Below are 72,089 nucleotides of genomic sequence, written 5' to 3'. Positions count from 1 at the left end.
CTTTCTTTTCTTTTGCAAATTGTCCCACCTCATTTCTCCCTATAAAATCCACCCATTTTATACAGCTCCTCAACTTCTCTCTACTTGCTAGATGGGATGCCATTTGATTTATGAATCAGTTAATAAAGCCCATGAGAGTTTACAATTTAGTTGGTTGAATTTTTGTTCTTTAACAGATTCGATGGCAACGTCAGGATCTGCAGTAAATTTGTTATGGCATTCAGGGATAATGAGAAGCACGGGCATGATGCCCATGAACCCTTTGAGTTCTCTGTTTCTTGCCATTTTCAAACACCTTTGGTAAGTTCCTCTCAGTTATGAGCTCCACTCACTGTGTGTTGAGCTCCTGATCAAATTGGCTTTCACAGCTTCCTGTTTTGAGTTGAAAGTCCAATCCTTTCCCTGGTTCCCAGAGTCTACATTGGACACTGTTGGTAGTTACCAGCCAGAGTTGAACTGGGTCTAACTTACAGATGATATTGCCACATTAATTTATTTGTACAGTGATCTATTTATTTGGTTTAAAATAAACAAATGCTTGTCTAAATTAGGCATTAAGCATTCTAAAACTCTCAGAAATATAGCAGAAACCAACCCAAATGAATTTCAAGTTCACATAATTTAGAAAAACATTCAGTATTAAAACTAGGTGAAGGCTGTTGGCTTAATTAAAAACAGGCATGTCTTTAGAATTATCAGGATTAAATATAATACTTTTATTCTACCTAAGCTTACTAAAAGTCAAGTGGAGTTCATGTCATCACTTATAAAATATGTCAGCAAAAAAGATAACTTAAGATGATGGTTAGCACTTTAATGATTCATGACATTTTTATGACTAATATCAACAATTAAGAAAAAAGTAAATTGAATAGGTATAAGAAATAATTATAAATAAATTTTTAGCAATATTTATGTCTACTTAGTTTCCCCAAGTCTATTTAGTAACCAGACCTTTGAGTTTTGCCAAGTTCAATTAATCATTAAATATCTAGATCATTTCCAAATGAGATAAAATTCTGAAACATTAATAACTGAACATTGATTTATGTATTTTTTATTGGTGTTCTTTACATCCTATTACAGAGAAACTAAAAGACATAGGGATTTGTTAGTACTACACTGGAAAGCTGAAAAAAAGGCATATGCTTCTAGAAATTATGAAAGGTATTCATGGATTTGTTAGTCTGAGGAATAATGGTATATCAGGCAGTGTAAACAAATGTTTATTTCATTTTTTCTAGAAATTGAGATTTCTGAAGGTTAAGAATTCAAATTAATATGTGAAATTAAAACTACTAGAAATAATAAGGGAAACATCTCCACATGAAAGAAAAGTAAAATGTATGTTGTAGATTTGTGGAAAAGAAATCTTTGGAACCAAATTCATGTTTGTGTGTGTGCATGCAGATGAGAGGGAGCGTGCACACGTGTGAGAGAGAGAGAAAGAGAGAGAGAAATACAGAAAAATAAAGAGAGATATCGGGGCTGGCTAAAACTGGAATAAATTCAACTAAGTGAGTGAGCTTTAATATCAAAAGTAAGTTGGTTTCCTGTCTGTTGAAAGCACAAAGTTTTCTTGGACTATTTATTGGTCTGCTTTTGATAATAAGAGGCTGTGAATGGCTTTTCTTTGCCCTTAAAGTAATCTGCCTAAAAAAATTCTGTCTTACCCAAATGTCATCCTGTGTTTTATGCTGTCTTAATCAGGTCTTTCATCACTTAAGAAAATGGAATCTTCTCAATATTAAAAGAGCTAAGTATTTCTAACAACAATGTAACCTTCTGCATTTACCTTTAAAATATCTTGTCACTTTGGTTAAATATTGTTTCATAGTGATCTGTGATCCTATTTAATCATATATTCAAACCTTTTCATATTTTTGACCAACTTCCCAAATTTAAGTTCTAAATAAAGTTTTTTGTTTTTTTTTTTTTTTGTTTTTCTTTTTTACTTAGACCAACTTTGAAATATAAAATACTACAGAGGACTCCTGGACCATCTTAAAAGATTTGTTTTCTCTCCTTATAAAAGAGAAATAATACATAGCCTTATTTGGTATGTTAAATTACCTGAGAAGCATTGTCAAATAAGTGATGATAAACCTTAGGTTATATTGGGTGAATGTTAATATGTGTTTTAGAAATTGTATAGAATTCTGTCATGTCCTGGTATAATGTTATAGTCATAATTCTAGTTACTATCTTAAAATGTTGTATGTTACAGAAATAACCAAATTTCCCTGTCAGTTCCATTATAATAAATTATCACCAGATATTTAACAATGAACACCTTTAAGCCTTTTCACAGTTATTGTTTTATTCTGATGCTTTTATCAAATTGTTCCTGAACAGGCAATACAGCCATCCCTGCAAATGAATCCACTAAAAGTGCCACCTTAGTGGAAGTGGTTTCAGCTCTGACAGTATTGAGCTTTGTCTGTGGTGGTTGTCACTTTCCTTGGGCTTATGAATGCCTAGATGGCCAGCACATAAGGAAGCTATACCTCTTAGGTTAGCAAACTTTACCCCTAACTGTTCAGACAGACTGAAACACCTCACTAATCAACACCTTTGAATTTACGTCCTTGAGTTATAAAGGACCTACCAGGAGACTTTCATGACTCATGATTCATAGGACCATATTTCTTTACTTAGGAGTAAATGTCAATGAATTTATGATCGGGAACCTCTTAACTCTTGAAGATATTGCAAATTTTAACAACAGTTGCCCAATAAAGATTCTTAGACTCTCTGTCCAAAGTTGTTCTGGATAAGAGACTAGCCCTTGATTATCTTCTAGCTGGGCAAGGAAGCATCTGTGCTGTGGCTAAATCCACCTGTTATACCTGGATTAATACTTCTGGGGAAACTGAAGTTCAGGTGAGATCACTGAGCAAGCCATTTGGGTTAAAGGCATCACTCCATCAGTGAGGTCTTTGATTGGTTTCGGTTTTGGAACAATGACTTTGAAATACACTCCAAACATTTGAAAATTACCCTGCTTATAAAAATCATAATGGTCTACTTGGTATGTCGTATCTTTTCAAAAGCTTGAAATGCATGTTCATAGCCACTACCCACCAAGGAAACGATCTCCCTAAGACTGGAATATATAAAAAACAAAAACAAAAACAAAGAGAATGATGACTTAAAGAATGTGAGTCTGGAGCCATGACCTGTGACTATCACAGGGGTTAAGCAAAAATATCAGCACATATGGACACCACACAAAAGGAACAACAAAAACTGTAAAAACTTCAGACCAGTAACTGCCACTAATTAATTAAATTTTGATCATATCTTCCCGTTAATCTGAGAGTTCAATCAAAAGGAGGGAGTTACTAAAAAGAAAAACACAGGCCCCAAATGGAGTCATGTATGCTAGGCCAAGTCACTGAACCAGACTTTATACCTAACCTGATTGTACTTTCAAACTCCCCTAGAGATATGGTCTTATCCAGTCAGTCAGGAATTTTCTGGTGAGTAGCAATGAGGAAATCTGTCACATGAACCCTCCTTATGCCCTAAGAAAGATTAGGTAATCCACCTAGTAAGACCTCTTGCTCTTCTCTTTAAGAGAAGGTGAGGGGCGCCTGGGTGGTGCAGTCGGTTAAGCGTCCGACTTCAGCCAGGTCACGATCTCGCGGTCCGTGAGTTCGAGCCCCGCGTCAGGCTCTGGGCTGATGGCTCAGAGCCTGGAGCCTGCTTCTGATTCTGGGTCTCCCTCTCTCTCTGCCCCTCCCCCGTTCATGCTCTGTCTCTCTCTGTCCCAAAAATAAATAAACGTTGAAAAAAAAATTAAAAAAAAAAAAAAAGAGAGAGAAGGTGACCTTACCTGACAACAATCCTTTCTTTTTTGTTTTTGTTTTTGTTTTTGTTTTTGTTTTTGTTTTTATTTTTGTTTTTGCTAATTGTCCCGCCACATTTCTCCCTATTAACTGCATCCATTTTGTATAACTCCTCAGAGTTCCCTTCTACTTGCCAGATGGGATGCTGCACAATTCATAAATTGATTAACAAAATCAATTAGATCCTTAAAGTTTACTCAGGTGAATTTTTGTTGTTTAACAATTGGAACAATATCTACTGCATGAAATAATTTTGATATTTGATTTAGCATTTAAATGAGTTAATATATGGCACCAAGTAAATATTCGAGGGATGTTGACTATTTTCATAATTCCCTTTGACCCCCATGTTTTTTCCTCCATGTACCTATCTTAATATTATGCTGTTGTGATCATGGCTCCCTACTATTTATCACATGATAATCTGACTTCTCTAACTCCAGACTCCTCTTGTCTTACTTAATCTAATGTCATATGAAACCAGGACAACTAGTGGCTGTCTAGCTTTTTTCAGGCTACTCTAAAACATTAATGTGTAACATTAATATAAGCAAACATAAACTTTTTTTAATGTTTATTTATTTATTTATTTTGAAAGAGAGACAGAGAGAGACAGAGAGAGACAGAGAGAGAAAGAGAAAGAGAGAGAGAGAGTCAAAATCCCAAGCAGGGTCCACTCTGTCAGAGCAGAGCCCTACACAGGGCTCAAGCTCAGAAATGATGAGATCATGATCTGAGTCATAATCAAGAGTTGGATGCTGAACTGAGTGAGCCACCCAGGCACCCTCAAACATTAACTTTTTAAAGAAGAGTTACATGTTTTCACCCAAGGGGTTACTAATATTAAAATGACCTCTTGGACTAGAGTGACCAATAAAAGATACTACCAGGAAAGGATAGCTCTTGGTACCTCTAAAAATTGTACTTTGCAACTAACTTATTAAAATATTTCAGGGTAGGTTTGTGATCTTAGTTATTATAAGCTCTTTTCAATTATTGGCCTCTGACTACATTTCATTAATTTCTACTAATTTCAAAAACAATAATCAATTTCTTACCTAAATGCCTCCTGTCAAGTAGGCACCATGCTGAAAATAGACATACAAAAATGACAGTCACTGTCCTCAAAGCGTTTGCAGTGAAATAGGGAGAATAGGGGTGTAAGTAAATCTTTTCCTCTGATAAAAGCCATAAGCAAGCTCTCAAATGCGCACAATGGTTAAATTACTGGAAGCAATTAATTTGGTGTTGGTACATTAAAGGCAACTTTTTAGAAAAGGGAAATAAATCTTTTTTTTTAATGTTTATTTAGAGAAAGAGAGAAAAGGAAAGAGAACATAAGCAGGGGAGGGGTAGAGAGAAGGAGAAAGAGAGAATCCCAAGCAGGCTCTGAACCATAGGCACAGAGCCCTATGTGGGGCTCAAACTCATGAACCGTGAGATCATGACCTGAGCCGAGATCAAGAGTTGGATGTATAACCGACTGAGCCACCCAGGTGCCCCTAAATAAGTCTTGACAGATGCTTTTAGTTTGTCATAATGATAAGGGGACAAGGGCATTTAAGCACTGGTAGGATTCTTAAAAGGTACAGATGACAAATGTGGGTGACAACATGCTGTTTTTGAGAATCTAACTAATTTAAAATTACTTAATAAAATAGTGGAAGCGAACCAGCAGAAGAATAGTTGCTCTTCTCTGTAAGGCCATTGAAAGAGTTTAAGCAAAACAGATGAATTGAAGAAATGAGGGGGAAAAATGAATGGTATAAGGTGTTAGATGTCTATCCTTAAAAAAAAATTGAGGGTGTCCAAAAATAAAACAGTATAATGACAAAAATGAACAGTCTGCTAAAGATGAATTCCATAGGTAGCATTAAGTTTAATGCTATAAGAGACAATTCATAAAGTGATATTGAGGATGACAGTCTGGGTTGTAAGTTAGCTGATGAGCTAGCTTATAATGATGTAGAAGCCTACATCATAGTCACAGTGATAGCCAAATTGCCAAAATAATGAAGTGCTAGCTGAAGATAACATTGTTCAACAAATCTGGAGACGTAACACTTGGTGGTTGCAAATCTCTCTATAAAGAACCACTGTAGGAGTGCGTGTGTGGCTCAGTTGGTTAAGGGTCCGACTGGATTTCAGCTCAGGTCATGATCTCATGGTTTGTGAGATAGCTCCTCTCTAAGAGTGCAGAGGCAGCTTGGGATTTTCTTTCTGCCCTTCCCCTGCTGGTGTGTGCTCTCTCTCTCTCAAAAACAAACAAACAAACAAACAAACAAACAAACGAACGAACCATTTCCAATTGTCTCACTTTCTGCACTACTTTACCCTCAGACTAATCTTCTGCCCCACTTCCTCTTATTATCAAGTGTTCTCTCTGACCACAGACATGTTTTTCCAATCCTCCTTTTTTTTAAAAGACATATTTAAAAAATATATAAGTATATAAGGCAGCAATATAAATCCCAAATTAAATCTGTCATATTGCTTTACCATTGCATCATGGAATCACAACCTAAATTCCAGTGGGTTAACTAACTTCATTTTAAATTTCTAGCTTTATTTCCTACCACTTCCTTCATGCTGAATCAAAAAATAAATTCCTTAAAGTTTTGTAATCAGCAGATTCATCATTATTCCATGGTTGTACACATAACATTTCTAGCTTGGTAATCTAAAGTTCTTTTCATTTTGTTTAATATCAGATATTCACAGGAAGAGTATTAGATATTCACAGGAAGGGGATTTACAAAACCACAAAGGAGAAACATTTATGGACAGAATATGTTCTCTATTAAAATCCTATTAATAGGGGCGCCTGGGTGGCGCAGTCGGTTAAGCGTCCGACTTCAGCCAGGTCACGATCTCGCGGTCCGGGAGTTCGAGCCCCGCGTCAGGCTCTGGGCTGATGGCTCAGAGCCTGGGGCCTGTTTCCAATTCTGTGTCTCCCTCTCTCTCTGCCCCTCCCCCGTTCATGCTCTGTCTCTCTCTGTCCCAAAAATAAATAAATGTTGAAAAAAAATTAAAAAAAAAATAAAAAATAAAAAATAAAATAAAATAAAATCCTATTAATATCAGAATGATCTTTTGAAAGAAATTTTAAGAAACTACCTTTTTTTTTTTCAAAAACTGAGAAAATTCATGGTACTGAATAAGATTTTTTTTCAGAGTTAGATGAAAGTAATATTTAAGATTACTTTAAAATAATACAGTGTTAGATATGTTCCTTCAATACCATGTTTTATTTGCCACAGTAACACATCAATCTTGGAAAATTTCCCTGTAGTGGTTGTTCAAGTCCCAGGACTGTTCCAGGTGAATTGGGGAACTATGCCCTGGAACCATTTCAGGAAGGCCACATCACAGCCCCACTCCTTGTCTCCCAATGTGGTAGACAGAAAAATGTCCCCCTCCCCCAGAGATGCCCATGCCTGAATCCCCAGAATTAACATTATTACTTTACATGGCAAAAGAGACTTTGCAAATATTATTACATTAAAAATTATTTTGGATCATCTTGGGGCCAAAACATAAGTACAAGGGTCTTTGCAAGAGGGAGGCAGAAAAGTTAGAATTATAGAAGGAGATGTAATAAAGGAAAAAGAGGTTGAGGCAGGGGTGTGTGAAGATGTTATACTGCTGCCTCTGAAGATAGAGGAAGAAGTCATGACCCAAGAAATTCAGGAAAAGGCAAAGAAACAGGTTCTTCCCTAGAGACTTTAGAAGGAACAGAGCCCTGCAAACATGTTGGTTTGGGGATTCTAACTGTAAGATAATAAATTTGTGTTGCTTGAAGACTCACAGTTGGGGTGCCTGGGTGGCGCAGTCGGTTAAGCGTCCGACTTCAGCCAGGTCATGATCTCGCGGTCCGTGAGTTCGAGCCCCGCGTCGGGCTCTGGGCTGATGGCTCGGAGCCTGGAGCCTGTTTCCGATTCTGTGTCTCCCTCTCTCTCTGCCCCTCCCCCGTTCATGCTCTGTCTCTCTCTGTCCCAAAAATAAATAAACGTTGAAAAAAAAATTAAAAAAAAAAAAAGACTCACAGTTGATGGTAATTTGTTACAGCAGCAGTAATAAACTAATACATCTGTGTTTGATAGGAAAAGCCATGCTGTTTCTTTTTAGTCAAAGACTCTCATCAAGCAAAGTACAACTTCATGATCTTAATACTCAGCAGGACAGAGATTAACAATCAAGTCAAGTTTGTGTAATATTTTGTCCCAAGCTGTGTAAGTCCAAAGTAATACAGTTTATTTGGTATATGGATTAATAGAATTTTGGCATTCATTGTTCCAAAATGAAATAGAAATCACAATCTACTTCATCTGTGTTGGAAATTTAAATCAAGTATAAAATGAGAATAACTAGTCAATTAAAATAATTAGAATATAAAACTCATTAAGTTCATATCATAAATATAATCCCCACAATGTAGCTATACCCTATTCACATAGATGTATTCTATTCCATACCAAATATAATGTTTTCTACTGGTTATAATCCATACAGGAGAGTATAAGTCATGGACACTTGTATTTTATTCTCTATTATTAAGAAATTTGACTGCTTTTCATTGTCTATACATGAAAATGTAAGACAAAAAGTAAAATAAAATTTTAAGATACCTTGATAACTTTAAAGGTTATATTTCTTTTTATTTTTTAAAGTTTTATTTTAGAGAGAGTGAGCCAGGGGGTGAGAGGGGCAGGAGAGAGAGAGAGAGAGAGAGAGAGAGAACCAAGCAGGCTCCGCACTCAGTGCAGAGCCTGATGCAGGGCTTGACCCCAAGACCCTGGGATCATGACCTGAGCTAAAATCAAGAGTCAGATGTTCAACTAACTGACCCACCCAGGCACTCCTCAAATTTGTATTTCTGATTCTCTAATAGTGATAGCCCAAGAAATTTGGGAATAATGGCAGTGTTTTTTATATAAAAGATATAAATAACTTAGCATTTTCCTCAAGGATCATTGTATAAAAGATAGAGGGTGCTCAAGGTTTGATATCATTGATATCCAGCTGCAGAAATACTGAAATTAGTGACTAATGACTTCTCTTTATTGGTGCTAACTCCATGTCAGTAATTTCACATAAGTTTTCTAAAATCATTACAATTCTACATAGTGGATATTATCATCACATATTTTCGTAAGTGACAAATAACTTTCCCCATATTTACACAGAAAATTAATGGTAGAGAAGGGGATCAAATACAGTTTTGTTTGATAATAAAACTCATACTCTTTTATTCCCTCACCTCACTTCTCAGGTAACTTTGTCGTCAAGGAAAAAGAGACTCTCCCAGTGCTACCACTATTCACATACAACCCATCCCTGACCAACCAATCCCCCTCTACTATAAGATCTCTTGTGCATAAAGAGTCATATTCTGTTTGCTGGCTTCTCTCCATAGCCTGGAATACTGTCTATTATACTATATTCGGTATAAGTTTGAATAAGTGAATGGGTTCCATTCATTGTGTATAAGTTCTATAGAAATTAGTTAATTCTCTGCATGGTTCTAATTTCAATCAGAAGTGTAAGACAATGAAATTTCACATGCCTATTTTTCTTAAAAAGTGTAGAAAAAACAATTAACATTTTTAAGGTAAAGCTATATTGATACATGCAAAACAACATTTCAGAGGTTTTACATCCTCAGACAGGATGGAAGAAGGGATAAAAGAATGAATTACTGTTGGGTTTTATCACTAAAATACTTGATTTTTATATTATGTTTAATCTTCTATTCTTCTGTCCTTTTTTTTTCCTTTAGATCAACCTGTCTAGGTAGCTCATACAGTTAACATACTCACATAAAGGAAAATAAAAACCAATATTTAAATGACCAGCTTTTGGGTTTATATTTCTCCTAGCATGCAGGACTGGTCTTTGGTGAAGTGTAAGAAAATAGTTTGTCTTTCTGCTCTCAGTATCCCTATGTCCCTTTCTGTAAGATTTTGTCTAACCTGCCTTTCATGGTGATATTCTATCAGAAAGACATTTTATCTCCTTTGTGAACTGATCAAAAGCCTAGACTCAAAAATGCTGAAATTGCTTCATTTATCTGTCAGGACATTCAAACCTCTCCAAGGCCAGAAGCCAAAAAAGGATCTGAAAGGGAAAATGATATCAGAAATAGATCAACCTGACAGGATTCTCAACATTAAATTTTTTGGTTGCTGCAGGAAGGTCTAGGGTCTGTGAACCCCACTTAATCCTGTAGAAGCCAGAGCTAGGAAACATAGATGGTGAGAGCGAGCTGTGAGAAATCCAATCTACTTTGTCATTGAAAATAAATTATGTCCTTTTTTGCTTTTATTTCCTGTAAACACTTATTCATAAATCACATATGATTAATTGAACCAGGGTGACCAGGTAAGGAAGGGTTTTTGTAAAAGTCTGACCATTGTTTGCCAGATCATCACCGTCGTTCCGATTTTCATCCACCCACCTTCACACCCATCTTGTGACACCTAGGCAACTGAACGAGGTTATCCAACTAAGAGAGAAGGATTGTGGAGGGAGGGCACCCTCTTAAAATCCCTCCACATCTAACCTCAGGGGTTCAAAGAACTCTTCCATCAATTAAATATTGCTGATGCACAACACTATCCTCAAATGTCTTCTATCCGCTCTCCCAAAAGTCAATTTTCACATTAGCTGATATTAAAGAAAACAAATTTGTTACATATATAACCATAATGGTTTCATTTATATATAATTTCAATAATTTCTGTGTGAGGTTTGGAAAGGTCACAGCTAAAGTCATTCATATCTGAGATTTTCCTTGTGGAAATATATTTTGTAAATGGTTAAATATTTTAATAGCAATATTCAGAGTTTATTTTTTGTCAGATTTATATCAAGCTGCAATTATTGAGAAATGTTTTTATGTCTTCTAATTAAACTAATTTTTTTCAAAATATTAAAATATCTTAGAACTGTAGTGATTTTTTTACTGATAATAGTAATGTGTGTTTCCTATATTTATTTCTGTAATCAGAATAGCTAGATTTATTTTGTTTTAATTTTTTTAATGTTTATTTTGAGAGAGGGAGAGAGAGTACGTGAGCAGGGGAGGGGCAGAGAATGAGGGTGAGAGAGAATCCCAAGCTGACATGCAGAGCCTGACATGGGGCTTAAACTCACAAACTGTGAGATCATGACATAAGCTGAAATCAAGAGTCGGACATTTAATCGCCTGAGCCACCCAGGCACCCCTAGATTTATCTTATTTTAGAACGATACTAATATTTTCATTACATAGTTTTTATCTTTGTTGATTTCTTTTACTATATATTTACTTTTCTCATCAACTATGGCCCTTCTTCTGATAATGTTTCTATTTTTGTGTCTTGGGGAGATTGATATGCCATTTTTTCCTATGTGCTTAAAATATGAACATAGATAATCACTATCCAATTTCTTCTCAAATATGTAATTTAAATGCTCTACAATTCCCTTTGAGTGTATTTTGTTGAATTCCATATATTTCATTTTCATTATTTAATTTTTTAATATTTTCTTTTGTATTTCTTTTCTTCAGTTCCTGTATTAGTTACAAGTAGTTTAATTAACTTCCAGGCACAGATGGATTATCTAGTTATCATTCATTAATTTCTAACTTAAAGCCACTGAGGTCAGGATACATACCCTAAATAATTCCAATTCTTTAAAAATTGTTGTGGCTAGATTCTTTGATGGTCACTTTCAATAAATGTTTTATGTGCATTCGAAAGAATGTAAATTCTGTCATTGTCAGGTGCTTTTATATCTATACCTTGTAAGGCTGAGCTTAATTATGCCATTCAGAATTTCTAAATCCTTACTGAAAATTGTTTCTGCCTATTTTATCAGCTATTTAGATAGACATAGTGCTTACCAATGGAAATTACTTATTATATAAAAGTTTAGAAATACGACACTGTCTTGGGGCGCCTGGGTGGCGCAGTTGGTTAAGCGTCCGACTTCAGCCAGGTCACGATCTCGCGGTCCGTGAGTTCGAGCCCCGCGTCGGGCTCTGGGCTGATGGCTCAGAGCCTGGAGCCTGTTTCTGATTCTGTGTCTCCCTCTCTCTCTGCCCCTCCCCCGTTCATGCTCTGTCTCTCTCTGTCCCAAAAATAAAATAAACGTTGAAAAAAAAAAAAAAAAAAAAAAAAAAAAAAAAAAAAGAAATACGACACTGTCCTAGTGTTTTGATACCTTTATCTTTACAACATATCCCTCTTTATCTCTGATAAAGCTTCTTTCCTGAAAAGCAGTGCCTGATGTTTGTAAGGCTTATCCTAGTTCTTCTCTGGCTAGTATTTCCAGAGAATGTCAGTTTTTAAAAATTTCTTCTATTTTTAACCATGCTATGTTCTTTATCTCTGTGTTTCCCTCTGGGATCATTCTCCTTCTCCCTAAAGAACTCTTTAATATTTTCTAACACAGTTATAGGTGTGATATATTCTTTTAGTCACTGTTTTAATAATTCATTTCATTTCATTTCTGGAGAATATTCTCACTGGGTTTAGGACTTTAGGATAGCAGTTTTTCCTTTTGTGTTGGGCATGATGGCAGATACTATTTCGTTTTTTCTAGCTTCCATTGGTTACTCTCATTGTTTCTCCTTTCAAGGTAATGTTCCCCCCCCTCACCATGAATATATATATATTTAATATTTTCTCTTTGTTTCTAGTTTCTACATTCAAAGATGACATACCTAACTTGGGTTTCTTTACATTTACTCTGTCTGTACTTCACTTAGATATTTGAATCAACAGGATCATGCCTTTCATAATTTTTGTTAAACTATTAGTCATACCTCTTCAAACACTTTTTTTTGGCCCATTCTCTACTCTCTTGAAGTTCCAATTACACATGTAATTTGACTGCCATACATGCCTCTTATGCCCTTTCCATTTTCCAAGTTAATTTTGCCTTTTAGTTTGAGTAATTTCTATTGAACTGCATTCTACTTCACCATTTTTTTGTGTGTGTCTGAACTATGAAACCTACCAATTTAGTCCTTAATTTCTATTTTACCTTTCAGTCCTAAATATACATATTATCATTTTTGAAGCCTAATTTCCAGTTTTATTTTTGTCTCATGCTCTATTTTCTTAAACATATTAATCCTAGTTATTTAAAACCCTTGTCTGCTGTATTCCATATCTGAAGCATACCAGGTGTTCTTTTATTTATTATTTTGTTACTAGTTATTATTTGTCTCCACCTGTTAGTACACCACATTATATTTAATACTGAGCATAATTAATGCAAAGCTGTACAGGAATCAGGCAACATTATCTTTCATCAGGTAAGAGTTACCCTTTCCATTATAGGCATATAATGGGGGAAGTGCTGGTCAGCTTTGTCCAATCAGCCATTAGGCTGATCTGACTAGAGACTCATGTTGCTTTTTTGAAGATTAAATTCACCTCTAATTTGCCCCAGATCTTAAGATATGGCCCAACAGGGTTTCAACTGAAAACCTAGAGATTCTTTTTGTTATTGTTTGATTTTCTTACCAAGAAAAACATGGAGAAATTATCCTCTGCTTTTCAGTTTTGCTATTTACTTTTTCTGTCCACATAGCTTCATATATGGCAAATGTCTTCAAACATTATGTGTTTAAGACTTCTCAGATATTTAACTCTCCAATTCTATAACCCTGAACATGGGCAACCACCAAATATCTTCTGATTCCTCTGATACCCAGTAATATCCCTCTGTGAGGGCCAGACCTTGTTTCTTAGACTCCATATCATAGTGAGACAATCTAGGTCTCCAGGTACAGTAGCACATCTTCAGCTTCCCTGTGAAGTTTCTATTCTTATAAGCATTTTAATCCCTTTAGACCTTCCTTTTGCATATTTTACCTTTAAATATATAATTTTATAACTTATTTGACTTTTCTAATTTTTCTCACTGGGATTAATGGACTGTAATAAAAATAACCATTTCTACCAATTTTTTACCAACAAGTCTTTTCTTATGGATATATTACATGGCATTGAAAGCACTATGTCTCAAGTTAGTAGATATAAACTAGGCATTCATAATTCTCAGAAATAGCATGCAGGAAATAACAAAAACTATCTCTTTGAAAGTTTGTAAATAATGTTTTAAAATGAAAATTAGCCCACACGTTATAAAAACTATGACACACTTCAATAAATGGGACACAAAAACAAGAAGTTATAAGAAGATAAGAAAAATCTCCTGCAGAGCCCTGATCCTGTGGCACATGTTCTAAAATTAGTCAGTAAATCTCTTTAACATATACACCAGGTGGATTTCTTTGTCTTCTCAATCATTTGCTCCTGGGAATTACCTGCCACATAATTTATAATATTTCTTAGGAGTTTAAAGAATGATTTGTCACCTGTTAGTCTTTATTTTTCTTTTTCACTTCAGTTCTAAGTATAATTTTGTGATTGCTGAGATTTATCTGTTTACATTTTATAGCCTACTATTGTGAAATGTACTACTGTGATATTAATTGATTAATATTTTAGCAATATATCAAAGTGACAATTGTCAAATAAAATTTATTTTTCATGTGTTAACTTATAACAGCCTTTCCTGTATCCAGATTGTATTAGATCTTTCATGTATTCAGTACCTTAATCATTTCTATAATCTTGAAATATTTTATACAATAATATCCATAAAAAGTATATTTAGGCCATCAACTAAATTTCAAGATATTCTTAAACTGTCTGCAAATTCTTAGTGAAGAGTTGGGTTTATTTTTTGAGGAAAAATGGAATCTCTTTACATTTTCAAAATTAGAATTTTTGACATCATTTCTATTGGTAAAAAACTTCTCAATGATAGGAAATGCAATATATTTGCACGGTTAAAATTACATTTTTTAAAATAATATTTCCTACAATAATATAAATAAAAACTTTTCCAAAATATACGGTGTTCTTAGCAAGCATTGTTTGATTATTCCTTTGTCTTAGATGGTGTTCAGAAAATAGTCTGACACCAAGACTTATCTGTTACTATTTTATAAGGAAATACAACCTCCATCATGAGAGGAAAAAAGGCATGAAGCGGACAAGGAGAGACAGCTAATACAAATTTATTCTACCAAAAGGGTGCTGTTTAATTTTAGATGATTGTGTGCAAGAGGTTATATGAAACACTGCATTTCAGATATATCTGCCAGAGCGGAAGAGTGGATGGTGGAGGGGGGAGAAAAAATGATTATTAGTCAAAGATTTACTCTGTATTTCTGGATTACACATGTTTTGGTGCCTGGTGGGTCTGCAGTGTTTCGGGTGTTAGTAATAGAAGATAAAGCTCAGAGTTGGATAAAAGAAGGGCTCTTTACAAGAATGAACTTAGGCACTGTCTGGTGGAGCTAACCTCAATCTATCGGGGCCCTTTCAGTGATGGCTGCTTCAGCAGTGACTGGATGCAGAAGAACATACTGCAAGGATGGGGTCAGGGTTAACAAGACAGCTCTTGCCTCAATTGCTAAATTTAAGGGGTCACCAAAAACTCAGCAGTCAAGGTAAACAATATTACTTTAACAATCACATTCTAATGTAATTTTCTTTTTCAAAAAATCAAAATTAATGCAAAAATCCCAGACAAAATATTCAAATGGAAAAAAAGACAAGCTCTTTGTCAGTTTTGTGATCCTGAGTTGTGCGAAGGGAGCAGATCCTTGCAGTGAGCCAGGCAGTCCCAGCCAATGTGGTCATCTCATCCAGACCCCTGTTGGGCCAAGTATAGGAGGACTGAAAGTGGTATGCAAAGCAGATTTGGCAATGTGGGGCCTGATATATGGGGTATGTGTGTGCTTAATTGTAGAACATTAACTTTTTCTATTTAGTTCAAGATAAGGGAGAATATTTTGATAAGTATCTAAATAGGGGCATATTTTTCCTTTTGCCTTGTGCTCCAGTAGGACTCTCCCTGATAATGGTGAAAAAACACCATTTAGTAATGTCTTACCAAAGGTGAGAACAATGAGATCTGACGTGGTACACAAGTAATGTCTAATTTGCCCTCTGTGTGAATTTAATGGTTATTTAGTTATCGTGGCATAACTGTTATCCAAAGGGTAGTACACACAGTCTCAAATTACTTTAGTCATCTAAAAATACTTGAGAAAATTTCTATTTTTTTATACTTCTTCATTAAAATCCTAATTTTAACTCAAAGATAAATGATCTTATACTTCATTTAAAATGAATGTGCTTTTCTATCAGTTTTTGCTTCTCCATATCAGTAAAAAGAAGATAGAGATATCAGATCAAAATTTTAATCTTCTACCAAAAGAAACTAGAAAAAGGATGTCACACTAAACACATCACAAGCAAGATGAAAAACAGTAAGGAATGGAAATGCATGAATATTGAAGAACAATAAAGATATTTACCAAACACAAAAGTTGGCTTTTTGAAGAAACTAACATAATTAGTATACTATTAGGTAGACAAACCAAGAAAAAAATAGAGAAGACTGATATTTTAAAATCAGAACTGAGAGAGGGAATAGTCCTACCAACCTTGTAGAAATAAAAAGAATTATAAGGAAATACCATCAACAATTTTAGGTATGTTAGGTAACAGACAAAATAAATCCCTAGAAAAAACTACTAAAAAATTTCAAGAAACAATAAAAACTGTTTGGGACTTAATATGTAAAGAGATTTAATTTGTAATTAAGTAATTATCCATAACCAGATGACTTCACTGGTGAGTTCTAACAAGGATTTAAACAATTTCTTAAAAGAAAAAAAAAGGAAGAATTAACAATTTTCAAATGGATTCTGTAAAACCAATATTACCCTGATGCCAACATCAGGTAAAGACATTACAAGAAATGAAAGTTACCTATCAATATCCCTTATAAATATAGATGCAGAAATTCTCAACAAATACAAATCAAATTAATAAGCATTTAAAAATCATTAAATAGCATATCCAAGTGGGACTTATCCCAGGAATGTAAAATTTGTTCAATTAATGAAAATTAATCAATTCAATATATCATAATAAAAAAGGACATACCACATGGTAATTGCAACACATTCAGAAAAAAAAAGAAATGACAAAACCCAATATCCTTGTATGCCAAAACAACTCAAGCTAGAATAGGAAGGAACTTCCTACACTTTGTAAAGCCCATTTATAAAAAAGCAAACAACAATAACAAAAAGCTCAGTTAAAATTATGCCTAATGACTGAAAGACTTAAAAAATGAGAACTTTTCTCCTGAGATTATGAATAAGGTGAACTTTCTGTTCTTGACACTTCCTTGTCCACTGTATAACAAGGACATAAAAGACACCCAGAATGGAAAGGAAGAAGTAAACCTATCTCTATTTGCAAATGACATAATCTTTTATATAGAAAATCCTCAGGAACCCACCAAAGAAAAATCTATTAAAAATAATGAAAAGATTAGGGGTGCCTGGGTGACTCAGTCCGTTAAAGTGTCCGACGTCGGCTTAGGTCATGATCTCATGGTCCATGGGTTCGAGCCCCACATCTGGCTCTGTGCTGACAGCTCAGAGCCTGGAGCCTGCTTCAGACTCTGTGTCTCACTCTCTCTCTGCTCCTCCCCCACTCACGCTCTGTCTGTCTCTCTCAAAAAATAAACATTAAAAAATTAAAAATGAAAAATGAAAAGATTAGCAAAGTGCAAGATACAACATTAATATACAAAGATCAATTTTATCTCTTCATATTATCAATAAAAAATTTTAAAATGAAATTAAAATATTTGTAATAGCTTCTAAGAGAATAAAATAGGAATAAAGTTAGCAAAGGAAGTGCAGAACTTGCACACTGGAAATTACAAAATGTCACTGAAATTAATTACAGGTTGACTTAAGTTAATTACATTTTTTTTTTCCGTTGGTAGATTTAATATTGATCTACAGTATCTATGCAATCCAAATTGATCTAAAGTTTCTATGTAATCCTTTTCAAGTTTCTAGCTTCCCTTTGGGTATAAATTGAAAAACTAATCCTAAAATTCATATGGAAATCCAAGGGACCCAGAACAGCCAAAATAATCTTGGAAATGAAAAACAAAGTTAAAGAGCTCACACTTTCAATTTAAAAACTTACTTCAAATCTGCAATAATCAAGGTGTATGGTAATATGTATTTTATATAACATATAGAGAGATCAATGGAATGGAGACCCCAAAGGCCAAACTTATATTCATGGTCAATTTTATAATAATAAAATTTTTGACAAGAGTGTCAGGACAGTCCATAAAACAGATGGATATCAACAAATCGTGCTTGGAAAACTGCTTATCCACCTGCAACAAAGAAGAAGGAGGGGGAGAGAGAGAGGGAGGAGAAGTTGGCCGCCTAGCTCACATCATACACAAAAAGTAATTAACAATTAATTAAAAATAAAATGTAACAGTTAAAACTGTAACATTTTAGGAAAAAATAGGAGTAAATCATCATGACCTTATATTTGACAGTTATATTTTAGATATAATTATAAAAATACAAGTGGAAAGGGAAATATTTGATTAACTAGGCTTTATTAAATTTAAAAACATTTGTGCTTCAAAAGAAATGATCAAGAAAATGAAAATACTACTTACAGAATGGGAGAAAATGTTTGCAAATTGTGTGTCTGATAAGAATTTGGTATCTATAATATAAAGAACTTTTACAACTAACAATAAAAGACAACTCATAAAAAATATAGCCAAAGGGAATAAATAAATATTTGTTTAGTGAGGATATAGAAATTGCCAACAGGCACATGAAAAGATGCTCAAACAGTCATTAGGAATATGCCATCCAAAACCACAGTAAGATACCACTTTACACACAACTTGGATGGCTAATATAAAAAAGACAGACAATAATAAGTTTTGGCAAGGATGTGGGGAAATTCTGTCAGACGTTGCTAGTGAGAATACAAATTATGTAGCCATTTTGGAAAATTCCTCAAAAAAGTTAAACATACTGCTACCATACAACCAGCAATTGTATTCCTAGGTATATATCAAAGAGAAATAAAAAACATTTTCACACAAAATCTTATAAATTACTATTATAACATTACTCATAATATCCTCAAAGTGAAAACAACTCAAAATATCTATCAATTGATCAATAGATAAACATAATATCCAGCCATTTCATGAAATATTCAGTCATTAAAAACAAACAAAAACAAACAAAAAACAACCTACAATACAGGTTATAACATGGATGAACCTTGAAAGCACTATGCTAAGTGAAAGCCAGACACACAAAGTTACACATTGTATATTTTCATTTATATAAAATGTCCAGAAAACAAATCCAAAGAGACAGAAAGTATATTAGTTGTTATTAAGAGTTTCGAAAGAAAGGAAGGAATGAAAAGTGACTCCTAATGTATGCGATTCCTTTCTTTTTTCCCTGCTTATTTCCCTCATTCCCTTCTTCCCTCCACAAACATTCAGTTAGCACTAGAATGCACCACTCACTCACTGTACAAAGTACTGAAAACATGGGGCGCCTGGGTGGCTCAGTCGGTTGAGCGTCTGGCTTTGGCTCAGGTCACGATCTCGCAGTTCATGAGTTCGAGCTCTGCGTCAGGCTCTGTGCTGACAGCTCAGAGCCTGGAACCTGCTTCCTATTCTGTGCCTCCCTCTCTCACTGCTCCTCCCCCACTCGTGCTCGCTCTCTCAAAAAAAAAAAAAAAAAAAAAAAAAAGATTCTTCAAAGTACTGAGAACACAATTACGAATAGTACATTTTGTCCAGGTACAAAAAGCTTAGAGTCTAATGCAGGAGAAGTTTCTTTTAACCTTGATATCGGATATTTATTACAAGCGCCAGTCCCTTAGATTTAAATCAGCTGAAAACTAAACTGCTTAATAATCTTCTACTTCTTATACTGGCTATTTGTTTTAACAGTGATATCTGCCTTCTCCACTGTGAATTCGCCAATAGTTTTTTTAGCTTCTAGATTCTAATTTTGTTTTTATACCAACTCATTCAAAATTATTGAGCACCTCATATTATTTAGGCACTGGGATGGGCATTGGGTGAAGTGTGGTGGCCTGGAGGGGACATGCAAAATACAGGAGGTAAAAAGAGAAAGAGAAATACAGTTGACCCTTGTAAAACATGGGTTTGAACAGCACAAGTTCACTGATACACAGATTTACAGTTCTGTAAATGTATGTTCTCTTATGAATTTCTTAAAAACAATTTTCACTAGTGCATATTAAGAATAAAGTAATATAATACATATAACAAAACATGTGTGTTAGTCAAGTGTTATTGGTAAGTCTTCCGGTCAAAACCAGGCTATTAGGTATGGAATAGGTAAAGTTTTGGGAGAGTCAAAAGTTATATGTGGATTTTGAAATGTATGAGGGCTTGGTACCCTGAATCTTTGCAGTGTTCAAAGGCCAAATGTATACTATAAAGAATTTATGGTTTGCATACAAATATCTCACCACAAAGGAAAACATGCAATACTGTAAGAACTGTATTCATGAACATATAGCTCAAAAGCCAAGTTCCTCCTTAGATGCTAGATATTATTTTTCTATTACCTGATGTCTAGATTACCATTGGGAAAGATTATAATTAGCAAAAATATTCACTTACAGATATAACAAAATAATATTTATGCAAATCAAAGTAAAGAGTAGTAAACTTTAGAATACAAAAAGGCAATATCTTAACTGTTATGATATCTTTCTTTTAATAAAATATGAGTAAAGGGGGTATGAGAATGGCATTATAAGAAAGAAAACAATAATTATCATTTCTGGTATTTTCAGTATTTAAGATAACTTATCACACGTGTTCTAATTATAAACTGCAACAGTCATCACATTATCTAGGAATGTCAACCTAGTAAAAGGATAAATGTATTTATTCCCAAACACTGTTTTCCAATTTAAAAAATACATAACACGTTTCTGTCCCTTCCAATATGAAGAAAATGCTTATAGACCTAAGCAATATCTTTCCTAGAAGGTATTTTAATTAAGACTAAATCAATTTTATTAAGACAATTAGAATCACACTATTATTTTTATAAGTAATTAAGAATTAATGTAAGTGACATTTCCTGCATAGTTTGGATAATGAGAAAATAAGTTCTGAAAATTTCTATAATGCAAAAATTAATCCCATTAAACAGAACATTAAAAATTATACAGAACCAAAATAACCCAGGTCATTAAAAGGTCCATTATTTTATAGAATTACATACTACAGTAAAAAACATAGAAGAAATTATTTTATAGTAAAAGTAGGAAATGTATAGTCAACATCTGAATGTGATTATTATATATAACAACTTCAATTTGGCAGTGCTAAATTTGTATGTATTTCTGGCACTTTTATTAATTTTTATTTTTTAATGTTTATTTTGAGAGGGATATGAGCAGAGAGAGAGAAGGAAAGAGAGGGAGGGGGGCACACACACACACACACACACACACACAGAAAGAGAGAGAGACAATTCCAAGCAGGCTCCACACTCAACACAGAACCTGATGCAGGGCTCAATCTCACAACCATGAGATCATGGCCTGAGTAGAAATCAAGAGCCAGATTCTTAACCAAATGAGCCACCGGGGCACCCCTCTGGCACTTAAAAGAGTACTTCAAGTGAACAAAAAAAGGTAACTCTTTCCCTAGTGTCCACATAAGTGAGTTCCAATCAACAAGCAGTATTTCCCTTTATTTCTTTCTCTCCTACCTAATTTTTTTTTGAGGATTCTCTCTTGTTGAGCTAAACTATATCTAGCAATCTACTGGTAATATCTGAAATTGAGCTTATATGAAAAATCTAGATATAGTTATTTTCACTTCTCACTTCTATGTAAATAATCAAAAGAATATCGTTTCCTTTTTAAAAAAATTTTAATGTTTTTATTTATTTTTGAAGGAGAGAGAGAGAGAGACAGAGCATGAGTGGGGGAGGAGCAGAGAAAGAGGGAGACACAGAATTAGAAGCAGGCTCCAGGCTCTAAGCTGTCAGCACAGAGCCCGATGCGAGGCTCAAACCCACAAACTGTGAGATCATGACCTGAGCCAAAGCCGGACGCTCAACCGACTGAACCACCCAGGTGCCCCAAGAATATAGTTTCGACAGAGACCAGATTATCTATTTATAATGCACTGATTTTTAAAAATCAGAAAATATAAATATTCAATAGGGGAAAAGAGGCCAAAGCATAAATACAAGTAACTAACAAAAATTATATGCAAGCTGGTAACACAAACATGAAATTAAGATACATTTAGTTCAAATTGTTCAATATTAAAAGTGGTAACGGTCTGGATTGGGAAGAAAACAAACAAACAAGCTTCTTCATATATTTACTGTTAAAAGTGTAAATTGATACACTTTAGAGGGAATTTAACATTTACGCACCATTCATTTGAGCAATGTAGTCCAAGAACTTATCTGGAAGGAAAAAAGTGATAAAGATGGCTGAAGAACGTGCCAAAGGGGACCATTCCAATTGGCTCAAACTCCAGTTTGAACTCAAATGAAAAATAAGGGTTATAGATTTAGCTTCAATAGCAATCAAGCTATAATAGTGGCAGAAACTATTGAGCTAAACGAGAAATAAGATAATCTAAGAGCTTATTTTTTATTTTTTTTAACGTTTATTTATTTTTGAGACAGAGACAGAGCATGAATGGGGGAGGGTCAGAGAGAGAGGGAGATACAGAATCTGAAACAGGCTCCAGGGTCTGAGCGGTCAGCACAGAGCCCAACGCGGGGCTTGAACTCACTGACCGTGAGATCATGACCTGAGCCGAAGTCGGACGCTTAACCGACTGAGCCACCCAGGCGCCCCAAGAGTTTATTTTTTAAATAAAATAGCACTAATACTTGAGAAATGTCTACCATGAATGACCAAATGGTAGGTGGTAAGTATGCAATATAAACTAAAAGGAATGGTCAAAGATCTGAAGAATGTGGGTCATGGAGATAAGACAGTGCTTTAGGAATTATAAACAATCAACCTTGTCAAAAAATTTTACTGAGAGGATCAAATTAAGGCAAAGACTAAACGATGTCCTCCGCATTGGATTTATGATGTTAAGCTCATCAGGGAACTTAGTAAGAATTGGTTTCTTCAGCTACAACCAGTAAGAATATTTTTCATGAAGAATGTTCTGTTTGAATAACTTACTTCCTTTTTACACTAAACATAACTTCTCCCCCACCAATCAAGTTATTCCCAACTTAAGCCTTCTTAAATTAATTTAGAGTCATGGTGTGAGAGTCAACTACCACAGTTTGGAAAGGGCAAGAGAAGTTTCCTTATCACCCAAGTTTAGAGATAAGAGTAAGGTTGCCCAGCTAAAGTGGGATGTCAGTACCAGACTCCTGATCTGACCTACCCACTCCAGCCTATGTTACACCCACAGTCTTCCTATCCCCAATAATTAAAACCACTTTCAGTTCCTCAGGACGAAAGAGATAGAGTCATCTTTTACTTATCTGTTTCACATTCCACTTCCAATATGTCAACAGAACTTGTGGACTCTACTTCCAATTGTAATGAGAATGCCATACCACTCCTTACTGTTACTATTCATTCCAAATGATTTTCTTCTTATATCTGAATTATTGTAATAACCTACAAATTTTTCACTCTGTTTTCACCTTCCTTCTCCACATTCTGTTCTTAATACAAGAACCAAATTGATCTCCATATATTTGAAATCAGTATATGTTAATCCTTGGCTTTGATGTCTCTAATGATGTCTGTTTTAACACAAAATAATATGTAAACTCCTTAGAAGAACCTTCAGTATTTCTCTAACCTCAATTTCTCCTCTCATCCAGCCATACTAATTGCCTTGTTGTTCATGGAGCATCCGATGCATGCTTCCTCAAAGCCTTTGCTAGTGATTTGCTTTGATCACTCAACCCTTCCTTTTCATCTTTTCTTAAATTTACCCTTCTCAGTGAGACATTTTCTGAGTATTCTACTTACAATTGTTAATCCCAAATCCAGCTTTCCCTATGCCCCTTGCTTTCTTTCCAATAAAACATCATTATCCAATGTCCTATACTTTACTCACTGCCTATATACCTAGCATCTAGAGTAGTATTACTGCATAGTAATTGATCCATTAATATTTGATGACTTAATGAACTGAAATATCCGCTGAAATATTCACCATTATGTTTGATACTTTTCTGCCTGTCTTTTCAGGCCCAGAATCACTTTTCCTTGTATGTGTTATTCTGGGAGGCAGAAATTATTCTGTCCTTTCTACTTACTGAAATTCCTGTATGACACCCAGAGGTCTATTACTCAGGTTCACTGTAAGCCATACCTTTGACAGAGTCTTGCAATTACTCCTATTTTTCTCTCTGGCCCTGAAAACTTATGTGACATTTGTTATTTCCACAGAACTTCAATAGAAAAATAGAGTGCAGAACATTTTTCTCCAGGACTCCTCAATGTTGTGTCTCCTTTGTCTCCTTGCCTACCTGCCCTCATCTTTTTGTCTTGTTTTTTTTAAGTTATTTAAATTCCAGTTAGATAACATACAGTGTAATATTAGTTTCAGGTGTAGAATTTAGTGATTCATTACTTACAAACAGCACCTGGTTACCTGCCTTCTTCTTGAGAGAAATATTTTCCAATTTCTTCCACATTTTGCAAGCAAACAAGCACTTATACCTGATCCTACGTTTCCCATTTCCCTTATTTTTCTATGCCCCTACACAACAAAAAATATCAAAGGCAAAAATAAGCAAAGCCTAATTGCTACCTGTGCTTTTAGCTACAAATTACACTGAAAAATTTTGGTGAACTAAATTGGATTCTATGACCTAGCTAATAGAATTTGGGGCTTCTTTTGCCCTGAACCCAAGATAAACTCTTAGGTGTCACTACTTATTAAGCAAAGGCCATCATAGTGCTTCCCCAATCAATGACAAAGGAAATGGAGTGACAGCCCATCTGACCCTTCTGCCTACAGTGGAATAGTGCATGTGGAATCTTGTCTTGGCTGACTTCTGGAAAAGAATAACTGGAAGGAAAAGCAGGAAGCTGAGTGGGGGGATGATGAGAGGGTGGCTAACAGATGGTCCTTTAAGTCACATTGAAGGCAAAAGAGAAGAGACACCCAGAGAACTGACTTAATTTCAAGTCACATTTCTTTTTTTAATTTTTTTAATGTTTATTTATTTTTGAGAGAGAGAGAGAAAGACACAGAGTGCAATCAGGAGATAGGCAGAGAGAGGGAGACAAAGAATCCGAAGCAGGAACCAGGATCCATGCTCAAGCCACATTAAAAAAGGAGAAGGAGAAGGAGGAGAAGGAGAGGAGAAGGAGAAGGAGAAGGAGAAGGAGAAGGAGAAGGAGAAGGAGAAGGAGGGGGAGGAGGAGGGGGAAGGGGAGGGGGAGGGGGAAGAAAGAAAGAAAGAAAGAAAGAAAGAAAGAAAGCCATTCATGTTTATAGAACTTTCAATGAAAAATGACCCCTCACCTTTGCCTAAACTTTCAAATGAGATAGATTTTATCTTACAATGTCTTCCCTCAATTACATTTCTTAGGGAATATTGATTTTGTGTTTTTTGCTTAGAAGTCAGAGGCATGAAATTATCCAGACTTTATGTACACCTTCTTTGCAATTAGAAATATTTCAATTACAAAAATGTATGTAAATTTTAGTACTTTTCCTTTTCTTTAGGTAACTGTCTTTTATCTACCTGAAAAGCAGTTACCAAGACAACGATATGAGTATGATTAGTTAGTTGGGAATAGATCTCAGTTAACACTGTTAATAGAGTGGGAAAGTGAGACGGGAAGAAGGAAACCAATAAAGAGCATGTTATTAAGCAATTTAGCAACTGTGGACAAAGGAGTACCCTGATTCCACTGGCGATTCTAAGAGACAGTGTAGAGAACCTTACTCAGAATTATTTCCATGAAAGGCAAGGGAGTGGGTATTTAAATGCCAAACTCTCATCAGCACTGTAAGGAGGACATATTCTAGGGGCATGGACTCTAAGGCAACTTCAGTTGGCCTTTCTTGTGCTGAGCCTACTCAGGTCATCGAGAAGAAGCCCTGCAGCAGAGATTCACAGGTGACTCCAGAAAGTATCCGTGTGAAGGTGAGAGAGTTGAAGACACATGACAGACCACAAACAGCCACAGGTACATATGCCTGAAAGAATAGAATAGTAATTTTGTTTGGCTTTCTTTATTTCACACTTCTATAAATTTGCTTAGAGCTTTAGTCTTTACCTAATTTGTGATTTGTTTTTGAAAAACTTTACACATCTTCTGGCACCGTTTAGAATTACTACGGATTATTATTTTTTATTTTTACCTTTATTAGAAAATCTGTTGGGAAGAGCTGGCTAAACACACTTGAGGATTCAAGCTAGAAAGAAAGTGTATTCAAAGTTACCCATATAGGGGCACCTGGGTGGCTCAGTCAGCTAAGCATCTGACTTCAGCTCAGGTCATGGTCTCACGGTTGGTGTGTTTGAGCCCCATGTCCTGCTCTGTGCTGACAGCTTGGAGCCTGGGGTCTGCTTTGGACTCTGTGTCTCCCTCTCTCTCTGCCCCTCCCCCACTCATGCTCTGTCTCTCTGTCTCTCTCAAAGAAATAAATAAACATTAAAAAAAATTTTAAACAAAGTTACCCATATGGGTTTTATAGATTTTTTCTTCTACTGTTAAGTTACTAGTGCCAACTCTCACTCGATACCACACTCTATCTTGGAGCAGACTGACTACAAAAAACAACCCAAGCATGCCACTCTATTCTCTAAGGAAACCATCTGTATAGGCTGTATTTCATTTATGTAAGTATTGCCATATGTTCTCACATATTGTATTTTCTAGTCTCCTACTGTGGACCTCTCATGAAAATTGATAGTCGGTTCTGGAGTTTTCACCATGTGAAATGGTTTGTAGGAAAATGCTAATGATATTTCCTTTCACCCATGTTATGAGTTTGATAGCTTAGATATGGGCTGACAACTTAATAAAATTATTTTATATACTTAGATGGCTGGAAAATAGGACATATAATATTATTTCTGAATTTGAAAGAATTTAAGAACTAAAAACTTTCCCCATAAGATTTAAACAAGAGCAAAAGGAAGAGATTATCAAGAAAAAATTTCTACTCCAAGTATATTTTTCAAACAAGATTTTGACTGTATAAGGGATATTAACATATGCACTTATCCTCAAAGATGAAAAAAATTAAATAAATTTAAAAGATTAAGAAGACTTCTATGCCGGCATTTTAAATCAAATTTGTAGAGGAATAATTTAAGTTGTACCTAATGTGAGTGTACAATTCTATGAGTTATGATAAATTTATGGAGCCATATATTTGCCCTCCAAACAAGTTATAGAACATTATAACACAGAAAAATCTCTTGTGGCCATTGGAGTCAGTTTAGCATTTCTCATCAGCCTCTTTCCCCAGGAAACCACAGGTCTGATTTCTATTACTAGAAAGTATTTTGTTGATTTCTGACCTTCATATAAGAGAAAATGTTAATTTGTCTCTGTGTCTTCCTTATTTGGTCAGCGTAATGTTTTTGAGGTTTATCCCTGTAACTGTATCAATAATGTTTTCCTTTTATTCCCCCCCTGAGTTATACTCTATTGCATGAAAATGAATTTATTCCTTTATTTGGACATTTTCTGATTTTTGACTTGTCTAAATATAGTTATTATAATTATTCACTTACATGGCTATTGTGTGTCTTTTTTAAAGTTGTTGTTCTTTGTTTTTTGTTTTTTCTGTGACTAATTACCTCAGAGTAGAATTGCTGGGTCATATGGTGAACATTTTGAGAAACTACCAAACTCTTTCTTGACATGGTTTATTATTTTGCAATCCTACCACGCAAGGATGTAAGTTTTATCTAACCCACTTCTTCACTACTATTTGATATTATCAGTAATGTTAATTTTAGTCATTGTAATGGATATAAAATGGGAATTTATTTTGGTTTTATTTACATTTCCATGATTAATATGTTGAACATCCTTTTTGAATATTCATTGACCACTTGTATAAGAAAAAAAAATCAAGATAAATATCATACAATTTCACCTATATGTGGAATTTAAGAAACAAAACAGGAGAATGTAGGGGAAGGGAAGGAAAAATGAGATAAAAACAGAGAGGGAGGCAAACCAGAAGAGATTCTTAATACAGAGAACAAACTGAGGGTTACTGGAGGGATGTTGGCTGGGGGATGGGCTAAATGAGTGATGGGCATTAAGGAAGGCACTCGTTAGGATAGGCACTAGGTGTTATATGTAAGTGATGAATCACTAAATTCTACCCCTGAAATCATTATTACACTATATGTTAACTAACTTGGGTTTAAAAATTTTTTTAAAAAAAGAAAACAATTTAAAAAAATTGCCTTTTATTTCTGCTGACCTATCTGTAACATTGTAAAATTTTGTTTATCTATTTGTTGGTTTTTATTGTTAGATTACATACATGTTATACAAACCTTGTGTCATCTGTGGCTAAGGACAGTATTACCTATTACTTTCTACTCTTTCGGGCTTTTTTTTCCCCTCTCCCATTACGACCAGTAAATTCAGTAAAGTATGGAATTAAACTCATGAGTTCAAGCTTCATGCTGTTTCTAGACTTAGGAGAAAAATATTAAGTCTTTCATCATGGTCTTGATATTAGCCTTATATTTGTAATAAATGGCTTTGTCAAGGAAAGGATGTTTTCTTCTATAGATAGTGTACTGAGAATATTTTTCAGAATGAATTTTGAATTTTTTCCAATTCTTTTATTTCATCTGCGTAACGATTATAGTATATATATATATATATATATATATATATATATATATTTCTTTTTCTTTTTTTTTTTTTTGAATTTTGACTCATCTTTCTCCAGTACTCTAAAAATGGCACCCCAAGGACACCTGAGTGGGCTCAGTTGGTTGAGCATCCTACTCTTGATTTTGACTCAAGTCATGATTCCAGGGTCAGGGCATGGAGCTGCATATTGGGTCCCATGCTGAGTGTGAGCCTGTTTAAGACTCTATCTCTTTCTGACCCTGAACAGTCAAAGAAATTTTGAAAAAGAAAACCAAAGCAGGAGGCATCACAATCCTGAACCTCAAGCTATACTACAAAGCTGTAATCATCAAGACAGTATGGTACTGGCACAAGAACAGACACTCAGATCAATGGAACAGAATAGAGAACCCAGATGGACCCACAAACGTATGGCCAACTAATCTTTGACAAAGCAGGAAAGAATATCTGATGGAATAAAGACAGTCTCTTCAGCAAGTGGTGCTGGGAAAACTGGACAGCGACATGCAGAAGAATGAACCTGGACCACTTTCTTACTCCATACACAAAAATAAACTCAAGATGGATGAAAGATCTAAATGTAAGACACAAAGCCATCAAAATCCTCGAGGAAAAAGCAGGAAAAAACCTCTTTTATCTTGGCTGCAGCAACTTCTTACTCAACACATCTCTGGAGGCAAGGGAAACAAAAGCAAAAATGAACTACTGGGACCTCATCAAAATAAAAAGCTTCTGCACAGCAAAGGAAACAATCAACAAAACTAAAAGGCAACTGACAGAAAGGGAGAAGATATTTGCAAAGGACATATCAGATAAAGGGTTAATATCCAAAATCTATAAAGAACTTATCAATGTCAACACCCAAAAAACAAATCATCCAGTGAAGAAATGGGCAAAAGACATGAATAGACACTTCTCCAAAGAAGGCATCCAGATGGCCAACCGACACATGAAAAATGCTCCACATCACTCATCATCAGGGAAATACAAATCAAAACCACAATGAGATACCACTTTACACCTGTCAGAATGGCTAACATTAACAACTCAGGCAACAACAGATGTTGGCAAGGATGCGGACAAAGAGGGTCTCTTTTGCATTGTTGGTGGGAATGCAAGCTGGTGCAGCCACTCTGGAAAACAGTATAGAGGTTCCTCAAAAAACTAAAAATAGAACTATCCTACATCCCAGCAATTGCACTACTAGGTATTTTTCCAAGGGATACAGGTGTGCTTTTTCGAAGGGACACATGCACCCCCATGTTTATAGCAACACTATCAACAATAGCCGAAGTATGGAAAGAGCCCAAATGTCCATTGATGGATGAATGGATAAAGAAGAGGTGGTATACACACACACACACACACACACACACACACACACACAATGGAATATTACTCAGCAATCAAAAAGAATGAAATCTTGCTATTTGCAACTACGTGGATGGAATTGGAGGGTATTATGCTAAGTGAAATTATTCAGCGAAAGACAAAAATCATATGAGTTCACTCATATGAGGACTTTAAGAGACAAAATAGATGAACATAAGAGAAGGGAAGCAAAAATAATCTAAAAACAGGGAGGGGGACAAAACATAAGAGACTCTTAAATATGGAAAAAACCGGAAGGTTACTCGAGGGGTTGTAGAAGCGGGGATGGACTAAATGGGTAAGGGGCATTAAGGAATCTCCTGAGATCATTGTTGCACCATATGCTAACTAATTTGGATGTAAGTTAAAAAAAATTAAATTAAAAAAAAGATTCTCTCTCTTTCTCTCTACCCCTCTACACCTCTACCCCTGTTGGGCTCTCTCTAAAAAAATAATAAGTAAATACATAACCATATAAATAAGTAAATTATAAAAATGAAGATGGCACTCTGCTATATTCTAGCTTCCCTGTTTTCTGAAGAAACATCTGCCGCAATTAACTTTTTTTTTTTCCTTCTCTACTATGTTCTTTTTCTCTGGCTGCCTACAAGACTGTTTATTTTTGCTATTCTAAAGGCTGATGAGGATATCTAGGTGTACTTCTGATTTATCAAATTAGGAATTCTTTGACATTTTTGGATAATTTGGCATCTTTTATAATATTAGTTTTTTTTTTCAATTAAAAGCAAAAATATATAGACAGTGATTGAAGACTATTATTTTTCATTGTGACTGCACAGTTTATCAATGTTCTAGAGATGGGCAGATTATGAATGGTATTAGTATTATATGCAGCACTTTCTCAATTATAAAAGTAAAAATCATGCTGTCTGATAAATATCATAACATTACTTTCTACCAAAAATTTCTTTCCAGTCTGGATGCTCGTTCCTTCTTTTCTTCTTTTCTTTCCTTTTCTTTTTTCTTTCCTTTTCTTTTTCCTTTCCTTTTCTTTTTTCTTTCTTTCTTTCTTTCTTTCTTTCTTTCTTTCTTTCTTTCTTTCATTGTTGTGGGTAAGATTTCTAATACTAATTGAAGTGTCAAGAGTGGGCCTCCTTGTCTTATGCCTGTTCTGAAAGGAAAAACTTTGAGCCTTTCATCACTGAGTGTGTTCTACTTTTCCCATCAATCAACTGGATGTAATTAATATCTATCAACTTCTTCATCCAACAAGAGCAGAATAAACATTCTCCTCAAGCTCACATGGCACATTCGGTAAGATGAACCATATTCCAGACCACAAAACATAACTTAGAAAATTCAAAAGAATGAAAGTTATATATTGTTTCTTTTCAAACCACATTAGAATTAAAATATAAGTCAATAACAGAACCTAAATGAAAATTAAAATATAATGTCTCAAAATTTATGGCAGGTAGTGAATGCATATTTTAGAAAAGAAGATAGATATAAAATTACTCATCTGAACTTGTATCTTGGAAAATAAATGAGAAAAATTAATCAAAAATAAGGATAATAAAAGAAATAAAGCTAGAGTTGAAATTAATGAAATTGAAGATAGAAAATCAATAGAGAATAAAGCTAAAGGCTAACTAGGAAAAAAGAGAGATGAAACAAGTTGACAATATCAGAATTTAAAGAAATGACATCATTGCAGATCACATTGACATTAAAAAGATAATGAAGAAATTTGGGGTGCCTATGTGGCTCAGTAGGTTAAGCATCTGACTTTATCTCAGGCCATGATCTCACAGGTTCATGGGTTTGAGGCATATGTTGGGCTCTGTGCTGACAGCTCAGAGCCTGGAGCCTACTTTGGATTCTGTGTCTCCCTCTCTCTCTGCCCTTGCCTGCTTGTGCTCTGGGCAGATAATGAAGATATATGAAGATAATGAAGAAATAATATAATCAATTCTATGCTAATAACTTTTATAAACTAGTTGAAATGAATCAATTCCTTAAAAGACACATTCTGCCAAAATTCAAGCAAGAAGATATAGATACTAGAATTACATTTAATAAATGAATCAGTATTTTTTTTTTTTGAGAGAGAGAGCATGTGAGTAGGGGAGGGGCAGAGGGAGAGACAGAATCCCAAGCAAGCTTCATGCTAAGCCTGGACCCTGACACAGGACTTGATCTCATAACCATGAGATCATGACCTGAGCCAAAATCAAGGGCTGGTCACTTAACCGACTGAGCCACCCAGGTGCTCCTAAAAAGTGGAATCAATAATTAATAACCTTCAAAAACAGAAAGCACCAGGTCCAGATGGGTTCACTGATGAATATTACCAAATACTCAAAGAAGAAATACCCATTTTCTATAATCTCTTTAAGAAGACAGAAGCAAAGGAAATAGTTAATAACTAATTCTAATTTACTTAATACTTAATAACTAATTCTACAATGCCAGCATTACTTTAATAACAAAACTAGACTAAGATGTTACAACAAAATCAAAGAAATTTATCTCTGATGAATATAAATGCATATTCTCAAAAAAATTTAACAAATTAAATCCAATGATGTATAAAAAATTATATACCATGACCAAGTGAGATTTATTTCAAATTATGCAAGGCTGATTCAAATTAAAAAAATCAATTTAAATCAAGTACATAAATTAATACATTATATTCATTAATAAATTAATTTATATTAATATATAAAGAAGAAAATCATATGATCATAGCTATAGATAACAGAAAAAGCATTTGACATAATCTCACACCCATTTATAATAAGTATTCTCGGCACACTAGATATAGAAGGGGAATATCCTTAACTTGATAAAAATATCTACAAAACATCTAAAGCCATCATACTAAGAGATACACAGATTGGAAAGGAAGAAATGAAACTAATATATTCACAGGTAGATAATCATCCATGTAGAAAATCTGAGAGAATTGACTATATATATATACACACATACATACATACTGGAACTAACAAGTGATAATAGCAAGTTTTCAAGGTATAAGGTTAACATATAAAAACTACCACTTTCCTATATACTAGCATAAATCAAGTAAAATTTAAAATTAAAAACACAGTGCCATTTACATTAGCACCCCAAAAATGAAATACTTAGTTATAAATCTAAAAAGAAAAGTTTAAGATTTATATGAGGAAAACTACAAAACTGAAGAAAAAAATTAAAGAAGAACAAAATAAATAGAGACATATTATATGGTCGTGGATAGAAAGACTTGATATTGCCAAAATGTTGACTGTTTACAACTTGATCTCTAGTTTTATCACAGTTCTAATCAAAATCCCAGCAAGTTTTTGTGGTCATCAGCAAACTGATTTTAAAGTTCTTATGGAGAGGCAAAAAACCCGAAAATAAGCAACCTATTATTAAAGTAGAAGAACAAAGTTTAAGAGTTAACACTATTTGACTTGAAGACATACTATAGAGCTTCAGTAATCAAGACAGTGTGGTATTGGTGCAAGAATCAGAAAATGAATTGATGGAACAGAATAGAGAGCCCAAAATTAACCCATGCAAATGTAGTCAACTAAACTTTGACAAAAGAGTAAATGTCATACAATGGAACAAAAAGTATCTTCAACAAAACGTGTTGGAACACATTTCACCACATGAAAAAAAAATCTAGACACAGATCTTATACACTTCGTAAGAATTGCCAAAAAAAGGATCAAAGACCTAAATATAATATTCAAAACTATGTAGCTTCTATAAGCTAACATTGGAGAAAATGTGAATGACAGTGGGTATCAAAGACTTTCAAATGACCAGAAAACACTTAACAAAATGGCAATAAATAAATCTCTATCAATAATTACTTTAGAAGTAAATGAACTAAATACTCCTAAAGGAAAGAAAGGAAGGGAAAAAAGGAAGAGAAGAAAGGAAGGGAAGAAAGGAAGGAAGGGAAGAAAGGAAGGAAGGAAAAGAAAGAAAGAAAGAAAGAAAGAAAGAAAGAAAGAAAGAGAAATAGGGGTGCCTGGTGACTCGGTTAAGCATCTGACTCTTGATTTAGGCTCAGGTCATGATCTCATGGTTGTGGGATAGAACCCCACATCAGGCTCTGCACAGACAGCACAAAGCTTGCTTGGGATTCTGTCTCTCACTCTTTCTGCCCCTCCCCTGTTCATGCTCCCCCCTCTCTTTTTTCTCAAAGCAAATAAGTAAACTTTAAAAAAAATACAAGAAGGAGGGAAGGGGAAGGGGAAAGGGAAGGGGAGGGGGAAGGAAGGAAGGAAGGAAGGAAGGAAGGAAGGAAGGAAGGAAAGATGGATGCACATAGTGTGGCAGAATGGATAAAAAACAAGACCTATCTATATGCTGCTTATAAGAAACTCACTTTAGATCTAAAGATACACACAGATAGAATGTGAAGTGATTGAAAAATACATTACACACAAATTTAAAACAAGAGAAAGTTGAGATAGCAATACTTATGCAAGACAAAATAGATTTTAAAACAAATTTTAATGAGATAAAAAAGGACATTACATAATAATAAAAGGATCAGCCCAAAAAATATGTATAACACTTGTAAATATTCATGCATGTAACATACGAGAGCCTAAATACATAAAACAAATATTAATAGATACAAAGGTAGACATTGACAGTAATAAAACAACAGCATAAGACTTTAACACTGGGGATCAGGAATATGGCTGTGTGGTCAGTGTGAGCAATCCAGCCACTGGTGCAGTGCCTTCCGGCCTTCAGTGCTGTGTTGGAAGGCAGGGGATCACTGCATCCTTTCAGCACTGCCACTCAGAGAACTGCCGTAGAGGACTGCAGTTCTGAGGACCCTCCTGATGCACTTGGACCCTCTCTTGCAGAACAAGCCTTAAACCTTAAAGCTGTGAAACTGGAGAAGGAAGTCCAGGACTTAACAATGAGATACCAGAGAGCTGTGGCTGATGATGAAAACATAAGGTGGCAAACCCAGATATATGTAGAAGATGCCAAGATATTGGAATCCAGAGTTTCTGTAAGGACTTGGTAGAGGTGGCAGACGTTTTGGAAAGGACTGCAGAGTACATTTCTGAAGAAACAGAGCCCGGGGACCAGAAGCTTACTCTGGAGAATATCTTCCAAGAGTTATCACTTTTAGAAGTAAAGCTAAAGAGTGTTTGCCAAACATGGCCTGGAGAAGATGACATCCATGGATGACAAATATGACCCTCATGAGTATGAACTCATCTGTCATGTGCCCACTGGCATTGGGGTACAGCCTGGCACGGTGGCATTAGCAAGACAAGATGGCTATAAGCTTCATGGCCACACCATTAGCAGTGGAGTCTCAGAGAAGACTATGAATGAGCCATGAGGAACTGAATGTTCTCCTAGAGTGCAGTCACCTGTGGTTCCTTGATTTATTAAACTAAGTTTGCATTTGGAAAAAAGGAAGGAGAAGAAGAAAAGAGAAAGAGAAGGAGAAGAATAAAGGAGAAGGAGAAGAAGAAAAGAAAAGAAGAAGAAGAAGAAGAAGAAGAAGAAGAAGAAGAGGAGGAGACTTTAATATTCCACTTACATCAAATGGTAAACTATCCAGATAGAAAATGGAAACATTGACCTTAACATTAGACCTAATCAACTTAGGAGATTTAACAGCACATTTATCAAAAACCAGAAGATTATGCATTCTTCTCAAGTACACATGAAAATTCTCCAGGATAGATCATTTGTTAGGTCAGAAAACAAGTGTCAATAAATTTAAGAAAACTGAAGTCATATAAAGTATCTTTACTCAGCACAATGATATGAAACTAGAAGCCAATTTCAAGAAATCTGGAAAACGACAACAACAACAACAACAACAACAATGAGAAAACACAAGTCTAAACAACATGCTACTAAATAACCACTGGGTGAATGAAGAAATCAAAGAGAAAATCTAAGAATACCTTAAGACAAATGAAAATGAAAACAACACTTGAAAAACTGAGAGATGAAGTGAAAGTCGTTCTAAGGGGAAAATATACAGCAATACAGGCTAACTTTAAAAAAACAAATCTCAAAGACACAATCCAACCTTACACCTATAGGAAGTAGAAAAAGAAAAAGAAAAAAAGAAAGGAAATAATAAAGATTAGAGTAAAAGTAAATGAACTAGAGACTAAAAATCAATAGAAAAGATCAATAAAACTAAGAAATGGTTGTTTGAAAAGATAAAATTGATAAACCTTTAGCAAGACTCATCGAGAAAAAAAAGGAGGGACCAAATAAAATCAAAAGTTAAGAGAAGTTACAACCAACCCCACAGAAAACAGAGACTACCATGAAAAACTACACACCAATAAATTGGACAACCTAGGAGAAAATGACAGATTTCTAAAAACATACAATCTTCCCAAATTGAACCAGGAAGAACCAGAAAAATTGAACAGGCCAATTATTAGTAATGAAATTGAATTAGCAATCAAAAACTTCCCAATAAACAAAAGTCCAGTAACAACTTCACAAGCAAATTCTCCCAAACATTTAGAGTTACTTATTTTTATCAAACTATTTAAAAAAATAGAAGAGGAAAAAATGATTCCAAGTTCATTCTACCAAGCCAGCTATACTCTGATATCTAACCTAGAAAAAAAGAAAATTACAGGCCAGTATCACTCAGGAATATAGTTTTTAAAATAGTCAACAAAATATTAGCAGGTCAAATTCAATAATACACACAAAAAATCATACACCATGATTAACTGGGATTTATCCAAGTGATGCCAAGATGGTTCAACATCTTGAAATCAACATGGCATATCACGTTAACCAAAAAAAGAATAAAAATTACATTATCATCTCAAAAAATGCAGAAAAAAGCATTTGACAAAATCAACCTTCACTGAAAAACTACAAGTAATAAGTGAACTCAGTAAAGTCGTACGGTATAGCATCAATATATAAAAATGTGTTGGATTTGAATACACTAATAATGAAGTAGCAGAAAGAAAAATTAAGAAAATAATTCCATTTACAATTGCACCAAAAAGGATACCTATGAATACATTTAACCCCAAAGGTAAAAGACCTGTACTCTGTAAACTATAAAACATTGATGAAAGAAAATGAATATGACACAAATACTCCATGCTTATGGATTTGAAGAATTATTACTGTGAAAAATGTCCATACTACCCAGAGAAATCTACAGATTGAATGCAATCCTTATCAAAATACAAACAGAATTTTTCACAAAACTAGAAAAAATAATATTAAAATTTGTATGGAACCACAAAAGACCTTGAATAGACAAAGCAATCTTTAGAAAGAAGAACAAAACTGGAGGTATCACAATTCCAGGTTTCAAGACATACTACAAAGCTGTAGTCGTCAAAACAGCATTCTACTGGCACAAAAACAGACACATAGATAATGGAATAGAATAGAGAGCCTGGATAATAAACCTGCATTTATATGGTCAATTAATCTCTGACAAAGAAGGCGAGAATATACAATGGAGGAAAGACAGTCTCTTCAATAAATGGTGCTGGGGACATTCTTATGAAACAGGACTACTTTCTAACCCCATACACAAAAATAAATTCAAAATCTATTAAAGACCCAAACATAAGACCTAAAACCATAAAAATCCTAAAAAAGAACACAGGCAATAATTTCTGTGACATCATTCATAGCACTATTTTTCTAGATAGGTCTCCTGAGGGAAGGGAAATAAAAGCAAAAATAAACAACTAAAGCTTTTGCCCAGCAAAGGAAACCATCAACAAAACAAAAAGACAACTTACTGAGTGGGAAAAGATATTTGCAAATGATATGGGGATTAATATCCAAATTACATGAAGAACTGATATACAACTTAACATCAAAAACACTAAAACATCCCATTAAAAACAATGGACAGAGGACCTGAATAGACTTTTTTCACAGGAGACATCCAGATGGCCAACAGGCACATGAAAAGATCCTCAAAATCGCTGTCATCAGGGAAATGCAAATTTAAGCCACAATGAGATTTCACCTCACACCTGTTAGAAAGGCTAAAAGTGGCACTTTGAATCGGGGCCCAATGAAAGAGTAGGCTGTGGGGTCTTGGTTTTCTAATTCTTTTTCTGCCTTGCTTGTTTAAGCCTCAGCAGAATTCAAAGGCTGGCAGTAAGGCTGGGAAGGACTCTGGAAAGGCCAAGACATAGGGACATAGCCAGCAGAGAGCTGGCTTGAAGTTGCCAGTGGGCAATATTCAGTGAAATCTAAGATAACCAGTCATGGACGTGTGGGCGTGACTGTCGCTGTGCACACTGCAGCCATCGTGGAGTACCTCACCGCAGAAGTACTTGAATTGGCAGGAAATGCATCCAAACATTTGAAGGTAAAGCTTGTTACCCTTCCTCATTTACAACTTGCTATTCGTGGAGGTGAAGAATTGGATTCTCTCATCAAGGCTACAATTGCTGGTGGTGGTGTCAATCCACACATAAACAAATCTCTGACTGGGAAGAAAGGACAAAGACTGTTTAAAGGATTCCCGGCTTCCTTATTATCTCAGGACTCTAAATACTCTTAACAGCTATCCAGTGTTGGTCATTCCAGGGGACTGTATTTCTGTGAAAAACACAACACTGCCTTTTTGTAATTCTATTTGAGCAAGTTGGGAGTTTAATTAGCTTTCCAACCAATCAAATTTCTGCATTTGAGTCTTAACCATATTTCAGTGTTACTGTGGCTTCAAAGAAGCTATAGACTCGGAAGTAGGGGATTTTGATTGAATTGACTTTACAAAAAAAAAAAAAAAAAAAAAAAACTTGTATGGGTTTTAATTGTGATGCAGAAGTTATAGTAACAAACATTTGGTTCTGTACATTGTTTCCACTCCAGTGGATAAGCTGATATCAGTAAAGGTCATATCCCACCCCCATCCTGCAAAAAAAGAATGGCTAAAATCAAAAAGACAAGAAACAAGTATTGACGAGAATGTGGAAAAAAGGAAACCTCATTCACTGTTGGTGGATGAAAATCCACTGTTGGTGGAAGAGCCACTTTGGAAAACAGCATGGGCACTCCTCAAAAAATTAGAAATACCATGTGATCCTTCCTAAGTTTGCTGTCTCTTTCTCCTAAGTTTACTGTGAACCTAAAATTGCTTTAAAAATAGTAAAAAGTGAAGCAATCTACCTGGCTTATAAACCTATGACTGGGCGAAAAACAAAATTGTATTGTTAAAAAATATTATGTATTTCCTCTTGTTTTCTATTTACCTCATTTTCTTTTTGTGACTACCACCAGCAGAATTAATTTCTTCATAATGAATGTGTAAACTTTGCCTGCCTGTAAGGTAGGTATCAAGTTCTCACGGTCATTTAATCTCTGTAACCGCACAGCAGGCAAAATGGAGAATCCAGAAAAAACTAGGAACTTAAACAGATACTAATTTTACTTACGATGACAAAATTGTCCTTTGAGCAAATAAATGGTTTAGCAAGGAGTCCTCACCATCATACACATGTTATCCCTATGACATTAGAGTGAGTCTGTTGCATCTCAAGTCCACATGTTTTACTGGTGTACTGAGGCTATATATAACTGAAAGGATGTTAGCAGTAAAAACTCAGCTTATTCTGAAATTTATGAGAGGGCAATAAATTGAATTATACGGTGATCTCTTCTAGCAGTAAATTGTAGTTTACTCATTACATGTGTGTCTTTGCACCAAGATAGTAATGTATTTCCTTATCATTTTTTTAAGAAATAAATCTATGAAAGTTTTACTACCAAATCTCATGAGCCATGATTAGTTTCCCATCATTCCTGATTTTCTTCTTCACTTAGTTCCTGATATATAATGCCATATTTATAGGTAGATAAATTTCATGCTTAAATAATCAAATTTCATAATAGCCTATTAGATGTAACTCTTCATATTTTTATATTTTATTTTGTGGATGCATTTTCTTCTTTCTTTTTTCTCTTTAGTGTCACTTCTTTAAGGTCAGATGTATAAAACTATGAACAAAATTCCATGTGATACATATCATTCAAAATCCTACAATGCTATGTAAATTTAACACTGCCTTGATATGCTTTTAGTGGCCTTGGATACAAGCCCATTTGTGTTGACAATAACGACAGACATTAATTTACAACATCTAACAGGTTCCTATTTTTTATTTTGAATCTTGAGGAATTTCTAATGAAACTACAACATAGGAAACCTTGAACCTAATTGAAAAAAAACTGACACACACTTTTAGCATACTCCCTTTATTTTTGAGTAGTTTTATTTCATTCCCCTTTATATTAAGTGGAATGACTTGAATAGGTTTTGCAATTATGATGTGAACATAACGTATTTCTCCAAGTAGCCATATTGATTAAGTCATCTTTCAGAAATGTGTTGAATTTGGTAGACATAATTCTATTCCTTGCATTGCATTTGCTGGCCCACAAAGATTATTCATCATCTATTTTTTACAAAAATATGTTTTTATGCATTATGTGACTCTGATATATCTATGAAGTTTGAGGTACTCTCAGTGGTAATAAGTATCAGTAAGTGTAGCTAAAATTGTTTGAGAAAGTAAGATAATAATTTAAAGATAAAAATATACCATTGGAAAATGGTTCTTTGAATGACATAATGGAAAAATTCTATTACTGTTTGAATAAGGCAGTCATTCCCTTAAAAGATCAAATCACATCTTGAAATTACAAGAAAATTTTAAATGTAATACTTTAATAATTTGATTTCGTGGCCATGTGCTTGACTTAGTAATGAAAGTTTTCTGGAAAGTAGTCAGGTGAACCTTAATTTCTAAAAACTAGTTATCCTATATTTGTTTAGAGTCAACTTAAGAAAAATAAAATGGGGGTTTCAATATTATTGTCTTTGTATCAAGCCATCAGTCATTTTTCACATTTCCTTTTTTGTTTCTTATTTGACTTTTAATACATTTTGAAAACCAAAAGCATTTTTCTTAGAGTATCTTACTATTTAATTATCTAGTTTAGGACTACAGCTGTTTATGAAAAAAAATTTTCTGCCAATGAAATCTAAATAAAATTAAACTTCAAATTGATTACTGATAATATTTTCATATGTATTAATGAAGATGAATGAATTTAGAAGTGATCATGGCTTAAAAAATATATTGCTTTTTAGACTGCAAGAATTCTATTTTTGGAATCCTGCCTAGTACAAAAATATAAATAACTACCCAATGAAATTTTGGTCTGGTTACATATATATAAACAGATGCTTGTGTGACTATATGATTTAACAATTATTTTCCCAAACATTATAATGTATTCTTTCTTTAACTCTATAACCATATTTTAAAAGTAGTTTTATTTCTATTATCTATTGATTTTGGCTCATATTTTTTAAATGGCATTTATTTGCTAACATTCTCACCTACAGTACTGTTCCAGGAATGAGACTTATGTCCATGTGCCAAGGTGCAGCTGCTATAGTTATTTATTATGGTACTTTTGGATCACTGTCTGAAAAGTAAGGAACTGTCCCTAGATACTGAATAAGAATTATGTATATTCCCTTGCCTATTTTCTTTTAAGCCTTTCCCCCCCCAATTACATCCAGATGTCCCTAATACCTTATCATTCCCAACAGTATGTAACCATGATGATTACATCTTTGATTCCTGATTGAAATCCATATACTGTGATGAAATTTTGCCAAAATATTATTTAGCCTTCTTCTGGACATTAATTTGTTCCATCCACTTACCCTTCATACAACAGTTTTGACCAACAGTCAAATACTATAGTCATAGTCACATATTTGACTATGAGTTATCTTCACAGAGGCATATGAATTATGTATTTCCTCTATATTGACATAGGCAAATGGCAGTTTTATAAATTCATTAATGCATATTTGAAACTCAGAGATTCAGCAGGGTCGGAGGGACACCTGATTACCTTTTGTTGTTGTTGTTGTTGTTGTCAGCATATATGCTATTTATGTAATTCAAACTTATTTAAACATATTCTCATCTTTAAAGTTCCAAGAGTTTAGAAGTAAGATTGCTTCTGCCAATGAAGACCTTGTTTGGTTCTTTGCAAGATCACTACAACAGTAGAATGCTCTCTTTTGATCACCAGTACTCCCATATAAACATTCAGACAAAAAAAGATAAGGGAGCCAAGATGGCAGAACAGCATGGAAGTTTCTTGTGTGTCTTGCACCATGAAATACAGCCAGACCAACACTAAACCATCTTGCATACCTATAAAATTGATCTGAGGATTAACACAACAATCTGCACAACCTGAACCACAGAACTCAGCAGGTACACAGCAGAGAGAAGTGAACTGGGGGAGAGAGAAGCTGCGGAGGGCAGGGAGCTGCTTTGGTGTGTGGAGAGAGGACAGGGGGCAGGGGAGAATAAAGCAAAAGCACCCCCCACCAAAAGCAGCTGGAGAGAAAGTGGAAAAGTAGAAAAACAGCCACAGGGATGGAACTAAAAAGGGAGAAAGGAGAAGGTTTAAATTCCATTAAGACTATAAACAGGGGGGAGCACAGAGTCTGAAACTCTGCAGCTCGATACCTGGCTGTGCTCTGGCTGTGCTCTGGTGCTCCTGGTGAATCCTCAGGATCAGAGTGGAGTCCGGGGTTCTTCAGGCCAAATGGAGCAGGTGGTTTCCCTGCTGGGAGGACACCTGTAGAGGCTGTGTGGGTCCCCCAAAGGCAAGGCCCCAGAGGACCCGGGAGAACAACCACATTCGCTGGTGCTAGAACAAGGTTATTAAGGGTAAAGCCTGGTGCCAGATGTGTGTTGTGCTTTTTCCATAGTACCTCAAACGCTGCTGCTACACTATCTCACTATTTTTCCTGGGGTGGGCTGGCACCTGGCTGCAATCTCTGGGCATCGGCAGCAGCACGGTCCCGCAAACGTTCCTGGGTGCAACTGGAACACGGCCCTTTTTGGTGAGACCCTCCACATAGGGGCAGAACGGATGAAAGCTGCAGTCCCTCAGAAGTAAGGGATTGGGAAAAACAACCGGATATGTGACAAAACTCAGGAGGGAGGTGCTGCCTAGGGTTTGGTCATGGACTGTGTAAAAGAGTGGAGTGGATGGAAGCAGAAGACAAAGGATGGGTACATGATTGCTAATCAGGGAGAGCAGAGTTCCAATACTAGAGACTGGTAGCTGGGTGATGCCATTTTCACCGCTCCCAGGCATGCACATACATACCTACAAGCACCACAACAATCCACCCCAGTAAACTAAGCAGCGCCATCAGGTAGAGAATGGAGCTGTTACACTGAGCCCTGCCCAAATGAGCCAACCTCACTCTTCAGGAACACAAGTCTCTCTGACTGCTTAGTTTAAGGACTATAAAATGCTTCATAGGTTGACATCTAAGGGAAAACAAAGTAATTTCACTAGTATTTCAGTCTGGTTGCCAGTCCATCTATTCAATTTTATTTCTTTTCCTTTTTTTCCTCTTTTTTCTTTTTCATTTCTTTTCTTTGTCTTGAATACAAAAAAGGAAAAACTCATTTTTATTTTCAATTTTTATTAAAAATATTTTTCTTTAGTTTTTTCTACTATAATTTTACTCTTGTGTATTTTTTTCAAATTCTATTTTACTTCCGTCATTATATTTTAGACTACTTTAGTGTATTTATTTTTTCAAATTTTCAAACTATTTCCTTTCTTCTTTTCTTTCACTTCTTTTCTCTAATCTATCAAGACCCTTTCAACACCCAGGGGCTTTGGTGTTTCAACACCAAAACACACCTAGAATCTAGCATCATTTATTTGTTTTTTTGTTGTGTGTGTTTGTTTGGAACTTTTTAATTTTAATATTATTATATTTTTTATATTTTAATTTTATTTTTTAATTTTATTTTTTTACCCCATTAATTGCTTTTCTCCCTTCAAAATGACGAAACAAAGGAGAATCAACCAAAAGAAAGACTAAACCAACACAGATACAAGCAAGATGTCTGAAGCAAAATTAAGAATCATGATAATAAGAATACTAGCTGGAGTGAAAAATAGATTAGAATCCCTTTCTGCAGAGATAAAAGAAGTAAAAGCTAGTCAGCATGAAATAAAAAATGCTATAACTGAGCTGCAATCTCGAATGGAGGTCACGGCAGCAAGGATGGATGAGGCAGAACAGAGAATCAGCGATATAGAGGAAAAACTTATGGAGAAAAATGAAGCAGAAAGAAAGAGGGAGATTAAGGCAAAAGAGCATGATTTAAAAATTAGAGAAATAAGTGACTCGTTAAAAAGGAACAACATCAGAATCATAAGGGTCCCAGAAGAGGAAGACAGAAATAGGAGTACAAAGGTTATGTGAGTAAATCATAGTAGAAAACTTTCCTAACCTGGGAAAGACACAGACATCAAAATCCAGGAAGCACAGAGGACTCTCATTAGATTCAACAAAAACCTACCATCAACAAGGCATATCATAGTCAAATTCACAAAATACTAAGGCAAGGAGAGAATCATGAAAGCAGCAAGGGAAAAAAAGTCCTTAAGCTACCAGGGAAGACAGATCAGGTTTGCAGCAGATCTATTCACAGAAACTTGGCAGGCCAGAAAGGAGTAGCAGGATATATTTAATGTGCCAAATCAGAAAAATATACAGCCAATAATTTTTTATCCAGCAAGGTTGTCATTCAAAATAGGATAAAAAGTTTCCCAAACAAAAATTAAAGGAGTTTGTGACCACTAAACCAGCCCTGCAAGAAATTTTAAGGGGGACTCTCTGAGGGGAGAAAAGAGGAAAAAACAAATAAATAAAATAAATAAAGACTAAAACAACAAAGACTAGAAAGGACCAGAGAACACCACCAGAAACTCCAACTCTACAAGCAACATAATGGCAATAAATTCATATCTTTCAGTACTCACTCTAAATGTCAATGGACTAATGCTCCAATCAAAAGACATAGGGTAACAGAATGGATAAAAAAACAAGATCCATGTATATGCTATTTACAAGATACCTACTTTACACCTAAAGACACATTCAGATTGAAAGTAAGGGGATGGAGAACCATCTATCATGCTAATGGTCAACAAAAGAAAGCCACAGTAGCCATACTTCTATCAGACAATATAGGCTTTAAAATATAGACTGTATCAAGAGATGAAGAAGGGCATTATATCATAATCAAGGGGTCTATCCACGAAGAAGACCTTACAATTGCAAACAGTTATGTGCCAAATGTGGAACACCCAAATATATAAATCAATAAATCATAAACAACAAGAAACTCATCAATAGTAATACCATAATAGTAGGAGACTTCAACAACCCCTCACAACAATGGACAGATCGCCTAATCAAAAAATCAACAAGGAAACAATGGCTTTGAATGACACACTGGACCAGATGGACTTAACAGAACCATTCAGAACATTTCATCCTAAAGCAGCAGAATATACATTCTTCTCTAGTATACATGGAACGTTCTCCAGAATAGAACACACACAGGGACAATAATCAACCCTTAACAAGTACAAAAAGATCAAGATCACACTGTGCATATTTTCAGACTACAATGCTATGAAAGTCAAAATCAACCACAAGAAAAAATTTGGAAAGGTAACAAATACATGGAGACTGAAAAACATCCTACTAAAGAATGAATGGGCTAACCAAGAAGTTAAAGTGGAAATTAAAAAGTATATGGAAGCCAATGAAAATGATAATACCACAACCCAAAACCTTTGGGACACAGCAAAGGTGGTCATAAGAGGATAGTATATAGCAATCCAGGCCTTCCTACAGAAGGAAGAAAGATCTCAGATACACAACCTAACCTTATGCCATAAAGAGCTGGAAAAAAAAAACAGCAAATAAAATCCCAAACCAGCAGAAGACAGGAAATAATAAAGATTAGAGCATAAATTAGTGCTTTCAAAACCAAAAAAACCAGGAGAACAGATCAATGAATTCAAAAGCTGGTTACTTGAAAGAATTAACAAAATTGATAAACCACTAGCCAGTTGATCAGAAAGAAAAAGGAAAAGACCCAAATAAATAAAATCAAGAATCAAAGAGGAGAGATCACAACCAACACAGCAGAAAGAAAAACAATAATAAGAGAATTTTATGAGCAATTATATGCCAATAAAATGGGCAATGTGGAAGAAATGGACAAATTCCTAGAAACATATACACTACCAAAACTGACACAGGAAGAAAAGAAAATTTGAACAGACCCATAACCAGTAAGGAAATTGATTTAGTAATCAAAAATCTTCTAAAAAACAAGAGTACAGGGCCAGATGGCTTTCCAGGTGAATTCTACCAATTATTTAAGGAAGAGTGAACACCTATTCTCTTGAAGCTGTTCCAAAAAATAGAAATGGAAGGAAAACTTCCAAACTCTTTCTATGAAGCCAGCATTACCTTGACTCCAAAACCAAACACAGACCCCACTAAAAAGGAGAACTATAGACCAATTTCCCTGAAGAACATGGATGCAAAAATCCTCAACAAGATATTAGCCAACCGGCTCCAACAATACATTAAGAAAATTATTCACCATGACCAAGTGGGATTCATACTTGGGATTCAGGGCTGGTTCAATATCTGCAAAACAATTAATGTAATTCATCACATCAATAAAAGAAAGGAAAAGAACCATATGCTTCTCTCAATAGATGCAGAAAAGCATTTGACAAAATACAGCATACCATCGTGATAAAAACCCTCAAGAAAGAAGGGATAGAAGGAGCATACCTCAAGATCATAAAAGCTATATACAAAAGACCCACACCTAATATCATCCTCAATGGGGAAAAACTGAGATCTTTCCCCCTAAGGTCAGAAACAAGATAGGGATGTCCACTTCCCCACCATTATTCAACATAGTATTGGAAGTCTTAGCCTCTGCAATTAGAGAACACAAAGGAAAAAAGCATCCAAATTGGCCAGCAGGAGGTCAAACTTTCACTCTTCGCAGTTGACATGATATTCTATATGGAACACCCAAAAGATTCCACCAAAAGACTGCTAGAACTGATTCATGAATTCAGCAAAATGGCAGGATATAAAATTAATGAACAGAAATTGGTTGCATTGCTATACACCAACAAGGAAGCAACAGAAAGAGAAATCAAGGATTCAATCCCATTTACAATTGAACCAAAAACCATAAAATACCTAGGAATAAATCTAACCACAGAGGTGAAAATTTATATACTGAAAACTATAGAAAGCTTATGAAAGCAATAGAAGAAGACACAAAAAAATGGAAAAAGATTTCATGCTCCTGGATAGGAAGAAAAAATATTGTTAAAATGTTGATACCACCCAAATGAATTTACATATTCAATGCAATTCCTATCAAAGTAACACCAGCATTCTTCACAGAACTAGAACAAATAATCTGAAAATTTGTATGGAACAAGAAAAGACGCCAAATAGCCAAAGCAATTTTGAAAAAGAAAACCAAAGCAGGAGGCATCACAATCCCAGACTTGAAGCTATACTACAAAGCTGTAATCATCAAGACAGTACGGTACTAGCACAAGAACAGACACTCAGATCAATGGAACGGAATAGAGAACCCAGAAATGGACCCACAAATGTATGGCCAACTAATCTTTGACAAAGCAGGAAAGAATATCCAATGGAATAAAGACAGTCTCTTCAGCAAGTGGTGCTGGGAAAACTGGACAACGACATGCAGAAGAATGAACCTGGACCACTTTCTTACTCCATACACAAAAATAAACTCAAGATGGATGAAGGACCTCAATGTAAGATGGAAAGCCACCAAAATCCTCGAGGAGAAAGCAAGCAAAAACCTCTTTGATCTTGGCCACAGCAACTTCTTACTCAACACGTCTCTGGAGGCAAGGGAAACAAAAGCAAAAATGAACTACTGGGACCTCATCAAAATAAAAAGCTTCTGCACAGCAAAGGAAACAATCAGCAAAACTAAAAGGCAACCAACAGAATGGGAGAAGATATTTGCAAAGGACATATCAGAAAGAGGGTTAGTATCCAAAATCTATAAAGAACTTACCAATGTCAACACCCAAAAAACAAATCATCCAGTGAAGAAATGGGCAAAAGACATTAATAGACACTTCTCCAAAGAAGACATCCAGATGGCCAACCGACACATGAAAAAAATGTCCAACATCACTCATCATCAGGGAAATACAAATCAAAACCACAATGAGATACCACCTTACACCTGTCAGAATGGCTAACATTAACAACTCAGGCAACAACAGATGTTGGCGAGGATGCAGACAAAGAGGGTCTCTTTTGCATTGTTGGTGGGAATGCAAGCTGGTGCAGCCACTCTGGAAAACACTATGAAGGTTTCTCAAACAATTAAAAACAGAACTACCCTACAACCCAGCAATTGTACTACTAGGCATTTATCCAAGCGATACAGGTGTGCTGTTTTGAAGGCACACATGCACCCCAATGTTTTTAGCAGCACTATCAACAATAGCCAAAGTATGCAAAGAGCCCAAATGTCCATTGATGGATGAATGGATAAAGAAGAGGTGGTATATATATACAATGGAGTATTACTCAGCAATCAAAAAGAATGAAATCTTGCTATTTCCAACTATGTGGATGGAACTGGAAGGTATTATGCTAAGCAAAAATAGTCAGTCAGTGAAAGACAAATGTCATATGACTTCACTCCTATGAGGACTTTAAGAGACAAAACAGATGAACATAAGGGAAGGGAAGCAAAGATAATATAAAAACAGGGAGGGGGGACAAAACATAAGAGACTCTTAAATATGGAGAACAAACAGAAGGTTATTTGAGGGGTTGTGTGAGGGGGGATGGGCTAAATGGGTAAGGGACATTAAGGAATCTACTCCTGAGATCATTGTTGTACTATATGCTAACTAATTTGAATGTAAATTAAAAAAAAAAAGATAATATGGAGACATGAGGAAAATTCAATGGGGTTGAAGAAAAGGATTATGGCTACAATGCAGGAATGATCATAAGCTTGAGAGTGGTTAATTTGTCTAAGGGAAAGAAGATAAACAAAGATGAATGAAGAAAGGAAGACAGGCTTGTATGGGTCCACCCAGATTATATTGAAGATTGGATTAAGATATCATTGAGTCATTTACTGAAAACAAGGTAAATATTTTAATAAACATGAAAAGTTACCAGTTACATAAAGGCAAGTATAACTAGGACTAAGAAAAACTTTTCTATTAAGAGAAGGTATTGGAGATGAATTTAAACATTTTTAAAGGGCTATCTTAAGCATAAGAGAGAAAGTAAGTTCATAAAATACACATCACTTATTCATTAAAGAATCTTATAGGAAATGAATGAGAAAAGTGGAAATTTAATTAGATGAAGCTTAAGATTAATGCAGTGTTGTTTTTTTCAGATAAAGAAAGGTGAGCACTTTTGACAAAATGAGACAGTCAATTTAGTAGAGATTATAACTTTTAAGGTGTAATATGTAGACAATATAATTAACAGAACAGGATATACTGGGAAGAACAAAGGAATGTAATAAAAACAATTGACAATAAAATTGGAAATATGAAATTGGTGTTCAGAAAAGAATAAATGAGATACTGCATTTGGTTGAATTTCTGGAATGACTAAATTTTGGCATTCAAAACAATTTTTTTAAATTTTTCTCTCCCAATTTTCGACGCAGTAACGTGACAAATAGTACATAAAATGATACTTAGAATTATCCAGTGAAACCTTCATATTAGACATAAGAAAACTAACATTCTAATGTTTAATTTCTTCCAATCACCTGAAAAAGCAAATCTGGAATAGAAAAGCCAAGGACCATTAGAAGGGTTGGCTTTTTCACCTCATCTGTAATTTGCCAGTTATAGTATTCTGAGAGCCTTGAGCTAATATGTAGAAAACATATTTCATCTGTACAGAGTCTTACATACAAGAGTACTTCTATGTCATTACTATTAGTGTATACATAATATAAATATATATTTAACATAATAGTTACATATACTTCCAGGAAATACAAAAATAAGATGTATGTGAATGAACCCACCAACTGAAATAAATAATGGATAATTACCAATGCCATTGAAGACTTCTGAATATCTCTTCTTGGTCAAATAACTCACTCTTACTTAAATATAATCACCATCTTGAATATGTGTATATTATTCCCTTACCTTTATATATATTTTAACATATATGTATGAAATACTAAAATAGGTGTAGGTGTGAATGCATTCCTAAAAACTGCGCCCAAAAGTTCCTATTGTATTTAAGTTATCCTTTTAAGAAGTAATTTGCATAATACTTTAACATTAAATAGTATATTTTAAGAATGCATTCATGTTAATGAGTGTAGCTCTAAGTCATTAATTGTTACTTCTGTGATCACCCAGTGTTATGTAGATGTCAGTTATTGTCCATTCTTCTTAGAGAGAAGTTTTGGGCATTTCTTGTATTTGGTTTTATGGGCAATATTAGTATGTACATTTTACAAACAAGTCTCCATGTTCTCCAACGTAAGTGTAGTCTATATACCTTGCAAAGGAATTGATGGGACATGAAGTTTTTTTTTAGGCTTATTTATTTTGAGAGAGGCAGAGAGAGTGCAAGTGGGGAAGGGTCAGAGAGAGAGGGAGAGAGGGAGAATCCAAAGCAGGTTCCATGAGGTCGGTGCACAAAATGCATTGCAGAGGCATGAACTCATGAAACAGTGAGATCATGACAAAAGCCAAAATTAAGAGTCTTATGCTTAACCAACTGAGCCACCCAGGCACACCTGGGACATGAAATTTTAACAGCTTTATGATTCTTTGATTTCTTCTTTTTAAGTTATTTGTTTTTTATTCAGAAGAGTACAATCTTTTCCTTGTCCTTTGCTCTTCTCTATACATTTTGAAATGACTTTGTAAGTTCCACAAAATTTCTACTTCAATTCTAGTTAGAATTTTATCAAATGAGTACATCTATTTAAGAAAAAACTAGCATCCTTACTTGGATTTTTCCTTTCCATTAAGGTAGAATATATTTTCTCTGTTTATTTAAGTTACCCTCACAATATATATTCAAGGACATGCTTCAAGTTGTCTGTTCCACTGAGTCACTGAAGGCAGAATTCTCCCCTCACTCAACTTGAAAACTCTTAAGTTTAGTAATGTGTATAGCAAGGACTGAGTCTCACTCTCTAAAAGGCCATCTTTAAAAGAATGGGCCTACTATTACTTAGATTCAGACTGTCTGGTTCTACTATTCACTTGCTGAGGCACCAGAAAGAGTATACATCTTATCATACTTGCCCATTTTACCTCCAATAAGTCCAAATGATGACCTAGGGAAATTCCAGCCCCACTGCCCATCTTTCTGTGATTCATTATAGGATGCCATTTATCATTTGCAATATTTTAATTGAGCTCTGTGATGACTGGGTGGATATGATGCTGAGCTTTTACAGTAAATTGAGAATGACCCAATGTCAAAGTCATCGTTATTTTGTGATTCTAAATGACTGTATTCAGTAGTCACATGTTCTCTAGATTTTTGAGATATTACCAGTTCAAATTTTACTAAAAGTGAATTTCAACTGGAAACATCTCAAAATTTGTAATTTGACCATATGCTATAAGATGGCAAATTTCCTTTAATGTATTTCATATTTCCCCAGTTCTCTTTCAAGAAAGTTTGTTTCTTTTCCTAGTGTGGTATTTAGCCTTTTGCTTACTACTCTAAAAAAAATTTTTTTTTACACTAAAAATGTTTAAATGATCTCCAGAATATCTGTGTCTGGTGAGTTTCTACAAACTCAGGAGAAAACCACATTGATTCAAAACCAAGAAAGAAATATTAAATATTCTCCCTATTTTGAATCACTTTAGTATTAAGGGTAGAGGAATTCCCTGTCAAGTAATGCTAAATTAAATTGGTAGAAAACCTACAATGACTTCTGTTTTCCCTTTGTGATCAAAATGTTCATGTTGTCCTCAAAAATTTTCCTTCCATTTCTTCCTTATCTGGCCTCTTAATGATCAATGAAATTATATTTTTACCTTCACTATCAGTTCATCGCATTTTAATATTATTATCATATATATTACATATACATTTTAACATTTACAATAAATTTTGGATTACCTTCTATGGCATTTAAACAACTGTGTATGCTTGGTTTTATAGGTAAATGGTTGAATAATAGTAAAGGCAAGAATTGGAATTTATCTCAAGATTTGTGTTAAGGCTCTAAACAGATTTCCTCCGACTTGTAATGTTACTTTTCAATAATAAAAGGTAGCTTGTTTCAGATATTCTGAATCTGTTTTCAATATCTTGTAAACACATCTTAACTCTAACTTTAATTATTATATTGTCCTGTCAAAATTCACTAGAAATGGAAATAGATGATCATGAGGTAGATTGTAAATTTGAGAATCATTTCAAGTATGATATTGTATCAGAATTCTGACAGGCAAACTATTTTTTATAATATATTGATTAATGTTTTTCAGTTGTTGGCATTCCTCTGTGGATATGGGGAGACACAGATCTCTTGTCACTAGAGGCAGACAGAGTAGCAGGTGATCCATATCCCCGCTGCTTATAACTGTAAGTACTTGGCTTTAGGGCTGTAAGTCTCCTCCAAATGTTTGTGAAGGACCAGAAATACTGTTTTCAAGCTGTGATCGGGGTGGTCTGTTTTTTTCTAATGCCAACTACTGCTATATATGTAGTAGATGAAGGAAGTAGGCTATTTCTGTTCTCTTACAAATCCCTTCCTATAAAACCAACACCTCTCCCTCATTCATTGCTTCATCATTCCCCAGCGTACGACTCCACATTTATTTTATAATGAAAACTAAAAAAAGAAAATTGTAATGTTTTGAGCAAAGTTCTTCAGGAAAGCATTAAAAACATGAAGCAAACATCTCACATAAAACAAAAATGCATCTATGGCAGTCCAAATGAAATAAAGATCTGTGCATAAGAGGGAGAGGTGATCTTCAAATTGAAAACTGATAATAAAGAGAATTTAAGATCCCTCAACTAACTGCCTCTGTGAGGTCAGCACCACAGAGAATGAGAGAGAAGAATGAGGAATAGAGGAAAAATGAGAAAATAGTTCCCTTATGGGGCTTGCAGTGGATTTAATAAATAATCTAAGTGACGATGGCAAATAGACAATCAGCAGCAAGTACTGATGCTACTACTGACCATAAATGAATGTTGGCTTCGTCAATTGAGTAATGAAACAGCAGGAGCTCTCTGCAGAGGATTCACCACAAAAATAGAAACAGCATATTTATTATAAATAATATATACTGCCTGAAATAAGAAGAAACCTTTCTGGAGAGACGAAGAATTCCCTGGGCCCTCATTACTGTAGTCGACCTAAAGAAGAGAGGAAAACTGGATGAGCATTTCTTTCCATTTGAATAAAAATGATAAAAAAAAAAATGGTTTTTTTGAGCTTCTCTGCTTTTTAAAGGATGTTTTCAATTTATCAAACCTAAGAGCATATTGTGAAAAGCACTGCACTTTTATCTTCAGTTTATGATCCCATGTTTACTTTCATTTGTGAATGTCCTCACATGTTATTGCAGATTTGTCACAGCCATTTGAGACCTGGCAAACATTTGACAGAGGATTACAGGAGCAGAGAGCTGTTAAAGATCACAGTTGTGTTATAATCCACTCCATGCACTTGACAGATAAGGAGACACTCCAATAATAAGTAATTTTTGCAAATGCACTCTAATGGGTAAATGAGTCAAAATTTATATGGCTCCCAATTCCAAACCAATATAACTCCCATACTACTTCTATTCCCATGTTTATATTTAACTTTGAATTCTAAGCTTCTGGGGATACTCTTTTCATATGAATGGGCTTTAATTTGGATTAATCTACGTCAATTTTAAATGTGTTTTGATATTCCCCTCTCAAGATTCTCAAGTGTAAGAGCAGTACCTAAAAACTCTAGTGTACTGGATAGACACCTGAGCTGTCACCTCTAGCAAATTATTTTGATACTTCACTCTTGAGTTTTTTTTCCAGTCTGAAAAACTTGTTTCTTCCTTCTACTATTGTGAATTTTCCTACCTGTTCTTGTGAAGTCATTCGCTCTTTGGGAACGAGACAAGAAGTCAGTTATTTGAATTAACAAGTTTGTGTTTGACAAAATAAACATAATATGGGTAGGATTGATTTGAGTAGATAAATAGGTGTGTTTCAAAGCAATTGAAGCTACTCACTTTCAAGTGATTTGCAGACTTTTCTCAATTAGATTATCATAGATACATACACACACACACATGCATGCACATAGACACCCTTCTTCTTTGCATAAAGGTAGCAAATTACAAGCCATAGTATTTCTTTAAAGACATTTTTTTAAGTTTTTAAGTTTAATGTCTTTAAAGACATTTTTGAGAGAGAGAAGGGGTAAGTGGGGGAGGGGCAGAGAGAGAGAGGGGTAAAGAGAAAATCCCAAGTAGGCTCCATACTGTCAGCTCAGAGCTTGATACGGGACTCGAACCCATGAACTGTGAGATCATGACCTGAGCCGAAATCAAGAGTCAGATGCTTAACTGACTAAGCTACCCAGGCACCTCAAGCCAAAGAATTTCCAAATACAGTGACGGCTGGTGGAAGAAGAAAGTATAAATATTGGTATTAGATATACAAATGATGTAGGGTAACTTATATTCTCTATCCTGACGACTTTCATTTCTCTACTAAGTTAGTGAGAAATACCGATTTACTTCATCAGCCCTGTCCTGAGGGAGTGCTTACACTTTTACTAAAATCTTCCCTAAATCTTTAACTATGCACATAATTTTAATGATAGAGCTAAAGTAACACTTCTGTAATCAGGATTTCAGTATTCCAATCTAATGTTCATAAGTTATTTATGTTTATTCACTTAAGGTATATAGAAATAGTCATGGTCTCTATTCTGGACAAAAAAAAATGTTACTTTACCTCTGTTACATAACAATGAAATTAAGAAAAGAATACATTTAGGGACACCTGGGTGACTCAGTTGGTTAAGCATCCAACTCTTGATTTGGGCTCAGGTCATGATTTCACAGTCGTGGCGTCAAGCCCCATGTCAGGCTCTGTGCTGAGCATGGAGCCTGCTTGGGATTCTCTCTATCACTCTCTCTCTCTCTCTCTCTCCCTCCCCTGCTCACATGCCCTCTCTCTCTCTCAAAATAAATAAATAAACTTTTTTTTTAAGTATAGAATACATTTACAACTAGATCTGACATTCGGAAAATGATGAGGTCTAAAAAGTAGTCATTGTTTTTCTACTTTTTGATCTTGATATTGTCCTCCTGGTTCAACATTTAAGCAACTAAATGTGACTTTTCCAATTGGCCACAGTCCAGACATTGTCAACTTCTCACCACTAATAAACATTATCTTCCTTATGACTTATTCTATGGGTGGTCCTTTCAAACTTTACTTAGAGGACACTTTAGAAATACTTTAATTTTATACTTTGCACCTTAAAAAACTAAGAAACAGAAAAGATAAGTGACTCACATAAGACAACATTATAGATGATGGCAGAATTGGGACTAGACACTCTGTTTGTATTGTTACTATTCCATTCAGAGCATTCAAAAACCTTCTAAGTGAAATACTATTTACCAAAGGGTCACTGATGATGCTGATGGTTCCAGAGAGTACAAAATGTGGGGCTGATCATCTAGAACAAAAAAACCTCAAGTTTCTACCATCAGACAAGATAGCTACATTTTCCCCCTTTCGATAACCAGCCATTTGTACTGATTTAAGAGAAGAATATAGTATGCATACAGTATCATAGTTTTGTTTGCCACTTGTGACAGTTGATTTGCCACATAAAGCCCATATTCTATCATGTAAAAATGAGATGTTGAATTTAGAAACATTTACTAAAATTATAATAATAATCATATTCCAAGGTTTTGTTTCTTCAAATAACTTATATTATGTTCTGATTCAATATATACAAAATTAACAGTGAATGAAAATTTTTAATGTTGAATTGATCCACACCTAAAAATATGTAGATCTGGATATCATTTTATTTAAATCTTACCAATTCTTATTGCCATTACTACACTTAATACTAAATAACATATGTTTTTTCATTTTTGAAAGAAATTTTAAGCCTGGTGGATATTTTTCTAATTTGTATAAATAAATATATATATAAATTATTTATTATAAAATAATTTATTATATACATTATGTATTATATATTATTTATATTTATTTATTGTATAAATTATTGTTTATTATATTATTTATAAATTATATATATATTATTTAGAGTCATGCATTGTTATTTGTCAGTTTTGAAGTTTTGAAGAGACTATTTCAAAAAACAGACTACTAATATGATTTTTCTAAAGTTTTAGTTTCCTTTTAAGGAAAATCTATTGATATATCAAAATTAATTGCATGTTAAAATATAATTCACACATTAAATTGTTGGTAATTTTAGCATTAAATAATATGTCTTTGGCATTCTTTGAGTATTTAACCTAAATACTTTATTAACCATTCTCTTTTTGGTTACTTATATTTTGATGGCATTCTATTTCATTTTGTTACAAATGATTTTAATTTGAGCAAAATGTTTTTGATCTCTCAGTGTTAACTGTCTATGTTGTTGATAAAAATAAGAAATATGTCAGGTATAGAGGGATAGGTAGCTGATAAAAAATTTTTACTTGAATTTCAACCCTGCACTTGATAGAATAAATCAACTCTAATGGTCAAATTCTTTTCAAGATATTAACTCCTCCCAAAAAATGTAACTGGAGAGAGATTATAAGGTAGAAAAATAGGTATAAATCCATGTTGAATATTAGGATGTAGCAGGTAAACACTGCAATCAAGAATGGAAGTTTGGAGATAAGCATGTCATGAAAATTTCAAGAAGTTACTATTAATACTGATTACATATTCCTTATACTAGAATATATTTTATTTTGTCTATAAGCAGGCACACATTGCAGAACTTTTCTCAGTGGGAAAAGTTACCTCAAAATGACTCTTCTTGAGGTGATAAGGGAAGATGGAGTGAAAGGATCCTGAGCTCACCTCTTCCTACGACAAACACTAGGAGTCCCATACCAACACACATAATAATTAAAATGGCAAGAGTTAAAGATAAAGAGAAAACACCAAAAACAGCAAGAGAAAAGCAGACAGTTATATACAAGAAAACCTCTTAAGTCTATCAGCTGATTATTTTAGCAGAAACTTTGCAGGACAAAAGGGAGTAGCATGATATATTCAAAATGCTGAAAGGAAAAAAACCCTACAACGAACAAACTCTACCAACCAAGGTTATTAGAATTGAAGGAGAGAGAAAGAGTTTCCCAGGCAAGCAAAAGTTAAAGGAGTTCATTATCCTAAACTGACTTTACTGAAAATGTTAAAGGGACTTCTATAAATGCAAAAGACCATAACTAAATGGAAGAAAATTATGAAAGAAAAAATTTTATCAGTAAAAGCAAACATATATGAAAGGTAGTATATATCAATCACTTACAAAGCTACTATGAAGGTTAAAACACCAAAGAAGTAAAATCAATTACCTCTACAAAAATTAAGAAATATGCAAAGTTAAAATATGTAAAATGTGACATCATATACATAAAAAAAGGAGAGGAAAGTTAAAATGCAATGTTTTTAAAATGTGTTTGAACTTAGGTGACCACAACTTAGTACAGACAGCTATAAACATAGGATGTTATACATAAACCTCAACATAACCAGACACCAAAAAACTATAATAGTTACACAAAAATAAAGAGAAAGGAATTCAAGCATAATGCTAAAGAAGATCATCAAATGACAAGAAGAGGAAAGGAACAGAAGAACTACAAAAACAACCAGAAAACAATAAACAAAATGGCAATAAGTACATACCTGTCAGTAATTATTATAAATGTAAATTGATTAAATGTTCCAATCAAAAGACATAGGATGACTGAATGGATTAAAAAGATCCATTTGTATACTATCTACAAGAGACATGCAGACCAAAAGACACATACAGACTAAAAGTGAAAGGATGGAAAAAGATAATACATGCAAATGAAAGAAAAAAAAAAGAGGAGAGAGATCCAATACTGTGTCAGACAAAATAGTTCTTAAAGACTGTAATAAGAGACAAAGAAAAGGGCATTACATTTATAGATAAAGGTAATCCAACAGGAGGATATAACAATTCTAAATACTTATCCATCCATTATAGGAGCATCTAAATACATATAACGAATATTAACAAAAGAAAAGGGAGAAATTAACAGTAACACAGTAATTCTAGTGGACTTAAATCAATAGATTATCCAAACAGAGACAAAAAATCAATAAGGAAACAGTGGTTTAAAATCAATATACATGAATCTGTTGCATTTCTATACACTAATAACAAAATTGCAGAAAGGAAAATTAAGCAAACAATCCCATTTACAATTATATTAAAAAATATATGTAGAAATAAGTTTAACCAAGAGCATGAAAGACCTATACTCTGAAAACAATGACATTGATAAATGAAGTTGAACATGACAAGTAAATCAAAAGATATACAATGTTCATAGATTGGAAGAATTGGTATTTTAAGATGTCTATACAGTACCATCCAAGGTAATCTCCAAGTTCAATGCAGTCTCTACCAAAATACCAATACTATTTTGAAGGAAACTAGAATAATATTAAAATTTGTATGGAACCACTACAGATCTTCAATATCCAAAGCAATCTTGAGAAAGAGCAAAGCTAAAATTATCACAATTTCATGTTTTAACTATACTACATAGCTATAGTATTCAAAACATATGGTAGTGGCACAAAAATAGACATATCAATGAAACAGAATACGAAGCCTAGAAATAAAACAATGCTTATATAGTCAATTAATCATGACAAAGGAGGTGAAAATATAGAACAGGGAAAATATTATCTCTTCAATAAATGGTGCTGGGGAAACTGGACTGCTATATGAAAGGACTGAAACAACCACTTCCTTAAACCACACATAAAGATAAATTGAAAACTGATTACATAAAACCTGAAACCACAAAACTCCTAGAAGAAAACATAGGTGGTAGACTCACTGACATTGACCTTAACAATATTTTTCTAAATATGTTTCCCCATGCAAAAGATAAAAAAAAAGTGAAAACAACAATTGGGACTTCCTCAAACTAAAAAGCTTCTGTGCAGCAAAATAAACCATCAATAGAATGAAAAGTCAACCTACTGAATGAATATAAATATTGATTAACTTCCAATATTTATAAATAAATATTAACTTCCAATATTTATAAAGAACAACTCAACACCAAAAAAAAATCCATTTTAAAAAATGGATGGAGAGGGCTCAGTCAGTTAGGTGTCTGACTCTTGATTTTGGCTCAGGTCATGATTTCAGGGTATGGGACATCAAGCCCTGCACTGGGTTCTGCACTGACAGCATGGAGCCTGCTTGGGATTCTCTCTTTCCCTCTCTCCCTGCCCCCCTCCCCCACTCTCTATCTCTCTCAAAAATAAAGCACTTTTTTTTAATGCTTAAACCCATGCCTATTCTATGTACACTTACCTACTTCATGTTCTATATTATTTGAAATTTCAAAATAAATAAAACATAGCCAGAAAAAGAGGCAATTAAAATGTTGAATACTCTAAGAGAAATACAAAATATATGTCCACATAAAATTTGCTCCTGCCTGTCCATAGATTTATTATTCATAATAGCCAAAAGGTAAAAGCATCCCATCTATTCATCACTGAATGAAAAGATAAATAGAATTGTGTATCTATAAAATGAAGTATTTGACCACAAAAATAAATTAAATACGGATTCATGCTACCATATAAATGAACCTCCAAAACATTTTGCTAAGAAACCAATTATTAAAGATCATAGATTATCTGTTTCCATTTACACAAAAGTCCAGAGTAAGGAAATCTATAAGAGACAGAAAGCAGATTAGTGGTGGCTTAAAAATGGAGGATGGGGGGAGAAAAGCTGGAAATTGGAGAATTAAAAAAATAATAAAAATCTTGTTCTGCATTTCTTTGTGTACTGTATGTGTATGCACATATATACATTCATATACATATAAAATCATAGCAGTGGCACATACATATATATGCAGTGAAAACATTCAACTAACATTATATATGATAAAGATAAAAGATAAAAGCATAACTCTACAATTGCTTCCACCAACCCTCAGACTACTACCTTCCCCCAAAATTGTTTTTTATGTATACTTCGAGAGTGTATATGTTTATATGTGAATGCATGTGTGTCATCATAGAAAATAAATTATAGGAAATTGACCTAGTTTGAAACCCAAGCCAACAGCTTCCAACCACTCCTATACTCCCCAAGAGGGAAAGGGGTGGTAATGAGATCACCTGAAAAACAGATATAAGTCTCAAGGAGCTGGGAGCATAGCTTGAACTGGTATCTCACTTAAGCTTGAGAAACTGACAGATCAGGAGATTGAGGTTTGTGAGATTTTCTAAGCAAAAAGAGAAAGGTGCTTCCCTGGGTTGGCATGTACTCCTTGGGCAAAGAATAGGACAGTACTTTTTTCAGATCAGTTGTGAGCTACCGTCAGAAGACTGCTCTTGCAGATGTGTCTTAGATCCTATCTAAGTAGGCTGCCTGGAGAACAAGGGAATCTTAGCATAAAGAATCTGGAGATATCCATAAAATGCCTAGGACATAAAAGGTAGAATCATAAACAACCTACTGGAAACATGCAATAAGTTTGCAAAAGTAAGGGGTACCTGGATGGCTCAGTCAACTGAGTGTCCAGCTTCAGCTCAGGTCATGATCTTACAGTTTGTGGGTTCAAGCCCCACATCGGGCTTTTCACTGACAGCTCAGAGCCTGGAGCCGACTTTGGATTCTGTCTCTCTCTCTCTCTGACCTTCCCCTGCTTGTGCTCTGTCTCTCAAAAATAAATAAACATTTTTTTTAATTTGCAAAAAGAAGTTGGAGAGAACTTCTGTGAATATGAGACATGCATTCTTCTAGAATGCATTCAAAGAAACAGAAGAGAAAAGCTCAGCTTTAAAATCTGCCAAGTGTAGCAAGTATTAACACTAGTCCACTAACACACTAATCAGAAAAGACCTTTCCAACCTTGCCACATAGCCAAAGATATCAATAAATATTAATTGATGCTTTATCTTTTGGACAATTCTTGATGTCTTCAGTGCTACAATAAAATGTCATCCCTTCAGTCAAACATGTCATAGTTCTCGGGAAGGCCCAGAGAAACCATCATATTGTATATTTTCCTGAGATAGCAATTGTCATCAGTTTTTTATCTGACACCTTTTTAATGTCTGCTCTTTATGTATATTCCTGCAAAACAATGCATAAATGAAGTGAGAATTTCAACAAAAAGGTAGAAAATGCAACAAGGTACCAAACAGAAGTCATGGAGCTGTAGAATAATCAAACTGAAAAATACAATAGAGGGGCGCTTGGATGACTCTCTCAGCACAGAGCCCAACGCGGGGCTTGAACCCACAAACCGTGAGATCATGACCTGAGCTGAAGTCCAACCCTCAACTAAGTCACCCAGGCACCCCTGAAGTTTTTTTTAAAGAAGAAAAAAATTAGCAACCAAGAATAGTCAATCCACAAAGTTGGCTTTTGTAAGAGTTAACTAGGCAAGCAAAACCTAAAGGAATTTGTCACCATTAGACCAGGCTTAAAATAGATGTTTAAGGGACCCCTTTAAGCTGAAACAATAACTAGAATGAGGAATACATATGAAAGTATAAATGTTGCTGGTAAAGGTAAAATCTATAGTGAAATTTAGAATAATCTAATGTAAAGATGATGAGTTAATTACTTGCAAAGCTAATATGAAGGTTAAAAGACAAAACTAGTAAAAGTATAACTACAATAATTTGTTAAAAGACAAACTTAGTAAATGCATTACCACAATAATTTGTTAATGGATATGCAAGATAAAAAAAGAATATTGTGACATCAAAAATTAAAAAATCAAAGGAGAGAATAAAAAGTAAAACTCTAGAATGCATTTGAAGTTACTATCAACTTAAAATAGACTATTATGACTATGTTTAGGTAAGCCTCATGGTAACCACAAATCAAAACTTATACTATATTTACAAAAGATAAAGACTAAGGTATTTAAAGACTACAGAAAATCATCAAATTACAAAGGAAGAAAGCAAGAAAAGGAACAAAGGAATTACAGAAATATTAACAAACAACAATTATAAAATAATTAAACTAGAAATAAGTCCATAACTATCAACACTACTTTAAAGTCAATGGTGGAAATTATATAATCAAAAAACTGAGTGGCTGGATGAATAAAAAACAAGATCCATATATCTATTGCTTACAAGAGTTTCACTTCAGGTGTAAGAACACACACCGAGTAAAATTGAAGAGATGGAAAAAAGATATTCCATGCAAATGGAAACCAAAAGAAAGCTGGAGTTGCCATACTTTTATCAGACAATATAGAATTTTAGACAAAGATAGTAATGAAAGACAAAGTCCTTACATAACAATAAAGGGCTCAATCCAAGAGGATATAGCATATGTAAATATTTATATACCCAACATGGAAACACATAAATACATAAAGCAAATATTAACAGACCTAAAGGGAGAAATAGACAGCAATGTATTAACAGGAGGAAACTTTAACATTTTACTTTCATGAATGGATAGATCATCCAGACAGAAAATCAATAAGGAAACACCAGCCGTCAACAACATGTTAGACGAGATGGATTTAACAGATATCCACAAAACATTCCATCAAAACACAAAATCTAGATACACATTCTTCTCAAGTGCACATAAAACATTCTCTAGGACAGATCATGTTAGGCCACAAAACATGTCTTAATCTAAGAAGACTGAATTATATCAAGCACTTTTTCTCAAACCCTATCAATGGTATGAAACTAAGAAATCAATTACACAAATAATAGAAAATTTATAAACATGAGGAGATTAAACAACATGTTACTGAACAACCAATGAGTCAAAGGATAATGAAATAATATTGTGAGACAAATGAAAATAGAAATACAACATGTCAAAAATTATGGGAAGCCACAAAAGCAGTTCTGATAGTTTCAGAGCTATAAATTGATACATTAAGAAACAAGAAAGATTATTAAATAATTTAACTTTACACCTAAGGAACTGGGGGGGGGGGAGGATCAAAGTTAGTAGAAGAAAGGAAATAAAGATCAGAATGGAAATAAAGAGAAGCTAAAAAGACAATGGAATAATAAAATTAAGGGCTGGTTTTATGGAAAGATAAACAAAATAGACAAACCTTTAGCTAGACTCACCAAGGGGAAAAAAAAATAAAACGAGGATTCAAATAAAATCAGAAATAGAAGATGAAACCTTACAATTGACACTATAGAAATAAAAAAGATCATAAGAGACTACTATAAAAATTATGTACCCACAAACTGGCCAACCTAAAATAAATGGATAAATTCCTAGAAACATGCAACCTATCAGGACTGAACCATGAAGAAGAGAAAATCTGAAAAAAGTAATTAGTGTTAAGAAAATAAAATCAGTAATCAGAAAATTTCCAACAGACAAAAGTCCAGGTCCAGATAGCTTCACTGAAGTCTACCGAATACTTAAATACCAAACTGTCTCAAACTTTTCCAAAAATTAGAATACAAAGAAACACTTCCAAACCAATTTTATGAAGCCAGTATTACCCTGATAGCAAAACCAAACCAACACAAAATCTTCAACTAAATATTAGTAAACCAAATTCAAAGATATATTAAAAGTATCATACAGCATGATGAAGTGGGATTTATTCCAGGAATGCAAGAGTTGTTCAACATCAACAAAAATCCAGGTAATATACCACATTAGCAAAATTAAACATAAAAATTTTATAATCCTCTCAGTAGATACAGAAAAAGAATTTGACAAAATTCAACATCCTAATAAAACACTCATAATAATAAAAACACTCAACAAAGTGGGTATAGAGGGAATGTATCTCAATATACTAAAGGCTACATATGACAAGCCCTCAGCTAACATCATATTCAACAGGGAAAAGCTGAAAGCTATTGCTGTAAGATTAGGAAAAAAATGAGGGTGCCCATTCTTACCACTTTTATTCAATATAGTATTGGAAAATTTAGCCTGAGCATATTAGGCGAGGAAAAAAAAAAAAAGAAGAAAAAGTAAAAGACATCCAAATAAGAAAGAAGTACAACTGTCTGCATTTGCAGATGACATGATATTATATAGAGAAAACCCCAAAGACCCCACCAAAAAGCTGTTAGAACTAATCAACAAATTCAGTAAACTGGCAGGATACAAAATTAATATGCAAAATTTTGTCGTGTTTCTATAAAGACAAACTATCAGGAAGCAAATTTAAGAAAATAATCCCATTTACAATTTCATCCAAAAAGAATATCTGGGAATATATTTAACAAAGGAGGTGAAAAAACTGTACAGTAAAGATTTAAGAAATTGATGAAAGTAGTTGAAGACAGAAATATATAAAAAATGTATCCTTTGATCATGGATCACAATAATTATTTTCATTAAAACTTCCAAAGTACCTAGAACAATATACAGATTCAATGCAATCCCTATCAAATTTTAATCCCTATCACAGAGAAATAGAAAAAAAAAAAACTTAACGTGTATGGAACCACAAAAGGACCCCCAAAAGCCAAAGTACTCTTGAGAAAGAAGAACAAACTAGAGGTATCACAATCTCAGATTTTAAACTATACTACAAAGTTATAGTAATCAAAACAGTAGTATACTGGCATAAATATAAATCCATATAACAATGGAACAAAGTAGAGAACACAGAAATAAACTCACACATACGGTCAATTAATTTATAATAAAAGAGGCAAGAATATACAATGGAAAAAGAACAGTCTCTTCAATAAATAGTGTTGGGAAAACTGGACAGCCACATGCAAAAGAATGAAACTGGACCACTATCTTATACCATATATAAAAATCAACTCAAAATGGATTAAAGACTTGAATGGAAGACCTGAAACCATAAAACTACTAGAAGAAAACACAAGCAATAAGCTTCTTGACATGCATCTTGGGGATGAATTTTTGGATTCAATACAAAAAATAAAGGCAATAAGGCAAAAAACAAAAAAGTGTAACTACATTAAAACTAAAAATCTGCACAGCAAAGGGAACCATCAACAAAATGAAAAGATAACCAATGGAATGGGAGAAAATATTTGTAAATCATATATTTAATATAGGGTTAATGCCCAAAATATATAAAGAACTTGTCTAACTCAACAATAAAAAATAAACATATATATATAATTTTAAAAATGAGCAGGGGCACCTGGGTGGCACAGTCAGTTAAGTGTCTGACTCTTGGTTACAACTCAGGTCATGATCTCACTGTTGGTGAGTTTGAGCCCCATATTGGGCTCTGTGCTGGCAGTGTGGAGTCTACTTGGGATTCTCTATCACCCTCTTTCTCTCTTTTCATTCTCTTTCTCTCTCAGAATAAATAAACAAACATGAAAAAAATTTTAAATGAGCAGAGAATATGAATAGACATTTTATCAAAGAAGATATATATGAAAATCATTAATCATCAGGGAAATACAAATCAAAATCACAATGAGATATAACTTAACCCCTGTTAGAATGACTATTATCAAAAAGAAATAGTAAGTGTTGGACAGCACAAGGAGAAAAGGGGAACTTTGTGCACTGTTGGTGGGAATATAAATTGGTGCAGCCACTATGGAGAATAATACAGAGGTTATAAAAAAATAGAAATATCATATAATCCCATTATTCCACTTCTAGTTATTTATCCAAAGAAAATGAAACACTAATTCAAAAAGATCTCTGCATCCCTGGGTTCACCGCAGGATTATTTACAATAGCTAAGATATGGAAACTGTGTCTGTTGCTGGATGAATAGATAAAGAAAATATGGTATATGCACACACACACACACACACACACACACACACACACACATACACACACACACACAAGAATGTTATTCAGCTATTAAAAACAGGAACCTTTCCATTTGCAACAAAATGGATGCGCATTTTGGTAGGTGAGGCAAGTCAGACAAAAACACCACATCTAATTTTTATGTGGAATCTAAAAAAACAAAAACAAATAAACAAAAAAACATACCAACAAATTCATGGATACAGGAATAGATTGGTGGTTGCCAAAGGTGGGAATGGAAGGTGGGTGAAATGAGTAAGGTGATCAAAAGGTACAAAATTCCAATTATAAATAAGTCCTGGTGACCTAAAATACAGGATGTTGCCCATAGTTTAGAACACTGTATTACACTGTTGAAAGTTTCTAAGAAAATGGATCCTAAAAGTTCTCTTCACACACACACACACACGCGCACACACACACACACACACACACACACACAAATCTAATGGGTTGATTATTCCATTATTTTTTCCTGGAAAGTTTTGTGCTAACATGCATTTGAAAATATAGAAACCAGAATTCTCCACTGATTTGATATTGTTGTAAATAATTATTCTGCACTATCTAAATATTTGTATTTGTTTTCCCTGTGCCCATTTGATTTTCCCTGATTCTATTACTTGAGATTTATTTTTTAAATTTTTTTCTAGAATGTCAATGATTATATCCTTATGATCTGTGACTTTATTTTATAAAGAATACAAAGAGACATTATATGGGGGAAATTAAGTTTTGTTGTTTTTTTTTTCTCATTCCATGGAGTTATGGCTATGCCTTTATGAAATCACCAGTTTACATTAGGCAGAGTACTCCTTATTTTGTTAGAGAAACAAATAGCATATACTGAAAACTGAAATGGGAAACAAAGCACCTTTATAAAGAGTGAAAAAAGGAAATTTAGCTAATTGAAGATGTCTGACATTAGAAAATTATTGTTTTAAAATTTATATTAGGGATAATATAACTACTCTCAGGAATACCTGTGTTAGATGATTTACAGTTCATTATTTTCTTTTGATCTTCAAATTATATTTCAATTTAGTGGTAATGTACTTAAGCCTACATGATTTTATTAGAAATGTATAATTGCATTGTTAAGTTAGAAATTTAAACACAACTTCCTGTTTTAAATGTATAGCCTTGATGACTGTAAAAGATTTTCTTCATAATCATTGCACGAATAATTCATAAAGGCTCAAAGTAAAATGCATTTGTGGAAATCATAGTATCTAACAATAACTTTCCTGCCGCATCACCAAAAAAATATAGGTCATATTAATATATGACCAAAAACTACTTGGAAACAAGAAATTTGACATTATATAACAAGCTTAGCTTAGAACACTTAAACACCAGCAATTATGTGTGCATGCTTCATTCTCTGATTTGAGCAATATCTGTTAAAGATCAACTATCTCCATCCTAATGAGTGGTCACAGAAATATATAACTACTATGAAACAGTTTCTAATAATTAAATTTCTTTGCATGAACACTAACTTCTTGAGAGAAAGGCACATTCACCTTACTGTCTTGTAAGAAACTTCCCATGCCACTAAATTCTCCAGTGTTGGAATTTTGAAGCTGAAACGAGTTAAGCTGCAGGAACATTCTGGGGGAATACTGTGAGAAAGTTGAACTATATTACAACAGGGAAAACCCATGCTGCTGCCACTTAGGTAATATTTGTGTTGACATCTACTTTCCCAGGATTCCTCCCTATGGGAGCAGAGAAGCCAATGGGAAGCATTGTAAGAAATGTATGCTGTTGTACAACCTTTGTCACAACTCTTAGGGAATCTACCCTTTCCCAGAAACCTTCACATGGAGCACCCTTGGTCTGGGCTCCACAGCAGAGGTCAGTAGACTCCTCAGAACATGAAAAACTGTTGGCATGTACACATTTCTCCCTCACAAGAGTTAAGTCTCCATCAAGGGATAATGCTGAACTGATCCGGAGGGGTTGTCCTTCTTCTTCACAGTTGTGTGAAGGGGACAAGGGTTCACTAAGGGCAATGTGGGCAAGAGAAAAATAGGGCACAGCTGCACCAGCCCATCCAATTCAGAACCATTCCCTATCAGATCAAACCGATACTGGGTGGTGTGGTAATCAGGAAGAAAACTTCTTTAAAATTCACCTAGAAATTCACAAAAACGAACAAAGTGACTATAAAAATAAATCCATTTGAAAATAAGGAGTCAAATAATTTAATAAATTTAAAGAAAAGCAGGGAACCTCAGTGACTCAGTAGGCTGGGCATCTGACTCCTTATTTTGGCTCACGTTATAGTCTCGTGGTTCCTGGGTTCCAGCTCCACATCAGGCTCTGTTCTGACAGCATGGAGCTTGCTTGAGATTCTCTCTCCCCCTCTCTCTGACCCTCCCCTGCTTGTGCTCTCTCTTTCTCTCAAAAATAAATACACAAATTTAAAAAAAATTAAAAGTAAATAAACTTAAAGAAAAGGAGTGTGAGAAAACAAATGGGCTACAATGACCTCCGATGTGCAAAATATACTAAAGTTCTGTGACTTATAAAGCACCAAACAAGGACTTCTTATGCTAAAAATAAACACAAAGAAAGACTGGTGCCTTCCTGAGTCAGTTAAGATCCTGGCTGAAAAGAAAATTCAACAAAAGTTGTTCAAGAGCATTAATAGAGTCACTTTGTGCAGAAGGTACAAAGTGTTGTTGACACTTCTTAGTGTTGACGGTGAGAAGCCATTAACATCTATAGGCTTAAAGGGCCATGGAAAGAGCTTGGAGCCCCTGAAGATGATAGCTTCTATGTAATTTATACATGTGTCAGAAATGATAATGAATTCCTAGAATTTTTCTTGGAGTTTAAAGCAAAGGAGACTGCTAAGAAAATGTGGCAATATTGGCAGATGGCTTCTGTCTAATTTAAATCTTGCTTCTATTAGGATAGGAAGGCCACATAGTGTGTTCTATAAAATCATGTTCAAAGGGGTTTTTTTTTGGCATGAAAACAAAAACTTAAAAAACAGTATGTGGTTAGAGAAATAAAAGAACACAATGCTTTTGGAACCCAGAAACTAAGTAAATCAAATGAGTAGAAAAGCATGGAGGGTCATCTGCTCTGTACCATAAAACAAGAATAGCAATGTGACTTACAGAAATAAATATAAATACAGATGACTCTAAAATGCCAAATAAGTCTGAGAAAGTTAGAAATTGGAATCTTTGATGTGCTTAAGACTGCTGATCCAAAGGACAATTGTCTAATTTATTAAATTAATTTTAGCTCGAACTATTTCTGGTATAACTTGATTATCAAATGAAGAACAGGAAAACTCTAAATGAATAAAGATGATTTATATGTGTATATTAACTCACATAGAGACTACAAGGTGTTTCTTGGCAAATATTTAGGTGACTGCAAGTGGGACAAATGAACCATGAACACAACACTATCTGACATTAAACACGAAATGTGTTAATTTATCAAAAAATTCTTGTTGTTGTTGTTTTTTAACTCTTTAGAAGAGTTTACTGAAGCTCTCAGTAAATTAGCTAATCTCTAAAGATTGTAGAGGGACTTTTGCCACATGAACACGTCTTTTCCTGACTCTAGCATTACATTATGAACAAATATTTCCCATTGCTGCATTCTAATTGCATCCTCCCCCCCCCATCAGAAAATTAAGATTTATCTATAGAACTGAAGATTTTCTTCCTGTTTGCCAATGAACTTACTACATCCAGAAGATAACCTGGCACAACTAGCCATCACAAAGGACACATAAACGTCAAATGTGTTAACGGTTCATTCAGTGCAGTTTTGTGTGTTCTTCCCTCTTTGAGAGACTAGGGAGTTCTAAACTTCCCTAACAACTATGGTGGCCCTGAGCTAACAGAAAACAAATTCTGGAAAGCTGAGCATATGGCCTAGCATAGGAAATTCATTTTCACTTTCTATGCTCTCTTACATCACTTTTAGGGCCAAATTTTGCTCTGGGATACTCAACTCCTGTGGAATTTAAAGGCTGTTGCCTGCTGTGAGGTAAATGTGACTGTAATTTTTAGAAAGTTTTATTTCTTAATCATCAAATCGCTCGAAGAACTCAAGAATGATCTGCTATCTAGAGAAAAATGGTGATATAAATTCCAGGGACACATTTTCTATTTTTCAGGCTTTGATTCAATTTGGCTTATATTTGCAAGATTGGAAACAAGTGATTATCTGGACAAGTTCAAGTTTTAAAATCTTGTTTAAAATGTCCAGAAAAAGGGAATAAAATGGTTTTATTTGCTAAGAGATATAACTACCTAATTAGGTACCTGTCAAGTGTAGAAATAACCCAATACCTAATTGATAGTTAGTTGATAAACTCCAATAGAATTTCTTAAACACACAGGTGCTACAGGTTCTGTGCTTGGGGAGGGGCGAGCAAATTAGCAAAATGGGGTATTGTATCATCTATCAGGCTTTAGAGTGCTGTGATAAATGAATCTGTTAACACATAATGTTCCCATTTACTCTGGAATTATCTTGAGATTGAATTTCAGGCCAAAGTTATCCTCATTAAACCTCCAAAGAACTCCTTGTAAAATAATGTTGCTCACCATAAATTTACTAGGAAATATAAAGATGTGCATCAATTCAGGATTCTTTTTGGTTTTGTTTGCAAATTTTCTAGAGATGCACTCAATTACAAATGCTCAACATGAAGGCACTATCCTTCAAATCTAAGACATAAATCTGTACTTTTTTTTAATTTTAGAGAGAGAGCATGAGCAGGGAAGGGGCAGAGGGAGAGAATCTTAAGCAAGCCCCACTATCAGTGCAAGCCCAGCATGGGGCTCAATCCCACGACCCTGGTGTCATGACCTAACCTGAAATCAAGACTGAAATCAACTGATTGAGACACCCAGGTGCCCCTGTTTCTCTCTCTCTCTCTCTCTCTCTCTCTCTCTCTCTCTCTTTTGGTTCAGAGATTGATTCAACTAAAACCTTGACTTACTAAAGATTTCCTACCAGATGGACCAATTGTTGATATAGCAAGTTGATTGAGACTCTAATTACATTAGGTCTTTGATTACCTATCAACAGTAAATTAATGAAGTCAAGCCATCAGGATACAAAAACTCACTTTTCCAGTATTAAACTCGAGCCACTCAGTTGCTCTTTCCTTTAGTTATCTCAAAGTGCAAAGTCAAGGTAATAATGGCATCAACTTCAAAGTGTTGTTGCAAGTTTTAAATGAAGGCATATACATAAAGAGCTTAGAATAAAGCCTGGTAAAACTGAAACTTTATTTCATGAATCATACAAGTTTTAATAAACATGTATTAGCCTTTTTACAACTCTTCCATAGATGATGTTTACTTCTGTGTATATACAAGCAAAGTCCAGGAATGACTGTTGCTTTGTCTGTGACTCTATTAAAGAAACTTGTGAAATGTTTTTGCAAATAACTGGTGGAAACATGGAGACTGAGGCAGTGGAGGCCCCATGGGACCATAGCAAATCTCCATTGAGGCTGTAAATAGAAACTGGAGTTCTATCTTCCAGTCCAGTGCTCTCAGACTAATAGGATAGACTTTGCTTCTTCTTATATAGGAGCATTCCAGTTTCCCTAAAAGCAAATATATTCTTCACAAGGTTTAGAATTGCCTAGAATTATTCACATGGGGACTCTTAGCAAAGATGTGATAAAGTTTCCAGCTACATGGCCTCATTTTAAGGGCCTGAAGCTTTGTACCTCTTCAGAAATAGACTGCCAAAGACAATTTTTTCTTCTAGTGTCCCTTACAATAAAAAAAAAAACACCTCCAAAAAACCAAAAAACTACATCCTGCCTTATTTTTTTGTTATTCTCAAAAAAATAAAATCAGTTTCTCTCTTTGAGGGTACAACAGGAGAGGTTGCTCTAAGGATGCTTTGTTAACAGACATAAGTTGGTTGGAATAGGTAAATGATGTTAAGTGATAAGGTCAAATTTTCCTGAGCCAAGTATCATGTGGAAAAGAGTGATGGTGAAGAAATCGTATCCTTTTGTGTTCCCCAGAGAGCTTAACCAAAAACAATGACCCTTTCCCATGTAAACT

The 72,089-nt window shown here is 34.4% G+C and overlaps 2 pseudogenes; both read left to right on the top strand.

Moving 5' to 3' along the window:
- Positions 1–34,706: 34,706 nt before the first annotated feature.
- LOC123596366 lies at positions 34,707–35,372 on the top strand (annotated as a pseudogene).
- Positions 35,373–36,770: 1,398 nt separating this feature from the next.
- LOC123596365 lies at positions 36,771–38,564 on the top strand (annotated as a pseudogene).
- Positions 38,565–72,089: the final 33,525 nt, after the last annotated feature.

The sequence above is a fragment of the Leopardus geoffroyi genome, chromosome B1 (assembly GCF_018350155.1).
Source record: "Leopardus geoffroyi isolate Oge1 chromosome B1, O.geoffroyi_Oge1_pat1.0, whole genome shotgun sequence".
Lineage (NCBI taxonomy): Eukaryota > Metazoa > Chordata > Mammalia > Carnivora > Felidae > Leopardus > Leopardus geoffroyi.
This window is presented reverse-complemented; position numbering and strand designations above follow the sequence as displayed.